The sequence below is a fragment of the Chelon labrosus genome (assembly GCF_963514085.1).
Source record: "Chelon labrosus genome assembly, chromosome: 11".
NCBI classification, from domain to species: domain Eukaryota; kingdom Metazoa; phylum Chordata; class Actinopteri; order Mugiliformes; family Mugilidae; genus Chelon; species Chelon labrosus.
In genome coordinates this window covers 25,619,499-25,691,328 of record NC_140344.1, presented here as the reverse complement: position 1 = coordinate 25,691,328, position 71,830 = coordinate 25,619,499, and the positions used below count along the sequence as shown (strand labels likewise).

The 71,830-nt window shown below is 41.8% G+C and overlaps 4 protein-coding genes across 6 annotated transcripts in view; 3 read left to right on the top strand and 1 right to left on the bottom strand.

Annotated features, from left to right (window-relative positions):
* The window catches only part of calb2a (calbindin 2a), a gene marked incomplete at its 3' end in the record, with an annotated part of 17,702 nt that extends 13,121 nt beyond the window's left edge, over positions 1–4,581 (top strand). The window contains exons 10-11 of one of the 2 annotated variants that reach the window (XM_084554591.1): positions 3,273–3,344; positions 4,450–4,581. In XM_084554591.1, coding sequence (XP_084410717.1) covers positions 3,273–3,344; positions 4,450–4,566 — 189 coding nt within the window. The remainder of the gene's footprint in view (positions 1–3,272; positions 3,345–4,449) is intronic. The other variant, XM_084554592.1, reaches the window with a different exon arrangement.
* An 11,111-nt stretch (positions 4,582–15,692) lies between these two features.
* Positions 15,693–19,900, top strand: LOC311496139 (C-signal). Its single transcript, XM_084555905.1, has 6 exons — positions 15,693–16,168; positions 16,350–16,401; positions 17,109–17,296; positions 18,709–18,882; positions 19,041–19,151; positions 19,309–19,900. The coding sequence occupies exons 1-6, from the start codon at positions 16,016–16,018 to the stop codon at positions 19,420–19,422; spliced, it is 792 nt and encodes a 263-aa protein (XP_084412031.1). The 5' UTR covers positions 15,693–16,015; the 3' UTR covers positions 19,423–19,900.
* A 2,903-nt stretch (positions 19,901–22,803) lies between these two features.
* On the top strand, positions 22,804–33,243 carry syt19 (synaptotagmin XIX). 2 transcript variants are annotated; one of them, XM_084554589.1, is made up of 9 exons: positions 22,804–23,182; positions 24,891–25,113; positions 25,208–25,281; positions 27,353–27,469; positions 28,739–28,924; positions 29,078–29,230; positions 29,421–29,540; positions 31,177–31,288; positions 31,385–33,243. In XM_084554589.1, exons 2-9 carry the CDS (start codon positions 24,927–24,929, stop codon positions 31,690–31,692), a joined length of 1,257 nt encoding a protein of 418 aa, XP_084410715.1. In that variant the 5' UTR covers positions 22,804–23,182; positions 24,891–24,926; the 3' UTR covers positions 31,693–33,243. The 2 variants fall into 2 exon arrangements, with proteins under 2 accessions (XP_084410715.1, XP_084410716.1); XM_084554590.1 differs by lacking the exon at positions 22,804–23,182 and having other exon boundaries at positions 23,977–25,113.
* Positions 33,244–40,907: 7,664 nt separating this feature from the next.
* Positions 40,908–64,217, bottom strand: lonp2 (lon peptidase 2, peroxisomal). Its single transcript, XM_084555409.1, has 17 exons — positions 63,907–64,217; positions 62,373–62,508; positions 61,125–61,238; positions 55,095–55,226; positions 54,869–54,991; positions 54,629–54,792; positions 54,379–54,473; positions 50,869–50,987; positions 50,611–50,750; positions 49,012–49,153; positions 48,050–48,200; positions 47,823–47,949; positions 46,650–46,789; positions 43,623–43,708; positions 42,929–43,136; positions 42,394–42,584; positions 40,908–42,316 (listed from the first exon to the last, which is right to left on the bottom strand). Exons 1-17 carry the CDS (start codon positions 64,137–64,139, stop codon positions 42,086–42,088), a joined length of 2,532 nt encoding a protein of 843 aa, XP_084411535.1. The 5' UTR covers positions 64,140–64,217; the 3' UTR covers positions 40,908–42,085.
* Positions 64,218–71,830: the final 7,613 nt, after the last annotated feature.

Here is a 71,830-nt window from a genome sequence, read left to right as displayed (position 1 = left end):
TGTCTACCTGATTATTAGGAGCCAGTATTTTCCTATTGAACAGATTGTCAAAGATTTACACCGCCTCTCTCAATCTGAAAATTCCGTCTTATTAGGTCAGTCTTTCCTGGTTTTCTGGTTTATTCTGATTATTAATTTAAAACTAGAGTCAAGTGTGTATGGTCGCGGACAAACACAGCCACACCTAGTGGACGAGAAACCAGCCTGAAAAGGATTCTTCAGTCAGCTGTCTATATTCTGCTGTAGCAAATGGAAAGAGAAGAAGAACATGCTTGGATGCTCTGCATGACTACGTCCCGTTTGTTTAGGAGCATCCTTTTTTTCTTAGAATCGCGAATATGCAAATCTCTTGTCTAAACGCCCATGGGCGCTGCCCGTCTACCTAGGGAAATGAGTTAGACTCGGTGCACCTGTCCCTTTGTAAACAGCTCAGGGTGGTTGAGCAGTGGTTCGTTTAATGGCCATATTTTCCACATTAGCGGTGGATTTGTGAAGAGAGACTGCAGGTAGTTACATGATACAAGACAGAGGGGAGCGGCAGGCCGAACGTCCAATAAATCGTTTCTCTTCTTTGTGATATCTTGTGAGCCGTTTTCTTTTTTGCGCCTGAGGAAAGAGTAGCTGTAACCTAGGTAGCTATAAGGAGGCTGACTCAATTCTGAGGAAGTAAAACTGTTCTCTCGTTTACTCTGCAAATGCATACATTCCCTTTAGAGAATAGGGAGTATGTCAATACTGATACAGTGAAGTCTATAGAAGTGGGATTCACCCTCAGCGTGGAAGATAACACTCAGTGTCTAGATATATATAATTATCTGGGGCTGCAACTAAGATATTATTTCAATCAATCAATCTGAGGAATCGATTCAACCTTGAGCTAACTAAATAAGAAACATACCCCTATGATTACCCCTGCTTTATTGAGTCTTTGCTGAGTTATGGTCCAACAGTTAGGGACACAACCACAACTCACAAGCCCCTGGACCGCTGTAACAGTCCAAATACTGATGTTGTTCTGAGGTTGGATAGTTGAAAAGTTGTTGAGGTGCTCGTGCATAGCTGTTGTGCTACTGTGTTGGGCAGTTGTTAAGTGTCGGTTTAAGGAATTCCCACAATACACAGGAAAGGCAATGAAATAACTCAATATTTAAATTCTATTGCTTATTAGAAGGCGGTTTAGACTTCTGCGTGAAATTGATGCAGTAGCTACGGCGTCAGCGCAGACCCTACGCAAACCTGTGCAGACCCTAGCGCCGTAACTGACGTGCACCTCTCCAGAAATGGAACTATACACCGCGGTGACGTAGACCACAAGAGCTGTGATTGGTCCGCTTGGTAGTAGCATGTTTACACTTTAGTATTTCCGGCTGCTTCTCCATCGCTGCCATTTTCGAACTCATTGTTTTGGATCAATAAAGACGGAACATATCAAAGAAAGGCTAACTGAGGAGTTTCGGAGATGCAAACATTTGTAGGACTTGTCTTTGGCGGAATTTCTATGTACGTAGGTTACGGCGTCTATGTCCCGCAGTAGTTTAAAAGAACATTTATATTGAAATTTTGCTAGTCTTTGCTAGAAAGCATGGTTAGTGCATGCATGTCTTGCTCGCTATAGCTATTCTGGGCAAATCGGCATTGACGCATAGTTGCAGCTCCAGGTTTGGAGTATCTTGAACATCCAGTTGATGAGGAGGTAGACCTTTTTGCATAGATATCAAAAAAGAATAAAAAGAAATGGTAACAATCGAATATTCTGCATTTGTATTCTACGTCTGGCTCTGCTGAATTGCTGCAAACAGCCCGTTGATGAAGTCCGGAGTATTTCCAGACCTAGTGATGAGATTTGTTTCTGAAACACTATTATTTCCAAGTTCAATAATGAACCTTCACACCATTCACCGCTGTCTAGGCCTTCGTTATCTTTGACAATAAAGTTAGAAGTCAGGACATGAGAATAAAGACGTTAGTCAAAGCGGTGGAAGAGGTGCAAGCGGCACACAAGTTTGTGCACCGTCTCCACCTCACAGAGGACGGGGTGACGACCCCGTCCACCCAGGACACTCTCTTTTCACCAGCCTTCCCTCTGGCAGACTCAGAGTCATGCGAGCCCGCACAAACAGACTTAAACACAGCTTCTTCCCCATGGCTGTGAAAAGACTGCTGCAGGAACCATGACCCCCCACCCCAACCAACCAACACACACACTACCTCTCACACCAGGAAACGGACTACTAAGTTTTGCACTAGTGTAAATACAGACTATTTATATATAGTATTTTACTGCACCTTCATATTTATTACATGTATACCTTTATTTCTCTTCTATACTTGTGACATGTAGCTGCTACAAGAGATGCTGCCAAACGAAATTTCGTTGTATTGTTATACAATGACAATAAAGCTTCTATTCTATTCTATTCTATGTTCAATTATAGAAGAGCCACTGCAGTCCATTCATGTACGCACCGTCTGCGAATGGAGCATGTGTGCAATTAGTTTCATCATTTTGTGATGAGCTCAGCCCCTGAAGCTCAAGCGCAGGCAGCTGCTGTCACTGGTGCCGAGAGATCGCGGCCGGGGCAAAGTGCGGCCGGTCAGCTGAACACTAACATGGCTCACGGTGCCGCAGCCCCAAACTGTGCAAGCACTCGCCTAAAAAAGGGAAAGATGACACGCAACTCGGACAAACTTGGCTGTTACCTGATGTCGCGCCGCTTTGCAGAGTGCGGCGTCTTTCATCGTTTAAAGGGGAAAAAAATTCGAGAATTCACACTTTATTCTCCAGATCTAGGACACTTCAATCTCACTTTGTGAACGTAAAAATGAAAAAATATATAAAAGACTGGCAAGATGCTCAGCTCTGAAGTCATTTTGAGACCAAGCCTAGACGGTTTTGTGCCACTTGCGAATGGTTTGGACTGATTTTCTGGCCCCAAACTCGCCACCACGAGACGTAACTCATTAATTAGCAAAGAGGATTCATGTTAACATTGCATACACAGACTTATGAATGGGAAGTCTTTTTTTTTTAATCGTTTGGCTGGTACATTCACGATCCCTGCCATATAGTGCTGAATGAAGTTGAGCAACAGTGCAGAGAAGGAAAACAAACATAACTACTGCAGCGATTGGAAAGGAATGAGAGTAAACATCAGACTTTAGCACATTGTTGAGCTGTCGTTGAATAGTGACAGTGTACATGATGTAATCTACGTTTTTTCCTTCCAGAAATATTCTGAAATGAAAACATTTGTTTGTTTTCTGTCTTCCAGGATGGGAATGGCTACATCGATGAGCAAGAGCTGGATGCTCTGCTACGAGACCTCTACCAGAAGAACAAGAAGGTGAGTCTGTGATCTGTCTTTGTAGACTTTAAATGTAGCAGTGCATATGGTAGTCATGCAGCACACAGTATGTACCACATATTTCATGCAAGCCTACGTATTAGTTATACGTTTTGGCCTATAATTTCAGTATGCTCCTTGTTCACGGTGGTGGCTCCACTTACTATTAACAGCAGCACTTATTAGACATTGTCACATTGCACTGAACCACTAGATGGCTGTCATTTATCAGTTCAGCAGCTTTGGATGTTGAGTAAACTACTTAAGTAAGCATCTGGGCGACTTAAGTACTTAAGTTGCTCCATATTAAGAAACCACCACTGTTGGTGAACTTTTACTACATGCTATGCCTGTATCACTAAACATGCTGCATGTATTGGTGATATACACCAATCAGCCACAACATTATGACCACTGACAGGAAAAGAAAATAACATTGAGCATCTTATGATAATTCAGTGGTTTGTTGGGAAGCTTTTGGACCTGGCATTCATTCATGTGGATGTTACTTAGACATGTAGCACCCACCTAGACCAGACCAGGCACCCCCACCCCATAGCAATGACACTCCTTGACGGCAGCAGCCATCCCCAGCAGGATGCAGCCTGACACACAAAAACGGTTTAGGAACAACTCAAAAAAACATGAAGAACAGCACAAGGTGTTGACCTGGCCTCCAATTTCAGTAGACCTCAAACTGATCACATATCTGTAGGATGATCCACAGAGGCCCCCCCCCCCCCCCCCCCCCCCCCCCCCAACAACACTGTGTTGCCAGACACCACAGGACACCCTCAGAAGGCCCATGTCCATTCTCTGATGAGTTATTGAGTTTTGGCGGCACAAGGGAGACCTACACAATATTAGGAAGGTGGCCATAATGTTATACCCGATCAGTGTAAAAGCACAACACAACTCTTATCTGTAGTTTGTCCCTAAAATTCACTACCATGAACAGAATGAGTAGGTAAGCAACCAAGAACAAGAAAAGTAGCTTTAGATTTCCTTTATTCCAGTGAACCTTTTTGACTTTAAACTATTCACTTTCACCACAAGGCTTCAAATTTTAGTAATGTGTATTTTGACTTCTCTGTGTGTCTTTCAGGAGGTGGACCTGCAGAACCTGTCGGGCTACAAGGAGAGCATCATGAGCCTGTCCGACGGAGGGAAGCTCTACCGCGGCGAGTTGGAAATCGTCCTCTGCAGGGAGCCGATTGTGTGACTTTTCTTCCTCTCGTGTTGCATATCATCGTTTTCTCTGCCTGCCCCGCCCTTCTCCTGAGACCTCACCCACTTCCAGCTGAGTGGCAGCATATACCAGGTGCATGTGCCGGACACCCCACTCCCCTTTCGTCCCCCCCGAGTCATTTCATGAACCCTCTCCACCCCAAAAGCAACGAATTCCAAATGAATGATAAGTGCACTGTCAGCACCCAGCAGCTCTGAAATAAATTCTCCTCAAATTTTCTGCAAATTTTTCCCATCTGAATCCGTTAGCTTTTCACCCTCAGACTTTTCCTCTCAACTCTCCCATTTTCCAACCTCGTCCCTGTTCATGCTGTGCCTGACGTGCAAGTCCCGACCAAACCCCTCTACCGCAACACAAATGACCCGTTGACCACCACCGAATCTTTATCCCCCGGCTTAATTTATTCCCTCGCTTTTTCCAACTTTGCATTAAATATGATATATGTAGTCGAAACAAAACTGCAGGCCGATGTGTTTGAATTGATCGCATTTATAATCTGTGACGGAGCTGATGTCAACTTTTCCACCTCTGTTTCTCCGGAAATCATCATGTTCCATTAAAACTCTTGTGTACCATCGCCATGGTTTTCATTTTCAACGTTTGTTTTTGGCTGATACTGTCAATTGAAAAATATTAATAAAATATCTTAAGATAAAATCGTCTTTGACGTTGCATTGTATATCCTCTCAGAGTTAATGGGTGTTGAGTCATTCCCTCAAAATTACATTGACTGATTACTTCCTGTTGTGCTGACCTTGGCCACTTCCCCAACTTCAGTCTAGGCAAAGCACGAGATTAACAATGGCTGCAAAAATCGTGAAGTTAGTTTCAAGTGTCGGGCAACTTCCGATGCTTTTTAAATTTAAATTTACTGCTTAGTGTGCAGTGGAATCTGGAAGATGACAGAAATAATGCATGTTTTGCTGCGCTGACTCCGACAGCGTTATTTGCAGCCTGATGTCTTTCTCCCAGTTGCGTAATGGAAACGACACAAGGAACAAGCGAGGAGATATTGCTGAGTTTGCGCTGTAAGGCTTTCTCTGTGTTTTCCCCCGTTTGGAAAAACTGAAATGAAACAGCATAACGAAATCCTTTGATTCGCTGAAGCGCCAGAAACACGGCCTGACATGAAGTTCCCCGTGACATAAATTAAAATTTAATTTGTAGCAGACTTTCAGACCTGTCATTCAGTTGTTGTTTGGGAAGTAAATGTAACCAGCAAATATCAGGCTTATAAAGTTTAGACTGGTCCCAGTGTATTGTTTTATCAGCTTTAAGATGGTAGTCACCTTTTAAACTCGTATCCCATAAATGACTCAATAAATCAAAGGGAGCTAATCTGATGTGTCAGTACCCAAACACAGATGCAGAAACTGTTGCATAAATCCTGTAATAAAACAAAACTAGAAAACAGAAACTTGAACAGTGATCCGAACTGCCAACCCGAAATTTGTGGCTTAATTCCAGGGGTGAACCCAGAGGCCTTCCCCCTTTCCGGTTGAATCCAAGATGGGAGGTTTTCCCTGCCACCGAGTGGAGCTGTTAGTTCTGAGATAGTAGGACAGGACATGATATTTCTAGTAAAACCCCCGGAATTGACTTGACATGCTTTCAAATTCATCTGAATAATACAGCGAGCACACAAGCTCCCATCTCACAGAGGAGCTGGTGCAAACCTGCATCAATTAATCAGAGTCATTTAAATCTTTATATGACACACAGCCGCACACAGGAAAAGTGTGCATTTCACACAAAAACAGGAATTCAACTGATAAAAATCCTATTTCGAAAGATGGTGTACATTTTGCTGAGCACAACTGACAGTTACAGGAAAATGCTTATCTCTAAAATGTTGTGTAAAAATTGCAGAAGTGTCATGGAGTAAGCAAGCGCCATTGTACATAAAGATATGTTTTTGTTTGCTGAAACTTGCTAATGTAATGTAAGCTAATGGTCATCCAAGCAAATAATACTGCAGCAAAGCTCTCAAGAGTCATGAAGTTGGCAAGTGCTCATCTTTACAAATGTGCAGTTTTTTTGTTTGTTAACATTAGCTAATGTAAGTCACCTCAAGCTAATTGTCATATAAATGAAGGTATGTTTTAAAACGATATGGGAATAGCAGAATAAATGTTACATAAAGGCTAGCTAGAATTAGGCACCGGTGGACAAGCTAACAATGCAGCACCAAAATAGTAAATGTAATAGTAAAGCAAGTAAAAAGTAATAAAGTAAAAAGTGGTCAAGGTGTCAGAATAATATCGGTTGCACATATGTACAATATCTATCAGAATTTTGCTAAGATTAGCTAAGAATTTGCCACTACAAGCTATTGGACCATTCTTGGGGCAAAATGCTAAAATATAGTGTAATATTCGCACAAATAAAGAAGAACATAGAATAAAGTGATCCAAATGGCTAACCAACGTCAATTACACAACAAGATCCACCTAAAGTCTGCTAACATTAGCCGGTAAAAGCTAGTGGACAAGCTAACATTGTAGCAGCAAAATGACAAAATGCTAAAACATAGCCTAATAGTCAAATTCAGATGTCTGAATGATGTTAGATGCACAACAATATCCATCAAAAGTTCGCTAACACTGGCCACTAAAAGCTTTCTGACAATCTAACATGGTAAGAGTTAAATGCTAAAATATAGTGTAATAGTCAAACAAGTAAAGAGCCATATAGAAATACAGTAGTCACGGTGTCAGAATAATGTCGGTTACATGGCAGCATCTCTCTAAAGTTCTCTGACATAAGCCAAAACGAACCAGTTAAAACTATTAGATAAGCCGACACTGTAGAAGCAAAACCATTGCATATCAAGGTAGCGTGTGTTGTAATCACTCAAGTGGCAAATACAGAATAATTATTGTAACGGTGGCACATATTGAGAAAGTCAGTACACGAGCTTAACGGTGTTGGTCACAAAGGAAGTTTGAGCCATTAGCTTTAGCCATATTAAGCTAACGGTAACACCAACAAGCAAAAAAGGCCGTAAGAGCAGCATTTCTGAGCATATTAGGTTCAGCAGTTGCTAGATGGTAAAGGGCATTGAGAATATATTTCCTGTTGGGCCCTTATATAGTAGTATACTAGTACAAATGTGTACCATGTGAGCACAGCGCTCCACATAGATAATACTATAACTGACTGATTCAGGTTTAAATCTGGTTAATTAAATTCCCAGTACCCAACAGACACCTAAAGTATATGGGTGTTTTATGGCATTTGGTGGTCAGCCAAACCACACTCTGCTTGTTTGGTAATCCAGACCTGGGCATCTGTATTACTTATGAATAAAGCTTCGAGTCAATAATTAGGTACTTCTTCATTCAGCAAATACAAAGTCTCATTTTAAAGCACCACTACCGTATCCAGTCATTCAGTACCGTGGGTATAAACAAACGATAGTTAGCAGTAAATTTAGATGTTGCACTCTTACTCGTTGCCATCCCCTCTACTTGGACCCTACCCTGCATCCCTGATGAAATCAAACAGCAGCACATTTCTGCCTTTCATATTCATATGCACTTCTACCACACTCTTTTTGCCAAAGTGAGATGTTTAATTACAGTTTGGTAGTGAAGTGCGGAGATGACTCAGCAGTTGTCGCCAGACTTTGAAGTTGGGGGAAGAGTGCATTGCAAAAAAATAAAAAATAAATAAGAAATGCTTAAGGGAGCGAGTGCACTGGAGTGGGAATAACATCCCACATCTTCATTAAAGAAGACGCCGGTAATAGATTTTGAGACGGACGGACAAACATTTTTGCTGAAGATGCAGTCGTTGAGAGATTGGACAGCTGTAGATCCCTTAGTGTCACGCTCATAAGGAAGTCCCTCTCCAGTGATATTGTGTCGGTCGTAGAGACATAAAGAGAGTCTCTTGAACAGGACCGTGAACTGGTGGAGGTTTACCCGGCAGGAATAGTCTTGAACTGAAGGCAATGCGGTAGGCAAGCTGAATCTACAATCCCTGAATGTGGGTTTTGCCGGAACTGCCTCCTGCTGCCATCTGGGAGCAAACTAATGTAGGATTAACTTTATTCTTCAGCCAGAAATCCTCTCAGGAGGAAAGTGGCAAAGCAAAACTGCATACTCATAACGCATACATACTTACGTTACGTGTTAATGTGATTAATGGTAATTTATAAGTGCTACTAGACTTAGACTCTTATCCGCCAGTTTTAAGAACTGATTGTATATAAAGTACATTCTAAATAGGTGAACCCTCCATGACATTGGCCATAGGATTCCTGCAGAGCAATTTCGAAGCTCAGTGCGGCGTCTCTGGCCACCGCCATCTTGGATGTGCCTGACTCAGCTTAACTCCTGGCTAATTAAAAAGTAGTCAAAGAAGTGGAGAGAGAGAGAGAGAGTGATGGGTGATGCATATGCAAACAGTTAGCAATCTGCGAGGGCCCCCACTTTTGTACCAGGCTGTAAACATGACATTTTAACGTAGTGGTCTACAGGGATTGATTCATTTTTGTACCCAACCTCAAGTGGTCATTGGAGGAGATACAATATGTGGCACTCCATGTTGGCTTCAGTTTCCATCCCCAGAGGTTGCACATTTGTTTCGAGTCACATTAATGCAGACATTCATGGTTCCCAGAGGATGAATCCCAATAATTTAGTCCCTAGCTTTGGCATCGACCCGATTACTTTTTCTTTGGCGATATGCTTTGGGACCGTTGACAAATATAGAGAAGCACAATTTGTGTTTTCTGTTCAACAAAAGCATCATTATATCTGCACTCACACACATAAAAAATGAGACATTGTCATGAATTCTGCAACCAGGTTGTAAGAAGACAGAATGGCAGAAACTGTACAAAACTGAAAATGATAGCCATGCCCAAACAGAAACAAAAAATAGTGCAGGACTTAAAATGAACCCGATCCCATTGACTTCTACATAACCTTTTCTCTGCTGATAAAGACCATGAGATGTTAAAAGCCAGTAAGTGTTGTGTCTACATTATATTTCAGCCAGAGAACTCAAAAGCTTTCTATGCAGACGCCCCGCTACCGTGACAAACGTTCAGTTATAAAGCCTGTGCCTGCACACGTGAATGAATACGACTGGACATTAGTTGCTACACAGCTGTGACCAACCCAGTCGCTCCAAAGCATACTGTAAGTCAGCGCTCTGCCAGGATTATTCCGTGCTTCATTTCGGTCAGAGGACACGCTGCTGCTGTCAGTGGGACGTAAAAAGCAGTGCTCCGCCTTAGATGGGAGACTTTATTGCCCCATTCATTTTTAAAATCGCAGATAATTTCAAAATTATAAATTCAAGGGTTCATATTTTAAAAATCTCATCCGAATTCGGGGCAGAGATATAATATCCCGTAGCCAGGGGCTTTTCGTTTGAGCGCCGTGACACGTTGTTCACTGATTGCACAGTTTTCTGTCTTGTTCTGGCAAACTGAATTTCCCTCGGGAGACTAAACAGTGTCGAATCATGTTTAGGATTCCATCTGACGGGAGAATGGCATTTATTCAGGCCACGGTTTGCACGAGCAAACTCAATAAGTGAATAGCTGAGTAGACCAAATGACGGAGGGGCACTGGAGTGCGTGTGTGAACACACTTAATCACACATCTAACAGACTGTGATGAACCATTGTACTGAAGACCAGAGGCAGCCAACTACAGCGCGCAGGGGAGGGAGACGGAAGAGAATATGAATGTAAGAGAGTAACGGCCATGATTTATTCAACGATGAAAGGAACCCTGGTATTTTATTTATGACGTCTTTAAATATAGCTCATGTGAATTAAATAAGTGATTGAAAATGGATGCTCCAACCTAGATTCCTGCAAATCCTGCACATCCAGGCAACATGCACACGCTGAGCACGGGCACGTAAACATACAATCACAATACGTCACAAACACAGTCGCACACGCTGACATCTTTATCACCAAGTTTAACACGAGCTTCAAGCTGCAGCGCTGTAACACAAAACTCCTTTTAGATCACAGCTCTGTGTGATTGTGATTTCTAGGGGAAAGAAAATTCATCGAGCATTTGGTCTGGAGGATTTAAACGATTAGAAATAGCAGGTTTGCCAAATGACGTCCACATGTCACCGGGAGAATTGTACCTTCCAGCTCATTGCTCAGTTCGTCACATTAAATCCAGTTCTCTGGTGAGCTGACATGACTCACTGTGAAATTCACAAGGCATTTTTAAAGGTTGTGTGGTTCTGGGAATTACGATCAAAACTATTTCCAATGACAAATGTGAAGCTACAGTAAGGTGAATTTATGAAGGTCTGTGGCTATCGTGCCTTTAGGCAAAGCTAATTTTCTCCTGGCTTTATAGATTCATATTTAAAGCTGCAGTGACTATTATTTTTGGTCACTTGGGGGTAATGGAAACAAGCTGTAAACAGAGTGTTGGAGAACAGTTGAGGTTAATATAAGTCCAATTCATGTTCCTTTTTGTCTTCTTTGTAAAATCAGGGGGCGAGGTGGTTAGCACTGATGCCTCACAGCGAGAAGGTTCGAATCCATGGGCCGGCTAGGCCTTTCTGTGTGGAGTTTGCATGTTCTCCCTGCGTTCTCTCCGGGTACTCCAGCTTCCTCCCACCGTCCAAAGACCTGCTCATTAGGTTAATTTGTGATTCTAAATTGGCCGTAGGTGTGAATGTGAGTGTGAATGGTTGTCTGTCTCTCTGTGTTAGCCCTGCGATAGACTGGCGACCTGTCCAGGGTGTACCCCGCCTCTCGCCCGATGACAGCTGGGATAGGCTCCAGCAGACCCCACGACCCTTAACAGGAATACGTAGTTACAGAAGATGAATGAATAAATGAATGTAAAATCAGGTCCAGCAGCTGATCAGGTCAGTCTGTTCTGATTGAGCTGGTTACATGAGGCATTTTTATTTTGACTGGGCTTTTAATGTGATTATTAGATGCTGGTCAAGTATTATAGTGTCAACAAAATGTGTGTTTTTTTTTTAGAGTTAACTGATAGCTGAATGTTTCCTGAAATCAGGTCTTTGTCGAAACCTGTTATTTTAAAGTTTTATGAAGATAAACACTGCATTGTTTGAAAGTTTCAGATTTAATTTAGAAAAGAAATATCACAGATTTCTAAAAGGAAACAAATGCTTTTTAGTAAGTTCATTATTAGCACTTTTCCATTAAGTTAAATATATCATTGCGAGGGGGCACAATGTAATTCTGAAAGAAATTTAGATTTAATCATCACCGTGCTATTGAAATGTATTGAGTTTGTCTTTTCTGAGTTAGGTTTGGACTTATTTTGAGACTTTCACATACACGGTCTACATTCAGTTAATTTATAAAAAGTGCTGGAGCTTGACCAATATGCATTTCTAACACAGTATGGTCTAATTAATAAAATGTGCTTGAAGTTAAAGATTTTTAATTTGGAAATTGTAAAGTCTCCAAGGCATTTTGACACTTTTAGGGTTTTTTGGTGGCTTACAAAGTCCTCTATATAAAGTGACAGTGACCCAGATTCATATTAGCCCGTCGACGTTAGTCACACTAGCGCAATCACTGTATGTGGAAGTCAAAAAACACTGAACCAGTTCTAGAAATCAATCCCTTTTACTTTGGCTCGTCAGGACAGTTGTTAATGCTCTTCATCCCAGCGGCCTGGTAATGTTTATTCCTTGCCACTTTGCCAATACAGGAAGATTCAGGAAGAACATATGAAAGAGGATCCTCAAGGGCTACAGGGAGAGGAAGAACTATTACATGATCAATATGGACGTTTTCAGTTGCAGAGAAAAAAAATAAAATCTCATATAAAGACTCAACCTGTCTTGGCTGCACGTTGTAAAGTCACAGATGGTGTTTAACGTTTGATACGTCATATGTGTAGTTTGCAGAATTTTTGTTTTACCTCAGCAAAAAAAAAAAGGTATGACGGACAGCCATAATGAAGATCTACGACCATTAAACGGCACATTAAATTGTACATTTTTACTGTATTAAAGACTCACCTTGCCTTTTTAATCAAAATCGGTGCTAAAGAAGATTGAGTGTAGTAAAGACTGTCTCAAAAAGACGGCCTCATAATGAACTAAAAAACGAATAAAAGCTACACGACGAGCTAGTTATCACATTGGAAAATATTTCTTAAACTTGCTTGCTGAATAAAATGAAGAAAAGGAATAAGAAAGAGAGGAAGGCAGAAGAAGGAGAAGAAGGCATAGATCGAGAAGGCAGAAGAAGATGAAGAAGAAGACAGAAGAAGGCAGAAGAAGAAGGAAGAAGAAGAAAGAAGGCAAAAGATGAAGGCAGAAGAAGAAAAATAAGAAAGAACAGAAAGAAGAAAAAAAAAGAAAAAAAGAAGGAAGAAGAAGGCAGGAGAAGATCAAGAAGGCAAAATAAGATGGAAGAAGAAGAAGGCGGCGGCAGAAGAAGAAGGCAGAAGAAGAAGGAGAAGAAGGCAGAAGAAAGAGAAGAAGGCAGGAGAAGATCAAGAAGACAAAAGAAGAAGAAGGAGGCACATTTTCATTATTGCTTCCCACTTGGATTCAGGCTACATTCACCTTTTCAGACACTAGTTTGAACTACTTGTTGTTTTGCTTCCTCTATAACGCTGCCCTGACATGGGACAGACAAGTCATTACAGAAAGAATGGATTAATTCTACACAGGCAGAAACGATCAGACATTCACATGGTTATTAAGAACTATATATATACTGAGCAGGTTATCAAAGGTTTACATCTCCCCATTAAAAATTCCTTCTGGTCGGTCCAGGTTACACGAGACGTTTATTTATTTTTTATTATTATTGTGACTGAACCGTTATTCTGATTATTAGTGCCCTGAAATATTTAGTCACTCACAGTGCATTCTTTTCCTCATGTGTTCTACTGTTCGATAGTCAGATGAAGAATTTGAGAGTATAGAGTACTGTAACACGAGTCTGCAGATATTTCAAATGACAGAAATGCTAGAAAAAAAATGAAACCCAGTGTTGACATGTCCCTCCGTGCTGATTACAGGACAGACCAACATCAAACTAAGCCGTTAACTGAATGCATTTCCAGCAGAGACAATGCTCCACTGTTGTGCGCTGCCACAAGCACATTGTACCAGCTACCAGCTCATCATTCGCACCGCACACTCGCTGCCAAAGTAATGTAAGCCTGTAAATGGAGGCACAGCAGCCAAATTCCAAATTAACTGACCCGGAGCAGACCTGCGATATCTGCCGTTTCCAAGCACCAGAAGCTTGAAGGAAATCTGGACTTAGGAGGCTGCCAGGGAAACCATCTGCATGCTGCGACTGCATAAGCTCCATCAGCTGTGCTGTCACCCTCGTCTCTGCACCTCCATCTCAGCTTCAATATTTGAAAAGTAACTGAAAGCAAAGGCAAACAGTGGACGCCCCTCGCTGCTTCTCATAAATAATACGCAGTACATCAAGGCCCGACTCTCTAATCATAAATATGGAACAGGAAAAATCAAACATCTTCAATAATATCAACATCTGGAACGGTTCCTCTTTCATTTTCTCTGGAAATGTGAGAAGACAATCAAAGAAAACACACGAACATCGACCGATTTCAGTCTTTTAATAGAAGGCGACATCAATTTGCACAAAAATAAATCCATACTACATTAAAGTGCCGTGTCTCAGCTTTAATTTTACTGGGTAGTTTAGACAGAAGTGTGCATGCATTACAGCCATTTTATCAAGTGTAGTGGAGGAAGTGTTCAAAAGTAAATGGACGCTTGGTTAGTAAATGTTTATTGGGAAGGTGATTTGGAATATATGTGAAGAAGAAAATGCATAGAAGTTCGTTGAAACATTTTTTTGCATAAAAAAGCAGGTGCACAGGACAATGGTCTGTTAAAACTGATGAGCCAAGACTTGAGGATACACGGAAAAATATTTGCACGATTGTTTGCTGCACAACAAGACAAAAAAAGGATCTAGGCGCACAGGACCACAAAGCCTGAAAACATAAAATCAACAAAACATAAAAACAAAAAAGAAAACAGCAGATTTCTAAATAAACAAGACATTTGCGTGCTATGATTCTGTCAAATGCTTGGAAAAATAAGTCCACTTGTTGAAGACGTGACTGCTGCTCACACGGAGTCCGGCTGCGTTCATCTTTTCAAACACTTGTTGTTTTGCTGCCTCCATGTTTCGGTCCCTTGGGTGGCTGTGGCTCAGGTGGAAGATTGGGGGGAGGGGGGTTGGCGGTTTGATCCCCACTGGGGCAAGAGGCTGAACGCGACATTATTACCGATGGCAGGCAAAGCACATTGCACGGCAACACTAAGATCCTTCTGCATAAGTGCAAACCATCTACCTAGAGGAGACTCGTCCCCTTATGTTTACCCCACATGGGTCACAAACAAGGCAAACAAATTTTTGCATAAAAAAGCAGGTGCACAAAAAAAAAAAAAGCAGGACAATGGGCTGTTAAATCTAATGAGACAAGACTTGAGGATAAACGGAAAAACATTTGCATGATCGTTTGCTCCACAACAGGACAAGAAAGGATGTAGGCGCACACATGACCACAAACCAGGGACGAAATGATCAGATCAAGCGTTTTTATGGTTATTAAGAGTTAATATTTTTCTATTAAACTCACTTTTTACTCTGATTGCACTATTCTACTAATTATTAGTGGAAGATACAGCAACACACACCAAAGGCATGTTATGTTCCACTGTGTACAAAACTAAAAAACTCAAGTCTTATCTTTCTGAGGTGGTTACATGAGGCAAATTTTACTCTAATTGGACTAATATTATGATTATATACGTATATTATTATATATTTATATTATTATATAACTTAAATATTATAATTCCTCCTGTTTCTATGTAATGATGCTACTGGACACGATAAATAAAGTATCTATCTATCTATAGTTAGCTGTGTGAACACTACTATTTACCTCTCTCTGAGCAGATTTATTGCTATTGTCATATGTTTGATTTTAATATCATAAAACTCAAAATAAAGCGGTAATATATGCGTTTTTTTGAACGGAAACTTCTCCCTGTTACATAATAATGTGCTAACGCAGCAATAGCTGTCATTCGTGCGCATTGAATTGTGGGAAATTTGAACGCACGAGCGCTACGGTTAAAGTCACCTCCACTCTTCTACTGAATTCTGCTCGTTTTTACTATCGAGTGGCGGTTTAATATTAATTCCTGTAACTTTATCGTAAAATTATGCACTACTTTAGAGCGTGTTAGTTTCAGTTTTTTTTTTTTAAAGCCTCCGTCGTTGCTGCTACTCTTGTGTTTCTTCCAACTATCTCCGTCGCGTAGAGAGTCTCTGGTTCTCCGCCGCGCGGATTAGATTAGCAAAGGGGATATTCTTGGAAAGACAAAAAGCTCACCCACCGGACCGGAGGCCAACGGAGTCCGGCCACAGGTAACGATGAGCGGCGCCATGAATTTCAAACACTGCGGCTCCGTGCTGGTGACTGGAGCCAACCGGGGGCTCGGCCTGCAGCTGGTGGAGAGTCTGGCGAGTGGAGCTTTCTCGCCGGGCAAGATTATAGGCACGGCCCGGAATGCCGCGAGTGCGAAGGTAAACACTTCCGGGTAATTTAGTGTACCTATAGTGGCTTTTATTTTTTACTTTTTACTTATGTAATGCGCTAAAATACACGCAGGAAACAAATGGGGGAAGTTGCGTAAAGTTGTTAAATAACGTTTCGCCACCAGGGGGCGCCATTGTTCACTCACTGAATATGAACTTTGACCCGCAGAACCTTCAGGAACTGGCAGAGAAGCATCCCAGCGTCCATGTAGTCTCTCTGGGTAAGGACGAGAAAAATACATCACGTGATGTGTCACATTAGTGAGATTAAAAAAAAATATATATATAATAAAAATAAAAATGAAAAAATTGTAAAATAATAAGAACGTAAAATTAAAAATAAAAACAATAACTGAATAAATATAAAAATAAATAATGTACAAAAAAATGTGTATAGTGCCATTTATTTGTTTCAATGAAAACTGTTGTTTATGCAATTAAAAATTTAATAAATAATACATGTGAATATTTAGTATAAACAAATGTAGGCAGAATAAATAGGAAAATATAAAGATTTATTTATTCATATTTATTTATTCTTTTAATTATTATATAGGGAACAGTCAAGACTCCAGAAGCACTTGTAGTATAAGGAACAACTTTACTACCATTATTAGTTCCTTATACTGCAGGTGCCGCTTTCTATAATTTATTTTCCTCCTCCGTGCACCTTGGTAGCAGGTGAAGTTGCGCCAGAGATAAATACAACTATCACTCCTCGAGGCACCTGGTCCTGTTTGATGCTGGCACGGTGAATAATTGAATGCACAATGAGCCATTTGTATGATATGAGCCTCGTTTCACGGTCCCCTGTAAAATGCCTGCTGATCTTTTACACACTGACTGGGAACATTTGTCGTTTCTTAATGTTCCGCTTTGACTCTTTTATTGTTCCGCGATTTTACAGTGTTAATGTGTTTTCTGCTAGATGTGACGAACCAGGAGAGCATAGAGAAGTGCATGGAAGAGGTGAGCCAGCTGGTGCAAGAGGACGGCCTGAACTGCCTGATCAACAACGCGGGGATCAACGTAAAGGCCGACTTTCATTCCGTTACTGCGGAGAAGATGATAGAGAACTTTCACACCAACGCTGTGGCCCCTCTAATGATCACCAAGGTAATCTTTATTTATACGTTCTTGTGCCTCCTTGTGTTGTTCGGGAGCTCTCTCTCTTACAACAGATGGTGAAACAGAAAGGACAAGTTTCCCTCAATCACCAGGAGCAGGACCTGAGAGGGATTCATTTGTTGAATGCTGGGCACTAACACAAAAAGATGACCTTGGTGGACAAAAGAAACTAAGCCCCTTAGCCTGGGGCAGACCGCATGATATGAATATTAATTAAAACTCCAGTTTTGGTTGCCCTCAGAGTACGGGGCGGACTGCGGAGCAGCTGGTGAAAATTCAGGCGCTGATCAAAAGCGTGTCAGCGGGGCAGATTCTTGCTGACGCACGGTTTGCTCCCGTTTAAAGGGCAGTTTGTCTAACGGCCAAGGCCACACTGCTGCCCAACACTCTCTATAGTAATTGTAAATGTGGTTGTGAGAGAACAATAAATATCAGAGTGCAGAAGCCCGCCGCTGCTTTCTCTCTGTGGGCTTCAAAAACAGTTTATACTTCACATTTCAACTCATTATTAGCACAGCTTGGGGAAAACTACAGAAGAATAAATGACCTCGGATCTGTGTTGATGTTCAGTTTAGCATCTGAATAATTGTTCGAAACAATTATAAGAAACATTTGATGTGTGGATTTGCTGCTTTTCTTTGTTTTAGGCAACAATAAATTAATTAGTTTTCCTTGGTGGACAATAGAGTTTTGGAACATTAGGTTTGGGGAAATTGACGTAGACGTTGTTTGACGTTTTAAAGAGTAATTCATTATTTATATCAGTTATTTGGGAGAATAATCAGCAGATTAAACGAGAAATAATCATTAGTTGTTTTCTCGAGTCACGATAAATATGTCCAGAAACTAAATATCCATCACGTGCCTTGTGGAATAGTGGAGAAGTGAACTCTGAAAAACTCAAGATAAGATAATAACATAAATAAATGAATGGTAAAGCTTGGAATGGCTACAAAGCAAAAATGCATTCAGGCTTAAAAACTGAATATCTGCTGAAATATGTTGACAACCATGAGGTTTAACTTTCACTGCAACTTTTTTAGAAAGTATGTCTGCAGAATTTAGACCATATTTTTGTGTAATAAATATATCCTCCCACCAGAGGGCAGCACTGACCACAGCCACACCTTCTCAAACTTTCAAGATTGAATCACAAATACTATAGTGTCTATATTTGGGTCAAGTGCATTTACCTTATTTGTATTGTCAGTTTTATTATTAAAGTCTTTAATTCATTCCTCTTCTGTAAGTGCTTGCCCTGTGAAGGGGCGTGGGGGGGCTGGAGCCTATCCTAGCCGTCATCGGGCAAGAGGCGGGGTACATCCTGGACAGGTCTAAAGTCTTTTAATAAAACTAAATTGCTAATATGTTTTATTTTTTTATTTTTTCACCTCTACCAGACCTTTCTGCCTCTGCTAAAGCGAGCTGCTTCCAGAAAAGGGGCAGGAAACTCGGCGAGTATGAGCATCCAGAGGGCGGCAGTGATTAACGTGACCTCTCTGCTGGGATCTGTGGAGCTGAACTGGGGCGAGAGGGCCGACACATTCAAATGGTACCCCTACAGGACGTCCAAGGTATCATTACTGTTGAAAGACGACTCTGGCTTAGATGATCAGTCATTCTAATTTTGCACATTTTAACACCAGAGAGGGGGGTAAGGGGGGATAAACCAGGGTAAATAATGTTTTTTGATTATGTTATGGTAACCTTTTCCTGCTCGCCTTCTTTTCAGAGTGCCTTAAACATGGTTAGTCGCTCTATGGCGATAGACCTGGAGCCTGATGGGATCCTCTGCATGGCTATACACCCCGGATGGGTTCGCACCGACATGGGGGGTTCTGAGGTAAACGCCTGCACTCTTTCTGGAGTTCAACCATAAACTGAGAACATTGACTTTTCCACTTAGTGGGGTTTCATCATGATATCCAGTGGAAATTGTGTTTTTCCTTTAATGTTTTGTGAGATTATCCAATTTCATTTGCGTCTCCTTCTCTTTTCAGGCTCCACTGAGTCCTGAGGAGAGCATTTCTTCCATGTTGTCTGTGATTAGTGAGCTGACTGAAAAGGATCACGGCTCGTTTCTAAACTACACGGGAGAGCAGTTGCCTTGGTGACCTGTCATCATGACAATAATGAGTAGGATACTGATTAACTTTGACTATGCAAAGATGATTTTTTTCCCTAGAAGATATCTTGCATATTTTACCTAGTTACAACATATAAGGATGGCTTTAAAGTTTTCATGGGTACTGAAACTTAAAAATCAAATGTGTAAGCTGGTGGAGAATAAGAATTTGCAACGAAACAGTGTTTACTAAGCTGGTGATGATGTTAAACGCCTCTATGAAGTGTCTCTCGAACCATTTCTTCTCACTTCCACAGTGTAAAGCTGTAAACCCGGATGATACAGTACAATCTATTATAAATAATATGTTACAATACACTAGTTTACCATGTCAACAACAATACACAGCTGTTTGTGTACGATTCATAAGGAAATGTATTAGCTGTTACTATTAAATTGTTACTGTGTGGAGCATTGATTTTTGCATCACTGAAGTGAAACACTAATAAAGTTGGAAATTCATTGACCGTGCATGTGAGCAGAGAAGTTATTTCTTAAGGTACCAATAGTTTTCAGCTTCTGCTTGACATCTACACTGCATTTCACAGAGTCCATGGTGCCATGAGCTTCATTTTGAAAGATGCGAAAACTGAGTTGTCCTATGAAGTTGGAGGTTTGTTATCTTATCTGACTGGTTGAAGTGACTAGAAGTAGATTTTGTGGTGTTCCTCAAGGCTCGACTGTTGGACCACTCCTTTTTATTTTCTTTATACATCTAGCCAGTGTTATTAACAGATGATACAATTTTCATAATTTTTGCAGATGATACAAAGTTTTATCTGCCCTTACTGGATGCCTGTTAGTCTAATAAATCTCATCCTCACCTGCCTACATTATATTAGTGAATTTCACAGTAAACTGCGATAAAACATTTTCTTTAGAATCAAGAACTAATACAGGTTCATATCTAAACTGCAAAGCACAGAAACATGTCGGGAAGGTTTTGTTAACGGTGAGACACAGGATTACTGTAGAAACTTGCTTTGCTGGTGGCTAGATTGGACATATAACCTCTACATTGGCATATCAGTCAAAATATGAGGACCAGAAGAGAGCTTTTCAACCTTTTATTTTCTTCTCAGTTCAAAATTAATCGTTGTATACAGATGATTCGCTAAGAATAAATGAGAGCGATACCAAGTTACCAAAGGTACAGGAATAAATCTGCTATTAGGACACACATCACTTCAATACATGAAGAATCAACTTTAACTCACTCAGATAATGCATCCAAGGTTAACAATCAACTGGAAAGTTTGCAGCTCCACAGCCAGACAGCATGCTCCGGCAGACTAAGGAAAAGGACGAGCAGAGCCTGGCTGAGGTTTCTTATCACCTCAGGTGAGGCCTGTTTGGTTGATGAGTGAGTCCAGCCCACCTGGGCCTGGGCAGGTGGGAGTATTTTCAACAATTACTGTATCAAACCTTTGTCTTGTGTGCCCACACAACAGTTACACATACAATGAAAAACAGAAAAAAAGTCGCCACCAAAAAAAAAAAGGTCACACACTCTAATAGTTCGTTGGACCGCCTTTAGCTTTGATTACAGCATGCATTCACTGTGGCATTGTTTCAATAAGCTTCTCCAATGTCACCAGATTTATTTCCACCCAGTGTTGCATTCATTTTTCACCAAGGTCTTGTATTGATGATGGGAGAGTCTGACCACTGCACAAAGCCTTCTCCAGCACATCCCAAAGATTCTCAATGGGGTTAAGGTCTGGACTCTGTGGTGGACAATCCATGTGTGAAAATGATGTCTCATGCTCCCTGAACCACTCTTTCACAATCTGAGCCCCATGAATCCTGGCATTGTCATCTTGGAATATGATCCATTGATGGAATAACCTGGTCATTCAGTATATTCAGGTAGTCAGCTGACCTCATTCTTTGGACACATAATGTTGCTGAACCTAGACCTGAGCAACTGCAGCAACCCCAGATCATAGCACTGCCCCCACAGGCTTGTACAGTAGACACTAGACATGATGGGTGCATCACTTCATCTGCCTCTCTTCTTACCCTGATGCCCCCATCACTCTGGAACAGGGTAAATCTGGACTCATCAGATCACATGACCTTCTTCCATTGCTCCAGAGTCCAATCTTTGTGATCCCTAGCAAATTGAAGCCTTTTTTTCCAGTTAGTCTCACTGATTAGTGGTTTTCTCAAGGCTACACAGCTGTTCAGTCCCAATCCCTTGAGTTCCCTTCACATTGTACGTTTGGAAATGTTCTTACTTTTACTATTAAACATAGCCCTGAGTTCTACTGTTGCTTCTCTTCCATTTGATTTCACCAAACGTTTAAGTGATCACCGATCACTATCAATCAGGATGTTTTTCCGACCACATTTCTTCCTCAAAGACGATGGTTCTCCACTATCCTTCCAGTTTTTAATTATGCGTTGGACAGTTCTTAACCCAGTTTTAGTAGTTTATACAATCTCCCGTTTTCTCTGCTTGATGCATGCCAATGATTTGACCCTTCTCAAACAGACTAACATCTTTTCCACGACCACAGGATGTGTCTTTAGACATGGTTGTTTAAGAAATGAGAAGCTACTCATTGCATCAGTTGGGGTTAAATAACTTGTTGCCAGCTGAAAGATAATCACCCATGCAGTCATTGTCCAATAGGAGGCTCCTACCTATTTGATTAGTTAAATCCAACTAAGGTGGTGACCTTTTTTTTTTTTTTTTTGGCCATGTAGTGTATTTCATCCACACATTCACTTATTGTATGGGCACCAAACTGGAATCTTCTATGAAAAACAGATTCATAAAATATGCAATGCTATCTCTTTTCCATACTTTTGATCTTGCTAAAGCATTTTGTTGACTTTGACAGTTTAAAATAGTGATATTTGCATAAAACTATTAAAGTTAAACCTTTAACTTAACATGAACATCACCAAACAAGGAAACCAGCATCTTTCGTCAACATGTTTTTTCTTCCTCATTCTCTGAGTGTCATGTTTCTGATCTTTCAAGATCATCGAGGTGACTTAACGCTGTTACTGGATTTTTTTTAAAAATACATTTCCTCTTTCCCATTGCTGCGTGCCTCGGCTCCAGCGAGGCGTTCCTGCAAAACAATGCGACTGTACGAGAAAATACTTTTAGAACAAATGTAAATCGAAGCCATGCTCAGATCTTGGCTACAACTGGTTTGGGAACAGTTAGATGATGACGCAGAGAGAGCACAGCTGACAAACTGAACATGCAGCTTAGGTAAATGAACACCAAACTTATGTGCAAAGCATGTTCAACCACTAATACATTAGATAAAGTTATTGTAAGTAAACAGATTGTGTCAAAAAAAAAGAAAAAAAAAAAAAGACATGTATTTGCGTTTTAAGCCGTCGTTTTGTTTGGATAACTTCTCTTGACGTGAACATTTGGCAAGACGACTCGCAGGGGAATCTTTAAGAGGAAGACAGCAGGAAGATCAGCTGATGCTAAACCTGTTAGCCCAGAATGGTGTGCATAAAGTCATGTGTTAGGTGTGTCAGTGTGTAGAGAGAGAGGAACAGAGAGAGAGAGAGAGAGAGAGAGAGAGAGAGAGAGAGAGAGAGAGAGAGAGAGAGATAGCCCAAAGCAGGAGGGACAGTGATAAGGACCTTAGTTTGAATTTCTGTTGGAGGCAAGTTCTTTTGTTTCTGTGGAAATGGAAGCGGCTCACAGCGTGGATTTATAGTCCAGGAGGATGCTCCTGAAGAAAGAGAAGAGTTTTTATTACTTATTACAGGTAAATGTCCTTAAAGTAAGCTTTATTGGTTGTAAAAGTGTAAAAATAAAGTGACAGATGTTCTGCACAGCAAGCGATTTCTGTCGTTACCTTTCCTTCTAAGAGACCTTTTTTGAGCTCATTTATTACACAACATGACACAAGACACAATAACAGAATTGTCATGTGTTTTTAGCAGGAATAATGTTTTTACACGCTGCTTTGTAGATGTCCCTCACAGCGTTCATCCGGCTTTTGCATATAGTATGAGCAGGACAAGTGTTATTTGACTAGACCGTTTCTGATAGGAGATTATCATGTCTTTACTGTAAAGATGCAGCTGAACTAATTTTCTGTGCTACTCACACAACGAGAGGACATTCTGAACTGTTCATCCGGGCAAATCCCATTCAGTCTGTGTGTCCGTTCGTCTGGGATTCCTTTTGAATGTTTGTGCAAACTGCAACTGTTTCTTGTTTGTTTCCGGGTCTAGTGCGAAACTACTGTTGAACCCTTCAACTTTAGGCAATGTGGGCTCAAAAGACCACAATTTTTTTAATATCATGTTTAATGTGAGGAAGAGCAGCTCATTCAATCTGAAATAAAAGTGGAAGGAAGTTTCGGGAAGTTGTGCTTGATCTTCTTCTCTGCAAGAAGGACACCAGCTCAGGACAATCTAGCCAACAGATTTAAGAGCATCATGAAATGTTCAACTTAATATATCAGGTGATCTTCAGTCCAACAAAATTATAGAATCCAAATTGTCTAGAGATACTCTACAAAACCTGAAACCTAACTAATGCGACCTCGAGGAATCCTTCTCCTCGTTTCTCAAGGAAAAGGAAGCTCTTGATGGGGTAGAACAAAGCCGAAGGTGGGAGAGAAGAGAAGTGAAAAGAGAGACAACTGAATCCATACCTTCATATGGATATAGCATACGTGCAGCAAATAAACATGATACGAACAATAGTACGCGATCGTTTTAAAGCAGACTGGAGAATTATCCAGTTATTATTCAGTGACAAAGACTTATGAATAGCCTACATGAGTATTTAGGCCTTGGTCAGCTAATGTAACCTGCTGTATTTTAGTATTTTTAGTGTGTTACCATTTACATCTTTATTAATATAGCACTCATTGGCCTGCAAAACATCAGGCAACACTGAAAAATGTCAGTTTCAGTTTCTGATCAAGCTGAAAAACACGTAGCCTATGCGGTTGTATTAAAAACTCCAAAACCAAATGTGGACTGAATCAAATCCTCCTGCTTTAGATTCGTTGCCTGTTGGTTGACTAACATGGCCAGTTAACTAATGATTCCAGTTGTGATTACTTTAATTGTCGGACGGTTCGGGCTGACTGGGTCCTTTCTCTGTCGAGTTTGCATGTTCTTCTCGCGAGGTTTTTCTGCAGGTGCTCCTGTTTCCGACTACATACCCAAAGAGATCAATTGGCTGATTGGTGTTTCTTTTGCTAGGTGTAAGTGTGAAATGTCTCTCTGTGTTAGCTTCAGTGTACTGGCAACTTGTCCACCTCTCGCCTGTGTCACCTCGGCCCATAGATTTGTGACCCCATTCGACAAAGGATGAATGTTTTGGGGAACTTGAAACCAGCAACCACCTGCACATATCTAGCTTTGATGATGTTACACATCTTTTTGTTTGAATGATTAAACCCTCAAACCACTCAAAACTACGGTCCTCACATGGTCTGCCCCCCTCTATTTCAGAAGTATGTGTAGACCACATGGAGGCAGAGACTCACGATGACTCTTCACTTCGGACACCTTCCAGCTCATGGAGTGCTGAGGATGCCATTCTCGGTTGTGATCAAGTACAGCATTCTTGGCATCTCGGTCACTCTCCTGCTGCTGGCCCTGGCCATCTTGACCTGGCAGATCGTCAGGTTTTGCACGCAGAGCACACGCAGCACATACGCCCAGCAAGGTGCAGGTGAGTAGAGATTATCTTATCAAACAGAAGCACGTTGGGTCACTGCTGGATAGTTCACAGAAATGCCCGTCTGTGTGTGTGGTTTCACCCCCAGCTAACGCCGATCTGCTGTACACGGAAGAAAAGCCGACAACTGTGGAAAACTACGCAGGAGCACCAAGCACTAAGGTCAGAGGAAGAGCAGTCAAAATGTACAACATTACCCTCAATCCTTGGGGGTCAGTCCATCTAAACCTGAATGGCAAGGGACATTTTTTAGAGGATAGCAACTTTCACATTTTAGCCAGAGAAGACAAGATGGAAGCTTTCTAGTTACATCACGTAATCCCCGGTTCTTTGATAACAGAGTGAGTAGGTCTGCAGCTCTCTGAACAAGAGAGATGAACCGAGACATCTCACACAGTCTTAATTTCTCTCCCCGTAAAGTTTCAGCTGGAATATTATATATATATTCTGCCACACTGTGAAACATTACAGCCTTAACTTAGCCTTAAGTTATGTGAACATAGTTCTTCTTTTTAACTCCAATAGTCATGACAAGTTTTTGATATTAAACTCAATTTAATAAGTTTTCAGCTCTTAAAGTAATCCACTGACAGAGATTCAAGTGAGTTTTGTTAATTTAACTCGTGTCTTTAAGTTTTGAGTTAAAAGAAAAAAGCAATGAAGGAGGAGGAGGAAGTGATGAGATATGAATAGTGGGAAATATGGAGGCTGCTGCCATTATCGCATTTTTAAATGAGACAGAACTGTTATTATAAAAATGACGACACAGTTGAAACAAGGCTCTACAAAAGAGGATTAAACCAAAGCATTAAAAACTTTGTATTGGATGGATGGTTGGGTTTTAGAACCTGTTTACCAGGAATGCATTCTCAGGTGGATCAAATTTTAAAGTCCTCCTCTGTAAATGGCTGAACTTAAATAAACTTTATTTACTTTTATTTTAACAAGCTGTGAGTTGAATCTGTCTGAAGGTTAGGTCAATTTTAAAACTTGCCATTAGTCGTCAAGATGAGAGATCTAAAGCATCAGTGCTCTCAACTTAAAATGATATGAATCTAGTATAGATGTGTACTTGTAACAGTGAGGAAATGAGTTTCCTTCAATGGATAATAAGTTGTTTATCCAGTTGAAATTAGAAATGATTATTAATTACTTAAAAGTTTACTTGTACTTTTAAGGCAGTGGGTGAACTTTTGTCTCAACGTTTTACCAACTTGAAATGTTTTACAGTGTCCTAATTTATTGCTTTGTTCTTGTGCATATATCATGCATTAAGATTAATGCATAACACAGAGAGAGAGATTGAAATGAAGTACGCTTAGGCATGTCCGCTGCAAACAAAACAAAGAATCAAGAAGCTCTTCCTGGAAAATTGCAGATACTACGTCCAGGACGTGTTGTAATGTGAACCTGGAGTTATTTTAAAGGGGTATTACCGTACAACCTGGACCACATTTCTGGCATAAAATACAATCGTTTACTCACCCATATAACTTATGTGTCATTTGGTGTCGTTCGGACGATATTTAGATTGGGAATAGCACTAGCGTATCATAACAAAATCTTGGAGGGATGAACGAGTTTCGCGGCAGATAATGAGTTATTTAGAGGCTGCGTTTCGGTGCCCCATTCACTCCCACTATATGGATATACGCGGCGCTCTGCTGAATCTAAATATCATCCGAACGACTCCAAATGACACCAAAGTTAAATGGGTGAGTAAACGATCGTATTTTATGCCAGAAATAAGGTCCAGGTTGTAAAACACGGTAGTTCCCCTTTAAGTCTGAAATCAATACAGCAGGACGCTATATTGAAATGAAGTCTTTAGCATTCCTGTAATTTTATGTGTTAAATAAATTGGGTTAATAAACCATATTGTTATGTGAGGTGCTATCTGTTTTTTGCTCTTTGTTTGAGAACTCTGTTTGAAGACGCCGTTTATTTGCATTGTCTACTGTTTGCTTCATGTTCATCAACTACTTGAGGCTAAAAGGAGGCGGGGTGGATTCAGTGTCACAGTTCAAGCCAAAGCATTGCTATGTTAATCTGAGCCTGCAGTCTGTGACGATGCACCGGTTAGGGGCAGCATCGTCTGTGTGCATAAAGCTTTGCGAGCATGCTTGTCCAAACACAGGGAGAGCTGATATATTTACTTTAGCTAGAGGTGCCGTAGGTGCCTTTCAAAACATCTGGGTGTTTGTGATGTTTTTGTGATGTGTGCTCTGTGCAGGAGGAGGATGTCAGCACTAAGGTGCGGAGACTGAGTCGCTGTCTTTCTGAGGCTGTGCTTCCCTCCACGAGCGGCCAGGCAGACTTGGACATGGCCGAGCAGACGACCATTAACAAGGTCAAACAGACGTTACTGTGCAATCCTATTTGTCGTCTGTCGGTTTGGGTTTGGAAATTAAAAGAGCCTTTTTACAGCTGTCAGTGTGTGTGTGTGTTACCCAAAGAGAATAGATCATAAAATAGTTAACGTGTCTTCTCAATGGTGATGGTAAATGTTTTTTTTGGGGGGGGGGTTTCAGTTATACTCTGATTTCCTTTGGTTCAGCTCAAAGTTTCTTCCTATTAAAAGGGAGTTTTTTTCTCTGCTAATGTCATCTTAGTGCTTACTCTGACTGTTTGAATAGAATTAAACTGAAGCAAAGTGATCAATACATCACCAAATGTGCACATAATAATAATAATACAAAAAGTTTTTGTAGTTTTTTAACTTTTGTTACGTTAGCAGCAGAGGCCAATGTCGGCATTCAGTCATTAACCTCACTACTGATGATTTACGTAGATGAAAAGTCAAGAATTTAATTATTTGTTTTATAAAAAAAAAAAAAAAAAAAAAAAAAGGAAACGTAAGTATTTATAGTAACTTTCATGTCAGTCCACCCAGCAAGTTTCACAATAGCAGAATTTAAACTGAAATGAAGCAAGCAAAATACTCAGAGAATCTGCATCCAAGATATTACTTAGGACAAAAGTAATTGCAATTGTCAAAATGTTGAGAAGCTATCAAAGTAAAGGTAATCATTCTGGAGCGAATGCACAATGTGACCAGTTATTATTTAATTATTTAGTTTAGTTTTCTGTAACCGCTTGTCCTCTGGAGGGTTCTTGGGGGGGGGGGGGGGGGGGGGGGCTGGAGCCTATCCCAGCTGTCGTTGGCGGGGTACACTCTGGACATGTCTCCAGTCTATCAACCAGTTGGACAACCAGTTTAGAATCACCAATGAACCTAACCAGCATGTCTTTGGACGGTGGGAGAAAGCCGGAGTACCCGGAGAGAACCCACGCAGACACAGGGAGAACATCCAAACTCCACACAGAAAGGCCCCGCTCAGCCGATGGATTAGAACCCGGACGCTTTAAATAATTGATTTAATGTTGACTTGTACTGTTTCCAAACCTAAGGGTTGGGTCCCTTCAGTAAACCACCAGAGAGAGAGAACTGTGAGGCCATGACATGATTAATGAGATAGGAAAAGTGAAAAGTTAACTGTACTTATTTGTAATTACACTTGAGCTCTTTTTTTTAACAAGTCCAGTAAGTGTAAGAGTTGAATCTTTAACAATGTGTTATCAAGGTTTGTTTCTATAACACGTCCTCCTCTTGCGCCAGGTCGAAGGTACTCTACGGTTCTCCGTCTACTATGACCAGCTGCAGTCGAGCCTGGTGGTCACCGTGCTGCAGGTGGAGGACCTTCAGGAGCACAGCGAGAGCCACAGCCTCCAGCCATTTGTTAAGCTGCGGCTCATGTGGGCAGGCTCAGAGGGAGGGGAACTGGAGGGCTTGAAGGACAGGGAGGTAATTTTGTCTTAATTTATGTCATCTTTGTCTTGTCCAGTAAGTAAGTGAGTTTAAGGTATATTCAGTGCTGGTTTCCTTGAGTAGAAATATTTCAGCGTCTCTGCACCAAAGGCCTAAAGGTGTTAAGGATTACTGCTGTGATCCTCTTAGGCGGAAGGGGCGCAGCGAGTCCTGTGGATGGTGCTGCAGGAGTGGCGGACGCGCATCGTGAAGGGCAGCTGTAACCCTGTATTCGGAGACCAGTTCAGCTGTATTCTGCAAGAGGACAAGACTAACCTTCAAGACATCACCCTCAGGATGGAGGTCCTGCAGTACACAAACACGTCTCTCACTCTCATTAGAGTCTCATTTCTCCAGGGTTAAGAAAACACTTCCAAGCACCCACACACACACACGTTGGAGCTTAGCCGTCCCATTACAGAGTCAAGGTGTTATATTTACTGTGTGTGTATCCGTAAGTAAATTGGGTGTCACGTGTCTGTGTGCATCTCAGGTGAGGGACTTTGACAAATTCTCCAGACACACCGTATTGGGAGAAGTGAGGGTTGCTCTAGGGCAGCTCAACATCTCCTACCCTCTGGAGCTACAGGAGGAGCTGCAGATCCCCCAGAAGGTACAGTGGGACAGCACACACACACACATTTTGTTTCTGACCATACTGAGCATCTTGCAGAACTGAAAAACAAAATCTCATTGCAACTGCATAACCCGTGTTCCACCATGACAATAAGGGCTATTCTATTCTATTCTATTAAAGAACGTTATCTCAAGATGTAATCAAAGTCTGCAAACAGGAGAGCCAAATAATGCGCTGGCTTTCCTATATTTTCCTTTAATTTTCCAAACTTATGGAAAATGCATAAGTCTGTAAGGTCTGTAAGCTAAAGCTGAATCATAAATATTGACTGTGTAAATATATAGAATTGGCAAATGGTTATGAAAATGATATTTGTAGAGTTAACAGAGGGAACATTAAACACTGCAGCGGTAAAAGTGCTCACTGGAAAAGTTAAGCTGTTATTGTTGAATATTACTCTGTGATCTAATCCAAAGAACATTGCCAAAAATTCCTCCGTTATATAACCAACACATTTTCAGGTTTTGGTTTTGTGGTGCTGGATGCACATGCTCATTCAGTATATTCAGGTAGTCAGCTGACCTCATTCTTTGGACAACATCATGTTGCTGAACCTAGACCTGAGCAACTGCAGCAACCCCAGATCATAGCACTGCCCCCACAGGCTTGTACAGTAGGCACTAGGTATGATGGGTGCATCACTTCATCTGCCCCTCTTCTTACCCTGATGCCCCCATCACTCTGGAACACGGTAAATCTGGACTCATAAGACCACATGACCTTCTTCCATTGCTCCAGAGTCCAATCTTTATGCTCCCTAGCAAATTGAAGCCTTTTTTTCCAGTTAACCTCACTGATTAGTGGTTTTCTTAAGGCTACACAGCTGTTCAGTCCCAATCCCTTGAGTTCCCTTAACATGTACGTGTGGAAATGCTCTTACTTTCACTATTAAACATAGCCCTGGGTTCTACTGTTGTTTTTCTTCCATTTGATTTCACAAAACCTTTAAGTGATCGCCGAGCCCGATCAATCAGGATTTTTTTCCGACCACATTTCTTCCTGGAAGACGATGGTTCTCCACTATCCTTCCAGTTTTTAATAATGCGTTGGACAGTTCTTAACCCAGTTTTAGTAGTTTCTTCAATCTCCTTAGATGTTTTCTCTGCTTGATGCATGCCAATGATTTGACCCTTCTCAAACAGACTAACATCTTTTCCACGACCACAGGATGTGTCTTTAGACATGGTTGTTTAAGAAATGAGAAGCTACTCATTGCATCAGTTGGGGTTAAATAACTTGTTGCCAGCTGAAAGATAACCACCCATGCAGTAATTATCCAATAGGAGGCTCAGACCTATTTGCTTAGTTAAATCCAGGTGGTGACTTTAAAATTAAATTCAGTTTTCTTGTTAGTGTTAAATTATTTTTAATATTGTTTATTTAATGTTTGAACGTTGCTTCTTCCACCTTCTGTAATTCCCACAGAAAAAGAAATAAAATCATCAAAAGAGGCTGAAAGAAAGACTTTTTTTTTGTCTGAGCTTAAACAATGAATGTCCTATCAACAGCAGTCCTTTGTGCAATTGCAGTACTTAAAGTAGGCCTATGTTTGCATACAGTCGATGTAAATTATGCTGTGTTGTGTTTTTCCACTCACAATTTGCTGTCTCAGGATCTGGTTGGCGAGGTGCTGCTGTCACTGAAGTTTCTCCCCACTTCTCAGAGGCTTGAGGTCGGTCTGCTAAAGGTCAGAATCCCCCTCACTGAGACAAGCTCGGATTCAGGTAAATATTCTTTAGTCTTTGCAAAAAATAAAACCGCCATACTCATACAGCTGAGTGCACCTGCCAAATCGCCTCATCTGTGTCTGTGCTGTTCAGTCCTGTATGCCAGGGTCAGCGTCCAGTGCAATCAGTCCAAGCTGAGGTACCAGAAAACCTCTGCCGTGGCACGCTGCCTGGTGACGGTCTTCAATGATGTCGTCATGTTTTCCCTGCCTGAGTTTCCCCTGGAGCAGTGTAAAATCTTGGTCTCTATGTACGAGGCTCGCGGAACAAGGAGGTCGACCAAACAAGTGATCGGACAGTTGAGTGTGGGGAAGGAGAAGCACTCAGAGGACGAGCACTGGACCTCAATGATGCACTCAGTCCGACAGCCAGTTGCAAAGTGGCACGGCCTGATGCTCTGACCTACAACTCATAAAACCTCCTTTCGTGCACTTCCTGGACGTTCCTATCTGCTCCTGTTTAACTGAAAGCTGGGGTGCTTGTGCATCAAACCATTGCTAAGCTTGAGGGCAGGTCCTAAACCCTCTTTCCTCTTGACTCCAGAGATGGAAGGACTGCTCTCTGCCTGTCCACTCACATGTCTTCTGTCTCTGTTTTTAGCTCCAGATCTTAGCATATTCAATGGGCTTTGACCTTCGTACTCCTCTCCTGAGATGACGATTACGGCAGTTGTGCACTGATAATGAAGGATTAAACTTTGTTGTTCTTTGTGATTCTTTTAACTTCAAATTCTGCATTTTAAATATTGCAAATCCCAATGCAAATTCAGCGCATATAAGGAAAGGCTATTGTTAACATTGTGTTTTCATGGTTGGCAAGCAGACCCAAGGGAAACAACTTTCAAAATAAGATGCAATCATCATGCTTTAGCAGCTTCACTTTGTTTTACTCTCTCAACTTTTCAGGCATCCCCACACTGTCATATTTAAAAATGTTAAAACCTCACGTGAACATGCTGAGTTTTAGGCTGAAGGGTGTTTTTTTTCTTTTTTACCTTTAAGAGACTGGATGCATTTGCCACAGCAATTTTATGACTAGCCTCTGCTGCCATCTGTTGGTTTAAAAGTTTATTTTGTCAATGAAAGCAGAACATTTAGGAGTTGTATTATGTTATATTTCATCGACCTGTGAGCAGCCAGTGCCTGAATCAGTCAGAGAGTTGAAATGATGAGGTATTTTTGCAACAATTAGTTATTAACGTAGACTGTTATTAATTGCATTTGTCATGACAATAAATGTTTAATTTAGGGAGTATTAACTGTATACGGAGTACAGAAATAAAATGAAACAGACTTTTACTTCCCACATTTGGTTAATTTTTTAGAGAATTTTATTTTTTTTTCTTTCAAAATTATTTCAAAATTCTGATAAAAACTTTTTTCATGGGAAGAAAATGCTCTTATATTCCGAATAAAACAAATCTCTCAGAATTATAAGATATCTTAATTCAGGGCATTTTTTTTTGTTTGTTTGTTTTTTTGTTTAGTGTTTGACGATTTATTTATTTTATGTGTCTTAAAATATGTGTGGAGTAGATATTTTCTACAGTTTCTCTTCCTAAACTGCTTACATATTTTTTGCTTAAGTGAATGCCTAGTAAGGTAAATACAATACAATACAGTGAATGAATGGGTCACGCTTCCGTATATTAGACTGTACCACCCTACATTAAATGATGTCTTTTCAGGAGAGAGACGACACCAGGTTATCTTTTCGGTTAGTAACTAAATACAAAATGAATGTGCACGAAAACAATAAAACGCCAATATGATGAAAACAATTTCCACAATTGTCGTGACATACAAATTCTCTACGTGGACTGGACCAATGTGATACTGCAGGGGTGCGCCATCTATTAAGCGCATGCGCGACCGTTGGACTGCAACGTACTAATAATTCCTTTATTTAAGGTAAGAATTAACTAAAAGTCCACGAAAGTCAAGTTAGATGTGATATTCTATCTATTTAATTTTAAACATATATATTTATTTATTTTTTGGTAATGGAAAGTAAGCGCATTAGCTACAACATCTGGCTGACAACTAGCTCTTGAAACGTACAGTGCATGCATACGATATAGAGAGAGCTAGCAAGCTTTGCTAACGAGATTTGCCACTGATTACCTTTGTTTAATTTTCCTTTGCGATAAAAATTTAACTAGTCCCAGTTGTCTCAGTAGCATCACATTGCAGGATTGTGTGATTTCTGATGGACACGATCTTCAGAGGAACGTTTGTTATTATCGTTTATCATTATTTTTACCCCTACAGAAATTTGGCTTGACATTTCTCAACCACAGATTCTCGACCTGTCTTTCGCAATATTCACTTTCCTACGTGAAAAGTGGGCGGGGCAGTGACAGCAGCGTATTACAGATGAATCACAACTATTTGATGCGTGTGAAACAGATAGTATTTACACCGCGTTTTGAAAGACGATATAAAAGTGATTGATTGACTGACTGATTGATTGATTTAATGATTGATTAAATGATTGATTAACTTAATTATTGATTCATAATTAAATCAGTCACGTGTTGCCCTCCGTGAAAACAGAATCTGACGTCATCAAGGCGTCAGGTTCGTTCTAGGCCATCGAAGGAATTACGTCACTAAAGCGTCATCAAAAAGTGGCTTTGAAGCTTTGATGTCAAACTTCCTGGAGTTTAAGTAGGACTCAACTCCGAGTGAAATCCACTAGTGAGTTTTTGATCGGTACATTACCTGAAGACACACAGCGAGCGATAGCAAGCATTATTTCACATTCAACAGAGCAACACATTGATTCAAACAGTCGATACACATCGATTCCAAATGGAGACAAGTGCAACAAACCGTGACAAGGTTCGGAGAGGGAAACCAAAAGTCACTCTGTGTGGCTTTCTGCGCAAAATCTCCCGTTCAGAGAAGTCTGTCATGAAGGACCAACCTTTGGAGATATCACAGCCAACAAACCCCCGGAAAATCACATCTACCTTCCAGGAGGTTGTTGAGCAAAAACCTAGCATGGAGCTCAACAAATCTGAGTTTCCAGTGCTCCAGACCCCTGAAGTATCTGATGCAGCTTCAGAAGTGCCTGCAGCAGCTCACAAAGTATGTGAGACAGCAACCGAAGAGCCTGCTGCATCTCCAGAGGTACCTGCCGCATCTCCCGATATACCTGCCACATCTCCTGAGGTGCCTGCCACATCTCCAGAGATACCTGCCGCATCTCCAGAGGTGCCTGCCGCATCTCCAGAGGTGCCTGCCGCATCTCCAGAGATACCTGCCGCATCTCCAAAGGTGCCTGCCGTATCTCCAGTGATACCTGCCGCATCTCCCGAGGTGCCTGCCACATCTCCAGAGATACCTGCCGCATCTCCAGAGGTACCTGCCGCATCTCCCGATATACCTGCCACATCTCCAGAGGTGCCTGCCGCATCTCCAGAGGTGCCTGTCGCATCTCTAGTGATACCTGCCGCATCTCCCGAGGTGCCTGACGCATCTCCAGAGATACCTGCCGCATCTCCAAAGGTGCCTGACGCATCTCCAGAGATACCTGCCGCATCTCCAAAGGTGCCTGCCGTATCTCCAGTGATACCTGCCGCATCTCCCGAGGTGCCTGCCGCATCTCCTGAGGTGCCTGCCGCATCTCCAGAAGTGCCTGCTGCATCTCCAGGGGTTCCTGTCGCATCTCTAGAGATACCTGCCACATCTCCAGAGATACCTGTCGCATCTCCTGAGGTGCCTGCCGCATCTCCAGAGATACTCGCCGCATCTCCCAAGGTGCCTGCCGCATTTCCAGAGGTGCCAGTTGTATCTCCCGAGGTGCCTGCCGCATCTCCAGAAGTGCCTGCTGCATCTCCAGGGGTTCCTGTCGCAGCTCCAGAGTTACCTGTTGCATCTCCAGAGGTGCCTGTCGCATCTCCAGAGGTGCCTGCGGGAACTTCTGAAGCACATTCTGCAGACACCCCTGCAGAGCCTGCCATTAAAACTGAACTACAATCTTCCACGCGGCCATATTTGATGGACATGAGACCTCAACCACAACATTTCATGCAGCCACATCTGGTGAACATGAGACCACAACCACAATGTTTCAAGCAGCCACATCTGCTGAACATAAGACCACAACCACAATGTTTCACGCAGCCACATCTGCTGAACATAAGACCACAACAACAACCTTTCACACGGCCACCCCTTATGGGCATGAGACCTCAACCGCAACCTTTAGTGTGGCCACCCCTTATGGGCATGAGACCTCAACCGCAACCTTTAATGCGGCCACCCCTTATGGGCATGAGACCTCAACTGCAACCTTTCACACGGCCACCTCATATGGGCATGAGACCTCAACCGCAACCTTTCACACGGCCACCCCTTATGGGCATGAGACCTCAATCGCAACCTTTCACACGGCCACCCCTTATGGACATGAGACCACAACCGCAGCCTTTAGTGTGGCCACCCCTTATGGGCATGAGTCCTCAACCGCAACCTTTAATGCGGCCACCCCTTATGGGCATGAGACCTCAACCGCAACCTTTAATGCGGCCACCCCTTATGGGCATGAGACCTCAGCCACAACCTTCCAACTGCGCAAAAGGGATAAAATGGCCACCTACACAACCATCTACACCGAGAAATCAGCTTGAGCAAACTCCTAAAGCGGAGCCATCTTCTGCCCCCCAAAGGGAAGCTCCAGAAGTACTTGTGACAGCTGCCAAACCACCTTCTCCATCATCTACCTTGCCCACACAGCATCCTGTAGAGGATAAAGTACGTCCAGTTCTTCAAATGCTGCGTGCCAACACAGCCAAGAAACCACAGACCACAGTCCAGCGTGAATGTGCCAGTGCTGGGAACCAGAACGACATTGTACTTCACATGTCTGAGCTGGAGTTTCACAAAATTCTGGACAACAAGACAGAGCGGATTTCTTTGCTCAAGCAAGACAACGCTGCTCTACTAAAAGAGGTAGAGCAGATGAAACAACTTCTCGCAGCTCAAGCAAACGAGGCTAAAGAAGACATGGCTGTCCTTCGCCAGGAGCTCAGAAGCAAAGAGACAATGCATGGAAATGCTTCCCTGCACGTTCAACAGCTCGAAGAAGTGGTCAAGACAGAGGAAGAAAAAGGGAAGGCAGCCGAGAGTTGTCTGCAACAAGAGGTGGAAGAAACCACCCGAGCTAAAGCAGCACTGGCCATCCTGCAAAAACGGAAGAAAGATCGACAACACCAGTGGGAGGAGGAAAGGCTCCATTACGTGGCCAAGAACCTAGCCACAACTTCCACTATGAAGGCTGCCGCAATCAAGATGCAGGAGGACCTGGAAAACCAACGAAAACAATGGAACCAGGAAAAGTCCGACCTCCAGCAGCGTTTGCAGTCTATGAAGGAGGCCCTCGAGAAGAAGGTGGTGGAGGAGGAAAATTCCAGAAATGCGTTAATGGACAGACTCAAACATCTAGAGCAGCAATTTGAGGAGGCACCAACAAAAAGAAAAAAGAAATCTCTGAAGAAGCGATTTCTCAACGTCTTCAAGAGAACTTGAAGGACCTGACGTCTGACCTCTGCCACACTTACAGTCCAATCCAACCGTCCTCCTCCAACCCCTCCCACTGTAAATCCTCCCCATTCATGTTTTATGTTTTGTCTTGTTTTGTGTTTGTCTTGTTTAAAGGGCGGCATGTATGGGGCCATTATTGTAGCAAAACTATCTGCAAATGTGTATTTCAATCCATGTGTGTGTGTATTTAGATTTGCAAATGTGTAAAGAAAATCCGTGTGTGTTTTTCTTTACACATTTGCAAATCTAAATACACACACACGGATTGAAATACACATTTGCAGATAGTTTTGCTACAATAATGGCCCCATAGGCATGGTGGTAGTGATTGACATTGTGTCCAAGGACATACATGTCACTCTGAACACACCTTACCCTAACCCAAGCCCCCCTTGTTTTTTGTTTTTGTCATTTTGTGTTTGTCTTGTGTTTAATGTGAGTGTGAATGTGAGTGTGAATGTGCATGATTGTCTGGCCAGAGTGGGTAAAACATCTTTTTATCCAGTATCTCTCTGTGTGGCCCTGTGATGGACTAGCAGCCTTGTCCTTAGGAAATTGGTCAAAATAATCTTTGTCCATTGCCTTCTGGAAGAAGCTGCAGACATCAACAGGGTAACCCTCTAGCCACCTACAGACAATGAATGAATGAGTGAATGAATGAGTGAATGAATGTTTTTGTCAAAAGCATAACAAATAAAAAAAAAACATAAGAACATATAAGGTTTGCACATATTTGTGATTATTTTAATTCAGTTCTGAGTTCTGAATATTCAAAATGGCATGATCGAATCAGTTGAACAAAAGAAACTGAAGCCATTTTCATGCATTTATGCAGGTTATAAGTAATCGGTGTTTTGTCATTTGATTTTTTTTATTGAGTCATTTTATTGATGAAATGTAGTAAATTCTGAGGGGCAGAAATACTTTGCACCTTGTACTTCGACATAGTTGTCTAAGAAATGAGAAGCTACTCATTGCTTGGGGTTAACTAACTTGTTGCCAGCTGAAAGATAATCACTCATGCAGTAATCATCCAATAGGAGGCTCGTACCCATTTGCTTAATTAAATCCAGGTGGAGACTTTTTTTTTTTTGGCCAGGTAGTGTATTAGACAATTTAAGGGGCTTTTATTTTGAAATTCCTTATCAGAATGACTTGATATTTCCTGGGTGACATCCTGAAGGTTGTGTACTATCAGGGTGAAAACAAACAAATTCCACTTCCTTTAAATTTAATGTTATATTTTACTTAAATATTATTGATTAATTTGACACAGACCCATATTTATATAGTTACATTTTTTTATTGTAATTCAGTATAACATTATTGCAAATAATAAATAGTCAGTATTTGTTATTTATTTATATTTTTTCATTAGATTAAAATTTGTTCACCATTTACTGATTGACAGCGTGCATGAATGACGCTTTTATTATGAAGGGCTGTTTTTGCAGGGGGGTATTCCAGAAAGCAGGTTTACCGCTAACTCTGGGTATGTAAACCCAGAGTTAGCGGTAAACCTGGGATTTCGGTTCCAGAACGCTCAAATATGATCAGGCTATGTAAGTAACTATGGTAACATAGGCTCTGAACTTAACTGGGTATGTAAACCCAGAGTTAGCGGTAAACCTGGGATTTCGGTTCCAGAACGCTCAAATATGATCAGGCTATGTAAGTAACTATAGTAACATAGGCGCTGAACTTAACCTGGTAGGGGTAGGTTTTGTTCAGGTTATGTTCGGGTATTTAAGTGCACGTTCAGCCAGGCCGCTGTTTCCACACTTGTCACACAATGACGTTTCCTTTTGAGGAAGATCCAATTGACATTGAAGCACAAATCATTCGGGCTATTCACCGTGAGAGGGTATAAGACCACGACTTGATATCCTTTCTTTTCCTGATGAGTTTTTGCCAGAGCACTACTGTTTTTCTGCGGAATCTTTAATATATTTAAACAACATTCTCCATCCCCACATTTCGAACGTTACGCATCGTGGATTCGCTCATCGTAATTGTTGCGCGTGCGATAGCCTATTGCACAACATTGCAACGTTGCGCAATTAATTAGTTCCTGCTATTGAGGAGCAGATAGGAACACATTCAGCAACTTGACATCAGAGATGGTCAAAGAATGCGTGATGAAATCTGTCACAATCACTTCAACCAAAAAAAAAGAAATAAATGCACGTAAGACTGTTTCACACATTTATTTGCCCATTGCGTGTTTCATGGCCTGAAAAGAGAAAACACTTCATTATAGAGCAAATGTTTTGATCCAGTGTTCTCATGCACTGACAGAAAGCATGAAGAAACTATGCTCTAGTCTCTGCACAGCATTTCTTTACCTCGATCTTTAATTTGATTCCTCCGTGACTGCTGATAATGTCTATTCATCCTCCTATTATTTATATGAACGGTAATATTGGCTATAAATTGGTCATTTTCGAACATGCAAGGCTACACAAATTAGACATAAGTGATTTAGGCGTAGGCCTATTAGGGTAAATACATTGCACTTGTTCATTTTGCTCCTCCTGGGAGGTTGAGGGCTCCGATGACGTGCCCCCAGGAATCCCCTCCATCATCGGACGCCCTCGATTGATACTGATCGCCAACTCCTCCACAGGGGTGAGGGGGGACACCGCTGGCCCAGAACCGGTCTTCCTCTCCTCTGCTTTCTTCCTATTGGCTTTGAAATTAACGTAACTTGTTGCAATATGGCAATTCAAGAATATAATACTGGATAAGTGATGTCTAAGATGATGCACCCAGATATATCTTACCAACTTGGACAATGTTTTTATATTTTGTTTTGACCTGCGGCTTCTCTTGAGGGCGGTCGGGTTACATCTAATTAAAAATAATACTATATATGACAAGGTATTCTATAGTATAAGAAAGTCTCATACAAAGCAGTTAATATGTAGCCTAATATCTGCTGAATTATTGTGCTTCTTACATACATTAATGTGCTATACTAAACTTACGCATTTACGCGGTCGGCAATTCTCTGCCAAGCAAGATCTCGTTCCTTGGCAGACGCGCAAGTATTGCTTTTTTCGTGATTATCGCTCTTTCCTCCTCGTACGCCTCGAGCAGAACTTGCTGCTCCGCTTCAGAAAAATAGGCTGCTCTGCGCTTTGCCATTTTTACTCATGGTTTCGACTCTCAATAGATGATGCCTTTATAACTTCGCCGTGATCGCGCACAACTCTAGGTTAAACAATCCGGGGTTGATTGAACTGATTGCTAACCGGTGTTGTGGAACCGACAGCTCGGGTTTAGTCGCCTCAGGTTCAGACAACCCAGAGGTTAAGTTTTATCTCAGTGTTTGTTAAACCTCCTTTCTGGAATACCCCCCAGGCGTTTACCGTAAGGCTTCGAATAAGGACAAAGCGCAAAAGAACGTGGAGGCTGGCTTTACCGGTTATTGTTGCATTAAATGTTAAATGTATCCACTTTTATGAACAGATGTGAGCTTCAACAGGAAACAGGAAGTAAAATGATGGAATTCGGAAGCTCGATGTAATCTGTAATCTACAAAGTGAGACAGTCAGTCTCTGTATATTTTATTTGCTTACATTTTGGTAAATAAAGTCAGCCGAATTCACAGTTACCAATTTATGTTTACTATGCATCATTATATATATTATTATCGACCAGCCGATTACTGTAACAGCGAAGAAAACTTAAAAACCTGATAATTTTATTGGGAGTTCTGAACTTGGAATAAGAAAAACCCTTTTTTTTTTTTCAAAATTTTAAGTCGAGTTTATAAGTTTGTTTATAAGCGCATTTAATTGTCCTCAAAAATTTACCTTGCATTAAAAGTAAAAATGTTTATCTGACCGTTTTTATATTTCCTACCTTATTTGCCGCCATTGCTGCAGCCCGATACTGCCCCCAAACGGCTGCACCAGTTATTGCAAGTAATAGGAGCCAGGATCTGGATGGGTCCTTTGCTTTTATCACGGCTGTCCAAATATGGAAAGAACTGCACACTGGTGTTTCAGATTATGTTGTTATACATGGAAAGAAAATAAAAATATCACCATGACACAGAGTACTCAATCCTGCTTTTCAGCTGCACGTGACTTGTCCCTGTGGGCCGTTAAAACAAATAAAGGACGTGATGGAGTGAAAAGACACATTTGTAGGATTTCAAACACTTTAATTCAACTCTAACACATGTGCATCCTGACGTATTAGCTATGTCATCACAGTTTTAGTTGTGTTAGAAGGAATTACAATTCAACACTAGCCGTACCTCGGAGGACGTGAAGTCAGAAAATAAATATCTAGTTTAATTGAAAGAGAAATATTTTGTTCTTTTCACTTCACTCCAAATCAGCTTTCTTATTTTTCTTGTGAGAAAGAAATATGTTATCAAACTAACTTTAGACTTTTGTAAATTATCATAAAATTTGCAGGTTATGAATTACAAAATTCTGAAAGTTACACAAATAAGTAAAATATGTTAATTGCAGGACTTTTCATCTTAACTGCATCCATCTTCACATACAAAGTCCAATTTAGCTTTAGTTTAATCTGCATCATAATCTGCATCATAATCTCCATCACCTTCCAACATAAATCACCAGCGTGTTGCAGAATTAATGAGCTCACATCCACTTCACAAAGATATGACAGTACTGCTAAAAGACAGCAGCCAATATTGAGCAGGGATGTGAGCTGGATTTGGTCAACACGAGCAAAGAAGCTGCTATAAGTTCTTATATATGTACACCGATCAGGCATAACATTATGACCACCTTCCTAATATTGTGTAGGTCTCCCCTGTGCCTCCAAAACAGTTGTGACTCATCAGAGAATGGACATGGGCCTTCTGAGGGTGTCCTGTGGTGTCTGGCAACACAATGTCGTTAGTGAGGGCCGCTGAGGCTTACTTCTCCTGTCAGTGGTTTTAATGTTGTGGCTGATCGGTGTATATGAACAGGGTTCTGAATTACAACTTCTTTTACCTCAGATTAGTTTTTCAAAAGAAAATAACTCTCTGCAATTGAAAATTTCAAATCCAAACCGACCTTTGAACAGTGTCAAAGAGTGATATCTTGTCAGGATCACAGCTCTGTGTGCTGAATATTTCCTGCCACTGCACAAAACGAAAAACTCATCGAGCTCGAAGTGAATGAAACCTCAGTCTGAGAGAAGGCACACTCCCACCGGCTCGAGAACCATTCAGACACGTTCATGTATTCACGGTGTGTGTATTTTCATTGATGTGTTACAGTTTACTGGTGAGCTGAGGGTGCGTGCTCGTGCTGGTCGTCCCCGGAAACCCCCCATCGAAGGAGGCGTTAAGCACCTGGTCCAGGTTTTCGGCTGTGACGAAGTCGAGGTCGGCTCGGACGTTGGCTGGAAGCTCCTCCATGTCCTTCTCGTTGCGCCTCGGGAGGATGACGCGCTTCACTCCGGCCCTGTGGGCCGCCAGGACCTTGTCCTTGATCCCTCCCACCTGCGGGGCGCAGACCGATCAGTTTAAACTGTCGTCTTTTTAGAATTTGTGTGCGTTCCTTGACCGTGATAACTCACCGGCAGCACCAGGCCTCTTAATGTGATCTCTCCAGTCATGGCGACGTCTGATCGGACCAATCGGCCGCTAAACAGCGAAGCAAGGCAGGTTACTATGGTAACGCCAGCAGAGGGGCCATCCTTGGTGACAGCTCCGGCGGGGAAGTGGAGGTGGATGTCTGTCCCCTCTAAAGGATCTGGAGCCCCCACCACTGTTCAAACACACACACACATATACACTGATCAGACGTAACATTATGACCACCTTCCTAATATTGTGGCCCCCAATAACAACTTCCTAATGTTGTTACTGGGGCCTTTAAAGGGAGGGGCTTCTGTGAATCATCTCACAGATACTTGATCAGTTTGGGATCTAGTGAATTTGGAGGCCAGGTTTCCCAGCAGAACATTGAATTGTCACAAGATGCTCAGTGTTATTTACTTCTCCTGTCAGTGGTCATAATGTTGTGGCCGCCTGGTGAATTTTAAACAGCCTTTCATAGTTTCCATGCGCTCCAGCTTGTCTGTATTTCATGCATTCTGTACGTGAACTCACTGTTGGTGAGCTGGTAGGTTTTAGCGTTCGCTCGGAGCCAGCTGATTGCCAAATGTGCCGATTCTTTCATGACGTCTCCCAGCTGACCCGTCAGAGTGAGCTGTCCCTCTCCCTCCATCCGGCTGGCCTCCACAAACATGATCTCCCCGCCGAGGGGCGTCCAGGCCAGGCCCACCGCCACGCCGGGCAACGTGAGCCGCTCGGAGACCTTCCAACAGCGAAGAAGCAAATAAAAACTCCTGCAAAGCTGCATTTGGTGAAATAATCACTGAGAGACTCTGAGGAGGAATGAATGTGAAAACTAAGGTCAACATGACCTGGAGCATTGCAAGGAGAGAGCAAGTAGGAAGGAATCACATGCATGAGGGAACAAGTTCTGGGAGAGGAGATGAAAGAAAAGAGTGAGGGATGACGCAATACAGAAAAAAAATAATTGTTTTTCAAATTATGCAATGTGACAACACCTCAAACGGCTGCTGCATTCCTTACTATGTTTTCAGCTGTCCTGACTTCATGAACAGCAGCTGCTGTGAAGTCATTCTTTCATGTCAACGAAATCCAGTCTAATTTAAAAAGCAAAAGGTCGACTCTGTATGTTTTCTGTAATCGACCGCTGACTTGGAGCCTTGCCATGGTTTGGATTGTAAATGCCTATTCCCCGTCTGCATCAGCCAAAGCTTCCCTCCCCGCCTACCTCCAGTTCAAACAGTGGTGGTCCCAGGATGTCTTTGAGGGCGATGTGGTCGATCACTATGGGCATCTCTGGGGGCGTGGCCTTGTCTGAAAACACACAGTGACAACATCAGTCAAAAGCAAAGACTGAGAGGAGGAGTCAGACTGCTAAAAACAAGAATAAAAGGAGAATGTTTCTCATTTACACCCATGTTTTCTGAAATATGTAAACACAGGAAGAGACCAGCAGAGATGTGGCAATAAGTTTTAGGGAGGATTGGGCAACGTCAGACAGGCGGGTACAGAGTTGAACTAATCATAACCTTGAGGCAACAACCAATGGAAGCATCTGATACAGATCATTGAAATATGATGGACAGAGTTCCCCAAACCACAAGGAAGCACCGTCCATAACTTTGGTTCCTACTGCCAAATTGGAGGCATAACATTATGACTACCTTCCTAATATTGTGTAGGTCTCCCTTGTTGCCTCCAAAACAGTTTGGACTCATCAGAGAATGGACATGGGCCTTCTGAGGGTGTCCTGTGGTGTCTGGCAACACAATGTTGTGAATGGGGGGGCCTTTGAGGGGAGGGGCCTCTGTGGATCATCCCACAGATACTTGATCAGTTTGGGATCTAGTGAATTTGGAGGCCAGGTCAACACCTTGTGCTGTTCTTCATGTTTTTTGAGTTGTTCCTAAAGCGTTTTTGTGTGTGTGTCTGTGTCAGGCTGCATCCTGCTGGGGATGGCTGCTGCCATCAAGGAGTGTCATTGCTATGGGGTGGGGGTGCCTGGTCTGGTCTAGGTGGGTGCTACATGTCTAAGTAACATCCACACCAATGAATGCCAGGTCCAGAAGTTTTCCAGCAGAACAATGAACTGTCGCAAGATGGTCAATGTTATTTACTTCTCTTATCAGTGGTTTTAATGTTGTGGCTGATCGCTGAATAAAAGAGGGTCACCTAGGCAACCAAAGTCTGGAATGTCCACTAGTGGTCAAGTGTCCGCTACAAACTGACGGACAATGAGTGAACCGGGTTAAAGGGCTTAAGTCCTGAGAGAGAAAGAGGCGGAAAGAACAACAGAACAAAACATCTGCAGTTGAGAACACAGCTGTTAAGACACACACACACACACACACTGATATTATGCAAAGACACACATATGCATCAAATGGACAATCATTTGCACACACACATTTACACTGAGGGTCTATTACATCTGCTACCTGGCAATGCAAAGGACTTTCCACAGAGCAGCACAAAACAAACGCTTATTTACTTCTGTTTCATTAAACCACACTCACTAAATTATTTCAGTAAGTGCAACTTTATCCTGCAGACAAACTAAAATACAACTCATTGCTATTCAAACCAAACAAGCAGGCGAACCGTCAAACATGCTGACGGAGCACTTGGCAGGGGTTCACGTCTAATAACGACCAACTGGCTGCACATTATCCAGCTACTACAAGCACCGTCTTGTGCTTTCAAGGATACAGCTGACGTAAAATATTGTTGCTATTCGATTATTCAAATCGAATGACTTTAATCAGATTCCTGTGGTTAAATCTGGGTTCATGGGGAACGAATTTCCTGAGAAAACGTCTCTTTAGTGGAAATTTTGAAGTCTGAATTGGACAAATGTGTTCAGTCTGGAAAAGACATTTGATTTTATACGCCTTGTGACTAAAAGTTTTCATGATGGGATCCCGCAAGGTTCTGTATTTGCTCCTTTACTGTTTATATGATTTAAATGTCTTAACACAATAACATGATTAATCAAAAAGCTAACCCGTGTATTATAGTCGGACTGCATTCATTTCGTATTATTTATTCATTTGCAAATCCACGTGTAAATTGGCTGTCCTAGATTTCAGGAGGAGGAAAGTGGCCACTCAGCCACTGTTCATTGGAGGGGAGTGTGTGGAGAGGGTCCCCAGCTTCCAGGTCCTGGGCGTGGACATCGAGGACGACCTGACCTGGAGCGCCAACGCCGGAGCCATAGTAAAAAAAGGCACAGCAGAGACTCCATTTTCTGAGGACGCTAAAGAACAACCACCTCTCCCAGAGACTGCTAGTGTCCTTTTACCGGTGCTCCATAGAGAGCATCCCGACTTACTGTATCTGTGTGTGGTTCTCCAGCTGCACTGCAGCAGACAGGAAGGCGCGACAGAGGGTCGTCACCACAGCCCAGAGGATCATCGGCTGCCCCATCCCCTCTCTACAGGATCTATACCACTCCCGCTGCCTGAGGAAGGCCCAGGCGATAATAAAGGACACAACCCACCCTGGACACTCAGTCTTTGAACTACTACCATCTGGTAGACGGTACAGAACTCTGAAGGCCAGTACTAATAGACTGAGGAACGGCTTCTATGCGAGAGCCATAATTGCACTGAACAACTCAAACAATAAAGAAATAAAGTGAAAAATTCCCATAATAGTGTGCAATACATGTGTGCAATAACCTTATATGTGCAACTTATAGTAACTTCATATGTGTAACGTGCAATAAGTTATATCAACAAGTGCAATAACTTCATGTTGTAATAACAGTTATGTCTATAGTCTTATAGTTTTGTACATATTCTTTCATTCCTTACCTTATTTATATATTTTTTTTTTTTTTTTACTGCACCTAAAAGGGGACCTCTGGCCGCCTTAATTTCGTTGTACCACAACGACAAATAAAGACATTCTATTCTATTTTATTCTATTCTTTATCACTTCTCCAGTAGAGGGTGGCAGGTGGCTGGATGCTTTCCCCAGCTGCCCTTGGGGGAGGTACATGCTGGACAGGTCGCGTGTCTATCACAGGGCTGACACACATTCCTTCTTATTGGCGGCAATTATCTAATAAAAGCTTTAGGTACTTGTCCTAAAAGTCTCCTACCTTGACGTGCCTTGCTTTTTATTAGATCGCATGAGCTTTGTGGTTAGTGTTTTATGAGCAAGCTGGCAAGCCTGTGTTGACTGAACATTAACCCTCAACTCCTCCTTGATCCCACCGGATAGACAACAAATGGACAGGCCCTGCTCTCACCTCCCTGCAGCGTTGAGCTCTCAGGTGTCAAAGTCTCCGTCTTGGTGTTTCTGTGACCTTCAGCGACCTTCACAGCCACGGCCCGGCAGATCGCGCCGATCTTCCTCTCGAGGGAGCGCACCCCCGCTTCTCGGGTGTACCTGAAAGACCAAACAACGGAACAAGCATGCTCAAACAGATGAATTAACAGACGTGGATGCCGGATGCTGTGCTACCAGCGAAACCTCTTCTGTCGGCATGTGTATAGCACGAGAAAAATACCTCGTGTAACAACTTCAGACAGATCGGACTGATCAGAGGGAATGATCAACCAGTTTAAGAGGGGTGGTGTAAGCTTTTGATAATCTGTTCAATCGGAAAATATTAGCTCCTGATAACCACGGAAATACCTGGCCTGTTTTTTTACCTGGTTGGAATAAATCCATTGTTTCTAAGCATGTTTAAGTGGGGTAAACACCAGGTGACGTGACACGTTTCAAGGAGGGACAGAAACACGGAGGTAGAAAAACAACCAGAATTCAATGTCGTCAATTGATTCAACTGTTTTCACTCAGATTATCAGTTACCACTCAAATCACACTAGAAACAATCACAGGATTCATTTAAAAGTTATCTCGAGAGCCAGAGACGAGGTAGCCATTTGGATGAAGGATGTTTTCTCTCATCAGCAGGTCACTCTGCACTAAGAGCTGGTCACCAGTCAAAACAAACACCCATTCAACCACTTGATGGCTTAATGATGCACCCTAAAGACCTGGGGCTGTATTCATAAAGATTCTTAGCGCATAGAGTTGCTCCAGAGGTGCTTAGGATCATGACGTGAGAGTTAAGAGTAGATCCTGGTAAAAATAAAAAGTATTCCTAAAGAATCTTAGCTCTTAAGAGAGCTCCTAAGGTGAGATCTGTTAAGAGCAGGGAGGAGGACTTTTAAGAGGCTTAGGAGTTTCTTAAGCAGATGAGAAAATGGCGAAATTGAACTTCTTAATTTATTTTATTGTACAGGATAGAACGTTTTAGTATAGCATTCGAGTTAGAGAGCGGACAGATGACAGAGTGATGGACCGTTCTTATAGAGCAAACATCTACTTCCGGTCTAAGCACAGACTGAGCCCTTCCATTATTCAGTTGAGCTTATATATTTTGTGGGTTTTTTTTTTTAGTGTGTCTGAGTACCTGCTAATTATATCCTGCGTGGTGTCCTGGGGTATATGCAACTGTTGAGGTGTTAATCCGTGCTGGTCCAGCTGGTTTGGGATCAGGTGTCGGTGAGCTATCTCCACCTTCTCCTCCTGAGTGTAGCCTGAAACAATGGATAGATAAAAAAATAAAATACAAATGACCGTCAGTCCAGGAGCACCAAAGCAAGCGTTCCATCAGAGACTATCTGCATTTCTACCCACCTGGTACCTGCAGCACCTCCATCCTGTCCAGCAGGGCCGGGGGAATGGTCGCTGTTGTGTTTGCGGTGGCAATAAAGAGCACTTGAGAGAGGTCAAAGGCCACGTTGAGGTAATGGTCTGTGAAGCTGTGGTTCTGCTCTGGGTCCAGGACCTAAGGGTACATATGGAGATGGTTTTATAGGGAGTGTGTTTAACCCTCATAACCCTCAGGCATCAGTTTAATTACCGCCCTCTTGAGTAAGGACAAAAATGTCCACTTACAAATTTAACTGATTAATATTTTGTTCCTGCTTTTTTCTGCATAAATCCCTTAAACCACTTCAGCATTTTACAAAACGACAGAAAAATTCAATCATTTTGAGGATTTTAACCCTTCAAATGCCAGTTTGATTACTTAAAGTCATCGTAAATTAGTTATTTTCCATAAAACTAATGTTGGGAGGCCGGAGGATTTCATATCAGTCTTGGATATGACCAAGATTATCTAAAGTATTAACTTGATTGCATTATTAGTTACCCTCTTGAGACAAACATGTCCCATTGACTCCCATTATAACCAAATTCTTTAACCTCACAGCCATGACACGATATAATCATTCATTCTGCAATATTAGCGTTTCACTTTTGAGAAAAATGGTCAAATTTGTCATTTTTAGTGTTAAAATGTTTGTTATTTCATGAGTTTTTGTGCTTGTGTTATTGAGCTTAGCAGGCTATTTGGCTAAAAAGCTAATCAAGTTTGTCACAAATGGTTTAACAGGTGGAAGAATACAAACGTACAAAAACAGTTAGAAGAAGGCTCAGTGAGGAGGCCGAACAAATACTGACCGGTAAAGGTTAAAGACAAAGACAAAGGTTAAAGACAGCCAAGCAAAACATGGGTCAGGTTTTGCTTGGAGAATTAATAATCAGTCAGGACGTTTTATACTACTCCAGAAGTAATCCGAGAGAAAGTAAAAGACCTCTAGCAGGGCAGCTGCAGGGTCTCCTTGCAGGCTCTTCCCCAGTTTGTCCACTTCGTCCAGGAGGAAGACGGGATTATTGACGCCGACTGTCTTCAAACCGTTGATAATGCGGCCGGGCATGCTTCCTACGTATGTACGCCTGGAAACATGACAAGGAGTTTTTTTTTTTTTTGTTTTTTGTTTTTTAAAGAATGACTTTCTCTGTAAAATGTTCCACTCAATTCCAAACAAATCTAAGGATTACAGAATTTTGTACACCACTGAACAGAAAAATAAAGTGTTAGCTAATATAAGTTTCCTCAGGTCCTGCTGCATGTTATTATTACTTGGTCATACTTATTCTACACAATGAAAACTACTACACAACAAAATGCTGTTTAAGAATTTGAGAGATTTCTGTTTTTAAGCTGAACAAATCCTATAATGGACCTTTTGAGCACTTTCATCTTTATCTCTTCCACCCCTGCTGTTGGTATGCCCGGACACATGTTTTTCATCTGGGTGTGATAAGGGGTCCCAGCACTGTTTAGTGTTCCTCCCTGCAATCTCACATGAACCCAGTTGACCCGTTCACCCTTTCTGCAAACCCCCAGGTCCTAATATGTTACAAGCCAGTCAAGTATGACGCCACAGACTCAAGCACCTGTGATTAAAAAATAAATAAATAAATGGTCCTGTCTGCTTGTTTTCTTTCGTCTCCGCATTTTCCTGTCACAGTACTCTTCTATTTCTAATGCTCTGTTCCATTATGTCGGTATTTGTGTTTGTCAGAGTACAAATTAACACAGGAAAAAGGAAAGGAAAAGAAGATTGACGACCTCCATCTGTTTTACATAATGTATGTTAGGGTTTCAACATAACTGTCCTTGACAAAAGTCACATAAAGGTCTTAGGCAGAAGGAAACCTAATCCACACCCTGAAGTCTACGTGGAGCAAGAACAAATGTGCTGCTAAATGAAACAAAGGTGGACGTTCGGGCATGCTGGACAGATATTGGCAGGGCTTTCCGAGCAATTTAGCAGCGTATTGTGGCAGCTTGTAAAACTGCGACAAATGGGCAGAATGAACGAATGTCCTCCTCAATTAAGATAAAAAGATGTAAGCTTCAGCTTTTTGTGTATTTCTTTTTTTTGTTGGTGTGATTGAGGCGTAATCTAAACACTTGAGGACTGAGAGGTCACAGATGGAGAGTTTTGCGCTCAAATACTCGTCCACAGAGCAAATGCAAGTCACGCCATCACTATACTCATGCTGCTGTGGCACACTGTTGTACCGTTTGTTTTTCCACTTCTGTGTCCTGAAATTACAATATGGAATTACTTCAGGAGCAAAGACCTGACTTTTTGAGGTGTTTCATATCTGTTTACATGTAAGCGTGCTTGACTTACACATGAATGAATGCAAGGTCCAAAAATTTACCAGCAGAACATCGTATTGCCACATGATGGTCAATGTTATTTACTTCTCCTGTCAGTGGTTTTAATGTTGTGGCTGCTTCCTCCACTATGGAAGACATAAGGGGGACCCTCACCTCTGTACCATAAATAAAGCTGTTATACAACATCTGCTGTTATAAACTCTAATCTTTTGCATGCCTGTGTCCTCGGATGTCAGACTGGTCACAGACGCCTCCCAAGGCGATGCGGTGGAACTCTCTGCCCAGAGTCCTGGCGATGGAGCGTCCTACACTGGTTTTACCAACTCCTGGGGGGCCCACAAAGCAAAGAATGGGACCCTGAGGACAGAGCAGCAGGATAAAGTTTACAGATAAACATATGACGAACTAAAGAAATTGCTCAATGCAATACATGACATTTTGTCTCTATGCTTCAGTTGAGATCTTTAAGAAGCACCTTGAGTGAAGTCTTCAGCTGTCTGACGGCTAGGTACTCTAGCACACGTCTCTTCAGCTTGTCCATGGCGTAGTGATCGTTGTCCAATAGAGTACGTGCGGCTCGGATGTCCAGGCAGTCTGTTGCGTTGGGTGGGAATGAATGAATGGTTCAATGGAAGAGAAAAACATTTGTTTGTGGGTTTAGAAATAAGTAGCTACAGCTTTTAAAGAAACAACACAACACAAAACCTCACAAATATCTCCCAGAGTAGTTTACCCGTACATCAGAGGCCCACAACCCTCCCAAACTGTCTGATTGAAAAAGTACCTCAGATTTATTTGCGGCAAATACTTTGGCAGTGACCTGTGACCCCCTGTGGCTACATGAACCCTTCCATCAGCTCACTGACATGAGGTTACACGCGATAGGGGCAGCCAGCGGTCGAACACGAGCAGTAAGTATTATCCTTTGTTAAAATAAAATTAGCAGTGGGTCTTCTCTGCAATAAAACAGACCAATAATAACAAGTTTCACCTCTCAAATCAGGCATGTGCCATTAATAGCCAAATAAAATAATAGCTGGAGCCTATCATTTGTCATTGGGCGAGAGGCGGGGTACACCCTGGACAGGTCACCAGTCTATCACAGGGCTAACACAGAGAGACAGACAACCATTCACACTCACACCTACGGCCAATTTAGAATCACCAATGAACCTAACCAGCATGTCTTTGGACGGTGGGAGGAAGATGGAGTACCCGGAGAGAACCCACGCAAACTCCACACAGAAAGGCCGATGGATTTGAACCCAGAACCTTCTTGCTGTGAGGCCTCAGGGCTAACCACCGCACCACTTTGCCACCCAAAACAACGTCTTTCCTTAACAAATCCCTCTGTGCAGGTTGTATTATGTTCTTCCACCATAAATTCACTTCAGTACAAAGCAGAAGCCATCTTTCATGTTTTTTTATGTGCACTGTAATTCTTCAGACACATTCAAATTTAATGCCTGTAACTGGCCTTCTTTTTCCCAAGCTCTCACTTATAGCTCTTGTAATCAATTACATAACTTCAAAGGTGTTCTTTGACAGGTGTCTGCTTTATAATTCGTCAAGGAGACGCTCAAAAAGGCCAGTGGTTTTATGGAAGTATCTGGGTGTTCCTTCAATGGATGTGTCTGTCTTGATGCAATGTAGCAGCATTCTTGATGCCCTCATTAAATCAGACTTTGACACAGGTTCACGTATTAATTTGGCTTGTTCAGACTTGTAGCGTATTACAGCATGCAGAGAAGTATCACTTGATATCTGGCCTTCTACCTCTTTCCATGCTGCTGCACGAGATATAGGATGGGTTACGTATGTTGGTTAGTTTTGTTGCCTTGTAATTATTTTCAGTGTTTAGGTGAGAAAGACCTCTATATTCCTTGGATTGCAGAAGAGTCTTGTACGCCTGCAAAATAACTGAGCTCACCTGGTATTGTTTGATAAGTGTAAAAGCCTTGGTAACGTATTTGTTTTCGTGGTATCCACACTCTATGCTTATCACAGAAAGGAGAATATATTCCATCAGGTCAGATCAGACCAAATGGTTCATCATTTCTTATAAATTTGTGAACTATATTTGGACTCATTAGTACCTCATTGAGTCAGGTTATTTTCAATTTGTCTGCGATAGATTGACTGTGGATGTATTCCATTTCTAAACCAATAACGATTTCCATTCTGTTATGGTTGCAAACAAATGCAAGGGGGAGGTAGTTGGGCGCTCCAAGTATGATCAAATGCCACCCACCGACAGGGCTTTTTTTTTTTTCATGCTTTCTGCATGTGAACAGTGTGACAGCTTCCACACTGTTCTAGTTTATATGACTGATAACACATAAGTCAGGCACCCCACTAGGAATGCGTCTGCATAAAACCGGTCTGGTTTCAGTTGGATGATATAAGGGGTATCTCTGCCAGCTGGAAGTCAGGGTGAAAAGTTTAAAATATTGATTTAACACACTGTTTGGTCCATAGTTGGAGCAATCCAATCCATCCTTCCCTTCTTTTACTACTGCAACAACAACCACTTCCCGTTGTTGATGTTCATGCAATATCCAGATTATTTTGATTTAACCTGAAACTGAAATATCGCCCAGACACTACAAACGCTTGGTTTTTAGCTATCTCACCCAATTAGCAGCTGGTTGTGCGTAGTTGTTGTGGAAGAGTGTGCACCGCCAAACTTCACAAACTTCCTGTAGGCCTGTTGTATTTTACCTCTCTCGAATACATCCAAAGCCAACAACACAATTCATCTGCACACTTAGCTCGTAACAAGCTAAAACCCGATTAAAATGTAGTCCGCATGTTCTTGTTCTTTTAAATTAGATTCTTGTTGAACTTCCCATCTTGTATCTACTCATTTTACCTCGAATCTTACTTGTTTTGCCGCGATAAGAATCTAATCTGACTGGGACTGTCTGCCTTTCCATACTGTCTGAAAACATTCGTCCATAACATTTGCCTTTTAGCCACTCAAACGTAATGAAAACACAAACAGAACAAAAAAAAAAAAAAAAACACTCAACCAGTTAAATGTTGGTACTGTAATATAATGAAGTCCCTGTTTTGCAGTCCCCTTTCTGAGCTGAAATGGGCCGACTGCTCAAAAAAACTGGTCATGGAGGGCCCCCCCTCTTACCGTCTCGCCTTGAAAAGCTTCAGGGCATGGACCAATAAAGTTATGATCGAGTGTTACAGAAAGACAACATCACTCTCTGGTCTCTAGGGAAGCATCTGTGTCGTATTACCATAATCCCGCATTTACTGCACAAGGATGTTTCTTTAGTGAAACATTTAAACAAAGCATGTTGGTATATTTCTTGTTGCATCCCAGTCACTGGATTTCTGGAGTATTTGCTCTCTTTCTTTCTTTCTTTCTTTCTTTCTTTCTTTCAAAAAACAGGTTATTTCACAATCACCAGGCTGATCCCCTCTGGATTTATGTCAGGTTTTCCAGGATTGGGCAAAACAAATTGTCTCACTTTTAGCCTTTCGCTTTCAGGGTAGATCACCGTGGTAATCACACACTGCATAGCTATTACTGTTCGGGTCAAAATGCATCAACGGGTCAATATCTGACAACTGGAAATTTGTAGTCATCACGAATACAGAGAGAAAAGAGTTGAGAGTAAAGTTGCTCGTGCACTTCCTAATATATATCCTAGTTATTATGGTGTTAGAGTTTATATTTCATTTGATTCAATATCACCTTTTACTGTCAATAAAATACATTTTCTCAAATTTGCCCAAATCAAGCCTTTCACTAATGGTTCTTACGGGATTTCCCGTATCTAGGCTCCAATCTAAATTCCATAAGAATTGTGAACAAGCTTGTAGTCTAACTGGAAAACCCCAGACCCAGCTTTGTGATACAGATTATGCAATACAGTCAGTGTTTGGAACGGAAAAGACTGGCAAAACATGGGAGGGAGCCAGACTAAGCTGAACTCCAACAAAGGCAGTGTGTAGCCTTATTTACCTTTGGTGCTTTTGCTCCATGGCAGCTCTACCATCAGGTCCAAGTAGTTTCTGGTCAGGGCATACTCAGGCATGGACTGAGGCATCTTCTTCAACCTGAATACAGATCAACAAGACCAAAAGCGGTGGATTCAAAAGAAAAAAAACATCAGAGTGACAATAATAAAATCATATCAAAAATGCATGATCTAAATACACTCTTTTATTTTGACTAAATGTAAGATGCAGGTGTAATCTGGAGGAAAGTTCACCTCTTGAGCTCCTTCAGGCAAACTCTAAGAGCAGCTTCGGGCATGTTGGCCCCGTGGACCTTCCTCTCCAAGGCCGCTGTGTCGTCTCCATCTTCATCTTCATCCTCCTCATCCAGATTGAACTGCCGGCCTGGGAACACTCCACCTTTACGCACTGATAACACCTATACAAATGAGAAGGCGTCTCGTGAGTGCTGAGTGAACTGTGTGTGTTTGTGTGTGTGTGCAAATGTTTCTTACCCTCTTCTCATTGTCAGGACTCATTTTTCTGGTTTTCTGCAGTAGTTTTAGTCCCTCTATCTGTCTTGTCAGCATGGACAGGGCCATCTTGAAACGCTCCTCCAAACTCACTGCGTCCAGGACCTGCAGAGTTCATGTGAGGGCACATATTTCCAGACATTCATTTTGTGTTTGCAGTGAAATAGTGCATACACACAGTAGTTTGAATATACAGTAGTCACTTCACCTGCAGCTTCTCCTTGTTTGAGGTGCGGATCATAGACGTGACCACGTCGGGTAGAGTTTCCCTGGGAAGACTGTCCAACAGACGCCTGAACTTGGCCACAACCGGAACCGACATGTCTAACATTCCTAACAACTACACACACAAACACACACACAATGTTGGGAGAAATTTACTGACACGTTTTAGCAGTCCATGACACATAGCATGTACAGCATATACAGTATACATATGTTCAGTACATGCTCAATGCATTTGGACACTATTCAGACCCCTTCTTTTTTTGCACACTTTATTGTGCACACAATAACCCAAAAAGTTCATTGCATACATTTCCGCTCACTTGAGCTTGCTAAAATAAAAACTTTAAAGGACTTTCTGGTCAAACATAAACTGATCTGATTCAAAGCATTATGTCGTGAACACCATGCACTGCTTGCTTCCACCATCCATATTGGATAGCATGGCGGTGGCAGCATCATGTGGGGCTTTTCAGCAGCAGTGACAGGGAGACTGGTTGCAATTAGTTCAAACATGAATTAAACCAAATACATAGACGTCCAAAACCTGCTCCAGAGTATACATGTTCGGGGTACTGGGACAATCCTGACCTTTGTGCTTACTGTATATGTATAGTATGTTGTAAAATAAATGGGGATGCACTAATCTGGTAATAACTACAAACACAGCTAAATATAATAGTAATACAATAGTAAATAAGGGTTTAAACACTGTATAACTATACAAAAGTGCATATAACTCTCATGGTTTATTGTGTCTTGGTATGTATTTAGGCTTCTAATTACAACAACAAACAGAACAAATTTCTGGATCTAAATGCTCCTTCACCACTAACACCCACTACTGTCTGCTGGTGTAAAATGACTTGTGCCATCTCCTTCTGAAGACTCACTGTATGCTCATTAGCAATCACTGCAAAACCTGCATCTGTCTTAAATTAATAGACAGCAAAGGCATAAAACACATACCCTTCAGGCTACAGTGAGCCAACAGTCTGCAGACTCCAGCTACCGTACACTGAATGGGCAGACATGCAGTGGTGCTGTGGATTTTCTCAACTAACTCTTACCAAATTTTAGACTGATTATTCAATCTGAAAAAGAAAGGAACTCGAAACCAAAGAAATACAGACTTGTGGATTTTGCCATAAGCTTCCTCTTGCATGCTTGGTTTAGTCTCAATTAAAAAAAGTGTGGAAACAGCTGCCATGGCTCTGTTTTCTGTTTGAAGGTAACCAAATCTCCCTGGCAGAACATCTTAAGTTCACTAATTAACATCGTATGCCTGTTGTTTATGCCTAATCTCTAGAAAAACAAAACTTTGATGTGGTGGCAGTGTTTACACCGAGCTAAACTAAGTGTAGCTTCAAATTTTGCGTAAATACATGACAGTTGTAATTTGCTGCTTGCAATCATTTCTTTGAACCTCTCTTTAGCTCTTTCCTTAAATTAAATTCTAATAATGGAAATGTTAAAGCACTGGAAAGCTTTAAGTGTGTGCAAACCAACTTATCTACTACAAATCAAAGCAATGCATATACACGCACACCTTGACAAAAAAAAATTACTACCTGGGGTGGGGATATATCAAGTGCCAAAAGCTTGCAGTAAAAGTATAGTTATGCTGTGCTCCCCGGTGAAATGACTTACATGGTAATTCATCAAAAAGAAATTTGTTCGAGTTTCAACATTCCCCAAAGAGGTTTTTTAGCGTGTGTGTAAAATGAAAAGAGAAGAAACGTCATACAGAGGGCACATCTATAAAACACATGTAAGCTGCAGCATCTGTGAGCACTGTCGGGTTCGAGTCCACAGCCACAGGTGGTCAAGAGTGAAATGTGGAAGACAACAGTGGTGGCAAAACACTAGACTATATGTTACTCAGTCTATCAATCAAGTCTTGTCTGACGCCACTGGATGCGATTTGCAGAATAACGTTGCCCGTAAAACATTTCCCGTAAACATAGTGTTGCTAATTAGTTCCAATAGCCAACAAGCCAGAAAGTTGATCCAGGCTAATGCGACACTGACAGGATTAGTCAGAGTCAGAGAGCTGTTAACAGGGTCAGCCTGATCGCTGCCTCCCCACTGGGTTTCCCCTCCCTCTCATTAATCAAATAAACATGTCAAAACATCAGAGACAAGACAAACAATCCTACACGTTTTTATAATCACTCTCAATTTGCTGCGAGGAGTTATTTCACGCACAGCAGGTTGTAAGCAGCAATGCCGACATCAGTATCTCAGCTAATGGCGTCCATTGCGGTCATTACAGGAACATCAGAGGATCACTGTTAAGGCCCCTGTGGAGACTCTTCACCACGCCCCTCGAAGGACCGACCAGTTGGGGGTTCATGCTGACGTCACTCTGCAGCAACTGGAAGATCTCCTAGATGTTAGTCCGACACTGGTGTGGCCAACGTTGTATTTGAATCTGTGCTTATCGTTAGTTTGATTCACGTCTGAAATATTTTGTTAGTGAAAGTTTTGTTAATTATTGTTTTGGTGCCAAAGCGCTGGACTTTTCTCTTATACACCTTTTGGTTCACCCTGGCTAGTTTTGCTTGAATAGTCACATTTAAGATTGGGGTGTTGCGTCATATTTAGTAAAAACGCGATCTATGCACATGCCTACAGTTCTAAAGGAAAATTCCCTCCAATATCCTCTGTCAGCTCTATACACCGGTGTGCCTGTGTACTTCTTCTACTGGGTTGAACAGGCAGCCTGTTGATTAGTTTAAGCTCTGCTGCCACCTAGTGACTGGAGGCTTGTTAATCGTTCAAGCATCATTAATCACACTGAAAGTCCCCGCTGCCACTCACGCAAATTCAGGTATGGCGTGGTTTCAGTTGCTATCACTAGCTTTTTGAGAAAAAACAAATTCAGGTATGGCGTGGTTTCAGTTGCTATCACTAGCTTTTTGAGAAAAAACTAATTCAGGTATGGCGTGGTTTCAGTTGCTATCACTAGCTTTTTGAGAAAAAACAAATTAAGGTATGGCGTGGTTTCAGTTGCTAGCTTTTTGGAAAAAAAAATCAAATTCAGATATGCCGTGGTTTCTGTTGCTATCATTAGCTTTTTGAAAAAAAAACAACAAATTCAGGTATGGCGTGGTTTCTGTTGCTAGCTTTTTGGAAAAAAAAATCAAATTCAGATATGCCGTGGTTTCTGTTGCTATCATTAGCTTTTTGAAAAAAAAACAACAAATTCAGGTATGGCGTGGTTTCTGTTGCTATCATTAGCTTTTTGAAAAAAAAAAAAAACAAATTCAGGTATGGCGTGGTTTCAGTTGCTATCATTAGCTTTTGGAGCATTTTTTGGAAGCCAGTTTACAACGTTAGCAATGCTATGGGAACACATCATTTATAGCTAACGCTAGCTTGCTCGCGGTTTAAAAACAACAACAACCCAATAACACTTAATTTATTATTAAAAATTATCCAGATGCACATGCAGGACCTCTGGTCAGTTCAGTCTAGATTCTGGTTCTGCTAGAAGAACCTTTTTCATTTTGCAAAATTATCAATGGATGAATTGTTTCATTAATGGCAAAATCATGTTTACTTTTACTTAAGTACATTTCAGAGCCTGTACTTTCTTACTTTTACTTGAGTAAGGGAGTTGAATCAGTACTTTTACCAGAGTATTATTTGACACAAGTATCCGTACTTTTACTTAAGTACAGAAAGTGAATACTTTTGCCACCTCTGCACAGTAAACCTTAAACAAAAAGCCAATTCCATCCGGTTTTAATGTTGATTCCCTCACCCCTAACTGAGCTGGGTCGTAACAATCACAAGGTCCCGATTTACAAACTGGAGCTTTTTAAGCTTTTGATATTTTTGAATTTTTTTCCCCCTCTTTATTAAATTGCATTAGGAAAACTGGCTCCCACTGAGGAACATATTCATATTCTCAGGAATTATTATTGAAGGAAAATTACATATTTTGTGGATTTAAAGCAGAAAGCAGCATCATAAATACAACCACTGCGGCAAACAGACATCCAAAAATCAAATGTGTCCAAATATTTGGGAGGCCTTTTACATTACCTTCATGAATAACTTATTATGACTCATCAGGCAGATCAAGAAGCAAATTTTTGAGTCATTCTACCTGTGGCTCAACAACCACAGACTCCTCTATTCAACTGACTACGGAAATAAAAATAAAGGCTGGTTTGTCAAGGCGCGTGGTCATTTAGAAAGTTAGAGAGTAGTTAAGTGGAAGTCAAGCCAAGATCTGACAAAGAGAACTTTTGGATAAACCTCACCTTGGCAGAAAGGCAAAGCAAAATTTCCTAAATGACTCATCCGAGTTGTACACAGCTGGTGCCTATTTCCACATGGTGTGACAAAACCCTGGCAACCCTAATCTTTGAAAAGCATTTTTGGGAAAAAAAAAAAAACTGTGTCTACTATATCAGACATCCAAAAAATCTCCAGATTTACGGATATCTCTCAGCTTCGTTTATTAAAAAAAACAAAAAAAACAGAGTTTGCTTTTGGCAGGTCTGACAGCTGCGAAGAAGATGATTCAACTAACTGGAAAACTCCTCAGAAATGATTTGGCAGCAATGGGTGTTCACTTTGTAGACATCCAAGCAGCAAACGAGGAAACTATATGACTTTGGGCAGAAACATTGGAGGACCATAAAGGTCTTTAGACTTAATAACTAGAATTTAGCTTTGTTTCCTCATGTATTCATTCTTATTCTTTCAGTTTCACCCTCTTCCCTGTTTAATAACCTGTCTTCAGCACTACACAACTACCTGCGCAATGAACTACCTAATGAACTGGCAAGTTACTAATATTTCGTTTGACCACCTTTAGCTTTGATTACAGCACTCATTCGCTGTGGCATTGTCTTGATAAGCTTCTCCAATGTCACCAGATTTATTTCCATCCACTGTTGCATTCATTTTTCACCAAGATCTTGTATTGATGATGGGAGAGTCTGACCACTGCACAAAGCCTTCTCCAGCACATCCCAAAGATTCTCAATGGGGTTAAGGTCTGGACTCTGTGGTGGCCAATCCATGCGTGAAAATGATGTCTCATGCTCCCTGAACCACTCTTTCACAATCTGAGCCCCATGAATCCTGGCATTGTCATCTTGGAATATGCCCGTGAACATCAGGGAAGAAAAAAATCCATTGATGGAATAACCTGGTCATTCAGTATATTCAGGTAGGCTAGCCTATGGACGTGTGCTTTGTACAGGTGTGGAATATCACTGTCAGGCTTCACTGACTAGTCCTAAATGCTTATATTGCTTTAAATTATAATAAAAAATTATAATAAAATGAGATTTACAATAATGAGGAAAAAAAAGACGTGATGAAAGGTTTATCTCACTGCAGTGGACTTAGAGGCATAAGCAGAGTCTACACAGAAGAGAGAGCAGGAGGAAACGCCACTTGAAACCTTATCACAAAGGTCAATGTCTGAGGATTTTCCAAGCAACATCTGGATAAACTCGATCCTTTGGGGAGCGAGTTCTGGAGAGAGAACATCAATCTTGAGCTGTTTGGTAACATTCACCAGAAGTGAACGAAGGGGGGTTAAAGGGGAGCAGCGTGTGATGAAAATAAGGTCTGGCCGAGTGTGAAGCAAAGAGGGTGGCTTGTGTGGCTGCAAGTGGCACGTGGAACCTCTGACCAGAACATCTTTGAAAGTCAGTGGAGACGCCATAATGACATGCTATGAGTGCACAACAACCTAAAATCATATAAAAACTAAAAACAACGTGCAGGAAGAGTCACAGAAAAGTACGAAAATCAAGAACAGAAAAGCTTAAAAAAACTTAAATTAAGTTTTTATAGTTATTATTTAATGTCTGCTGCGTTCATTTATAAGTTTACATGCCAAAGGAAGGAAATTCAGATTTCTTTCTTCTCTGCTAGGCCAAACCCTCAATCAGATACTCAAGGGACACAATCAATACCATTTTAACTACCTCTCTCATCTCCTTCTAGTCTTACGTTAATGCACAGACACACACACACACACCTGTAAGGCAGTCTGGTAGAACGTCTGGGACAGCTCCCCCAGCTCTCCATCCTCTGCCCTCACACCGTCTGCTGCTGGGGTCGTGTACTGCTCCAGTTTATCCAACTGCTCCACCTGCAATTTTTGTGCAACAAGTCACACAGCTCAGTCTATTACACATTTGTCATCTCTGAAACGACACAATCACTCAAACCTATGCTACTTATGATGCAACTTTGACACTATTTCACTTAAAATGCCCTGAATGCTTTTATGAGAGGGTCCATATTTGGATTGATCGGACACACTGTCCTGTTACTTCTTTTACTTCATTCTGATGATTGACAGTTGGAAGCAGTAGCAAGGCCCTAAAGCAGCTCTTGCAAGTATTTAATGAGAAAGAAAACATTTCCAGACATTTGTTGGGCCACAATAATACTTTGCACATGATGGCTTTAGGCAAGTACCACTTAAAGAGGTATTTTGTTTTTCCTATTTCCCTTGGTGCGCCAAACAGTTTTTTGTGCAAGTCAAAGGTCCCAATATCCACGCTCAGATCGATGCGAAACAGACCACAACAGCTGTGACTGACGCAAAGAGCATTTCCTCGTCCACGTCTCTCAGCGGGCGCCTCACGCATGGTCTACTCTGACATCTTCTGTCTCTTCTGCATTGCAGTAACTTCAGTATCAATATTTAACAGATCCAACATAAGCCGCTCAATTATGGTGTGATTACAGAACAGTGCGCAAGTATATATACTGCACTGGACTGTTGACCAAATATAATCAGAGCTGGGTTTGGGGTTTTTAGGGGGGGGTTTAGGTAGTTTAGGTAAAAAGAAGCGATACAGCAATGTAGATTAAGAGAAATATGCACATTTTTACCTGTAATCAGAAAAATATGACCTCTTAAAGTAAACATAACATTGAGAAGCATCCAAAAATAGGATGTTAGCAAAATATCAAGGTTTTAAATACGATAACAGACTGTTTATTGATATGAAACAGGATTACAGAGAATATTAATAGCGATATTTACTCCAAGAGGTTGCAATATCTATCATTAGAGTCTCCTCGAGGGTAATACCAATGTTAGGTGTGGTTACAGGTGCAAGAGTGCACACCTGACTGCACACAGTAAAGGTGCAACAAACTGGAAACATTCAACCAGCAAGTGCAGCTAAACACTGCTTCGAAGTCTGGCACTAAGTCAATCTGTAGTCCTACACATAATAAGGTCTATGGTCAAATATCAAAGCAGTTTTACCTCTGCGAGGACGAAGGGTTTCTCTTTCAGCACACTTGACACCTTGAAGCGGCACAGGCCGGTGATGAGGAGGGTGTAGTGGGGCTTGGGCCAGTTACTGCCCACCACCTGCACAGCTATCCCCGCTGTACCGATTCTAATCAGAGGGAGGAAAAAGGCAGAGTGAGTCCAGGGACAAGTCAGCTGGAGAGATGATCACGGCCATGAAAGTTGCATTCCTCTCTGGAGCTGTTGGACTGCACAAAGCCTTCCTTCTCCAGCACATCCCAACGATTCTCAATGGGGTTAAAGTCAGCTGACCTCATTCTTTGGACACATAATGTTGCTGAACCTAGACCTGAGCAACTGCAGCAACCCCAGATCATAGCACTGCCCCCACAGGCTTGTACAGTAGACACTAGGCATGATGGGTGCATCACTTCATCTGCCTCTCTTCTTACCCTGATGCCCCCATCACTCTGGAACAGGGTAAATCTGGACTCATCAGACCACATGACCTTCTTCCGTGGCTCCAGAGTCCAATCTTTACGCTCCCTAGCAAGGTCTGGACTGAAAATGATGTCTCACGCTCCCTGAACCGCTCTTTCACAATGCAGCCCGGTTTACTGCTGAAGAAAGCTCAAAGTCCAGCTCCCTGTGTTTGCCCGATGTAAACCATTGGACGGCCGCTGTTAAAATCTTTCTAGAACAAATCACCCTGCAGCAGCTGAAGAATAGTTTGAAATGCGCATAAAAAAAATAATTAAATAAAAGACTCCATTATGGCAGGACATATAAGAAAGTTGAATTAACACAATATACTCTGCTATGCCAGGGAAATGTGATAATATTAGTTCACATGCTTAACCTACATGTTGCTTTTGTGATGGTCACTGCTTCCCACATTTTAATCTGGGCTTACAGAAGAACAAAAATGAGATTTATACTTATTAATTGGACGAGCAAGAAAGGGACAACTATATACTTTTGTGAGCCAGAAATAAATTTGACCTTCTATCTTGTCTAGCAATAAAATGGTGTCCCCTCACATTTAATTCAGTCCATTTTTGTTTATACAGCATCAAAACCAATGAAGAACCAGTTCACTCCTGCACTAAATCTCAGTTTTCTAAAGGTTATGGTATTCGGCGGAGGAGGAGAGCTGTCAATTCAGATGGGTTTTTTATTTTGGAAGCTGCGGTTTGCAGTACTGTTGAATTGTATTCAACTGTATTCTAAAAAACAGAAATAACGTTATGATTAATTAGGTTTAATGGCACAAAACACATCCTGCAAAATGATCATCCAGTTAAATTACCTGTTACACATAAACAGCATTATAACAGCCATTAAGTGAGTGAGTGCAGGGCTGTTATATTAGAATATTAGTTTGTTATATTAGATTGCTTTGGTTTATACTAGTGTGCCTAATAAACTGGCAAGTGCTGAAAGTTTCTTGTCAGCTGTTATGTCACACCTCCAAAATAATGCAGGAAACCACAACACCATCATTTCTCCCTCTCTCTCTCCAGCAATACAGCAAAATGTTTATTACTTGTGCAACGCTGGCAGCTCGTCGGTGTCGTGCTCCGGGTCCCTGGTGTTGGGAATCACTCCTATGATGGTGCTTTTCAGCGAGGTCCCCTTCAGCAACCGCTGGCTGACCAGCTGCATGTTCCGCGGAGAGTCAACGCTGAACCGGACGGTCGAGCCCGGGAGGAGCACGCCTTCGTGGGTCAGCAGCAACGGGAGACGGCTCGGTATCTGAATTCCGCCGCCGGAGGCCATCGTCGGAAGAAGTTATCCAGGGGGGGGGGGACCAGGGTCGCTGTTGTTTACAACCACACAACTCCTGTTGTCAAATACGTACTTGACGTTCTGCCAATCAGGCTAGCCAACCGTCAACATGACACTTCCGGGTTGAGCTTTCAAAATAAAATTCTCGTCGACGACAAGGTGTGCAAAATTAACTAAAGACGTGAAAATAATCGAAGGAAATGTTCAAATATTATTTTAACTAAATTGAAGTATAGTTAGTGTTTGTCTGTGTACACTTTTTTGCACTGTTCTTACATCCGACATACCTGAAACAGGCTTTTCTCCTGTCATGAACCTACTTCCTTCACTTCCGGAACTGGGTTGGCTACGGTAAACACAGAGGGACAAACTTATTTAAATATGCGAATACATATTCTGTATCTCATGAACACATTTACACAATTAGGGATTTGCAATTTGCAAAGGACTGCAATTTAAAAAGAAAAGAAGAAAACCATATTATTACATGTGATTAATAGATGATAAAAAAAATAAAATATAAATATTTGTATATTTGCATATTTATCATTGTAGAGCTTGTAGGGCTTACTCTGCTTGAGGATCCCAATTTTCTTCTAAAATCCATTTATATATACATTGACCGGGCATAATATACCTGAACACATTACACCTGCTCTTGGAAACTAGAATGTGTTTTAAAATTTGTGTTATAATGTTCTAAATGGCCTTTTATATTCTCACTGTATTTAAAGTACTTTAAAGTATTGCTATGTGTATGAACTACATAAATACATTTTGACTTGAGTAGCTCACAAGTCCCAGAAGGCCTACGATATATTATCCATGTCACGTTGTAGAGAGTGAACATCTTAACCCTCCTGTTGTCTTTCAGAATGTAAACTGTCATAACTTTGATTTTTCTTCCATATAACTGCTTGAAAATGACATGGATGGTGCCCTGCTATGCGCTTTACAAACCACATTAACTATATTTGTTAAATTATGTGTGTTTTATCAAAATTTATAGCACCTGTTGTCTTCCCAGGTCAGTTTCACCTGCTAATATTTAGTGGTGCAATGGGTCACACTATTACGCTTTGCAGCACAATGAACACACACATGTAAAACCACCCGATCGCCCGCCCGCCCGCCACACACACATACACAACCAAAATCACACACACATGCAAGTCCACACACATGTAAACACACACGCATGCAAAAGGTGTGCAGTAAAGGCGAAGACAACACAAGAGTTAAAAAGCTTGTCAACACCTAACACCAACTTCACATCATCATCGACAATCAACAGGGGAGGCATTTGCTTTGTAGCCACATGTCAAGCAGAGTGCAGACGTATGAGACTTAACCTCTCAAGAAGGAAAGTTTTGTCAAAAAACAAGAAAAGATTGATGATGTATTCCAGTCCTGACTTTTATATATTGCCTTTAGGTAACTCTCTCTCTATTGCACCCATCAGCAGCCATACCGGAAGCACTTGAACAACAATAAATTCATTTCCAAAGTCTATTCTGCAGCCATTTCAACAGTAAACAGGCTCCGCTTTGTCTTAATTTGTTAAATACAATGGAATGGTAGGTTTGCATTAGAAATAAACTAAGGTAGCTGGTGGCTGCTTTGCTGAATATATCTGCTTGTTAGTCAGCTTTGCTCAGGTCAGTTTAAACTGAGCTCAAGACCAGAGTCTGCAGTACATCTGCTGAGATAGACAGTTTGAGCAGAAACGTCTGTACTGTAGAAGAGGAGACGTAAGTAACACTCACCATCTTGTGACAGTTCAGTGTTCTGCTGGGAAACTTTTGGACCTGGCATTCATTCATGTGGATGTTACTTAGACATGTAGCACCCACCTAGACCAGACCAGACCCCACCCCATAGCAATGACAGTCCTTGATGGCAGCAGACATCCCCAGCAGGATGCAGCCTGACACAGACACACACACAAAAACACTTTAGGAACAACTAAAAAAAAAAAACATGAAGAACAGCACAAGGTGTTGAAGTCAACTTATACACTTCCTGGCCACAAAAAAGTCGCCACCAAAAACAAAGGTCACACACTCTATTATTTTGTTGGACCTCTTTTAGCTTTGATTACAGCACGCATTCGCTGTGGCATTGTTTCAATAAGCTTCTGCAATGTCACCAGATTTATAGATTCATTTTTCACCAAGATCTTGTATTGATGATGGGAGAGTCTGAACACTGCACAAAGCCTTCTCCAGCTCATCCCAAGGATTCTCAATGGGGTTAAGGTCTGGACTCTGTGGTGGCCAATCCATGCGTGGAAATGATGTCTCATGCTCCCTGAACCACTCTTTCACAATTTGAGCCCCATGAATCCTGGCATTGTCATCTCGGAATATGCCTGAACATCAGGGAAGAAAAAAATCCATTGATGACATAACCTGGTCATTCACATGACCTTCTTCCATCGCTCCAGAGTCCAATCTTTATGCTGCCTAGCGAACTGAAGCCTTTTTTCTTAGTTAGCCTCACTGATTAGTGGTTTTCTTAAGGCTACACAGCTGTTCAGTCCCAATCCCTTGAGTCACATTCACATTGATGCATGCCAATGATTTGACCCTTCTCAAACAGACATCTTTTCCACCACCACAGGATGTGTCTTTAGACATGGTTGTTTAAGAAATGAGAAGCTACTCATTGCATCAGTTGGGGTTAAATAACTTGTTGCCAGCTGAAAGATAATCACCCATGCAGTAATTATCCAGCAGGAGTGTTGGGATCTGAACCTGGTGATGAGCTATGGAAGCTCACCACGCATAATCAAGTGAACCACATGGCTGCTTTTGTCTTGGGAACAAAGGAGCCCTGGAAAAACCCCAATGTCCCACAATCCTCCAGGTGTGAAAAACTGACCAAGCAGTTCACTGGCTGACAGTGGCATGTGACCTATGAGGTCATCAGGTCATATAAAATGCACCGTTTGGCCTGTGTTCTCTCTCTTATTCTCTTACCTCTTCTCCTCCACTCCACACCTCCCCGGTGGAGACCCCCAGCTGCTAAGCTGCAGCTGGGCGCCAGGTAGTCTGCTAACAAAAAGCAACTACTTGCAGGCCTGTTCTCCATACAGCAGCGAAGCGAGTTCCTGCTGAGGAATCTACACCAGCTCTTTAGCCAACAAACCAAAGGTTTTGCAGGCTAAACTCTCAAAGGACAGGAGCCACACGGCTAGTTAGCACCGAGCTGCTAACAAGCCACTTCAAAGGACTTCAAGGAGCGGCCAGTTTCCCTCCGTTTGCCATCAGGAAAACACAGCAAGGACTTCAACTTTTCCCGGTTTGGCTTTCCATCAGGAACTGCCAGCTAAAGGAGCAACACACCAGAAATTGACTTTCCACCAAATCTGGTAGTATGACCTGGGCCTAGTTAAGCTAAGCAAAGCATAGAACTTAAACTTTGATTTGATGTGATATTTGTTTTATTGAGTGTTTAGTATAGTGATTTGATGTTAGTTTAGATTATGCAACACATAGACTCAGGGTCTCTTGCATGCTAAACTAACCATCCTTTCTCTAACCTGGCACCTCTTATCACATTCCACCAAGGCATTTGGCCAGCACACGGCACATGAGTGTCCCCACTCAGCAGCCATCTTGTTTCCTTTGTGTTCAAGACCTCAAGGCCCAGCGGCCATCTTGACACGCCCACAACCGGCGGCCATCTTGGCACGCCCACAACCGGCGGCCATCTTGGCACGCCCACAACCGGCGGCCATTTTGGCTCACACACAACCAGCGGCCATTTTGGCTCACACACACACACACACACACACACACACACACACCTGTATTGAGTACACTGTAGTTAGCTTGTATGTTAATTTTATTCTTGTTAATAAATGTCTTTTAAACATACCTGTCTGTTTAATATTGCACAAGAGTGAATGTTGCCAACCTCTACACTGCCAAGAACTCCAAATTCCTTCAACTGTAACTAGTTGTTAACGTGGTAATTTTGGTTATAGTTATTAAGTTAATTATTAATCCGAACTCCAAATTGACAATTTAGTATAATTTATGAGACTGTTTTGATTAATTGGCTATCTTTTCCCTTCCTAGAAGGGTGGTGCCCCGAGGTGATCTAGTAATTCAGATCCAATTATTTAATAATAAATAATTATTTTTGATAATTATTAATTATTCATGATAGCCAAACCCCAATACTGAGTGCCTTAGTACCAGGCCCAACAAATGGTGCGGCCCGTGTGAGGCAGAGTACTGTTGGCAATTATTCATAATTGTGCAATATTAATTTCAGCATAATTTTGGCCAAAGCCAAAAATATTTTTGAACAACTTTTTGACTTGCCAGAAGTCTTAACGTTCAATCCCACTAGTCTACCACAGGAGTAGATATCCAGTTGTACTAACAAACAGGTGCAGTGTGGTGATAATTTATGAAATTCATAAATTGATAAATTATTAATAATTCGTTATTAATAACTACCGTCTTAGGCCCCTATTGTGCTACATTAAGAGTTGCTTTTGCTACTAGCTAATTCAAGTTGAACCTACTTTTCTTAATCGTAAGAATTTCTGCATTCGAATACCACGTATTCAATGCAATCCAGTCAGGCTGTTTCCTGTTAATTTAAGTGTTCCCCTGTTGAATTAAACCACAGCGTGCCACCGGCCCTGTGTGAAAGAACTTGTGCCAGCTGTTACTGCCATGCATTTCAGCCTAAGTAAGATAAGGAGTCTGAGATAGAGCCACAGTGTGCTACCAGCCCTGTGAAATATAAGTTATATACTTAGCTGTTACTGCCATGCATTCCAGCCCAAGTTAACTTTAAGAATCACGTCTCTAACTGTTACTGCCCTGCATTTCAGTTATTGCATTTTGAGTTTTGGTGAGTAAATTTGCATTTACTGTGTTACCAAATTTGTTGTGCCCACTAGAGCCACTAGATGGTGCCATAGCTACCTTTCTAGCCTCTCTCTTAGAAGCTACATAGCTACTTAGCATAGCATTGCTAACCCCATTGCTTTGTTGTTGTTTTTGACACCTTACCTCTATCCCACGTAACAATGGAGAACCCCTGTGTAGAGCAATTCATTTCTTCCCTTGCACAGAGCCTAAACCCAGGCTACCCTGAATTCATTAACAAGTTGAATTTCAGTGAGTGCAGGGATGAGATAGATTCTCTACTGAAGGACAGGTGTGATGCACAGACTGCATCCAAAGGCCCATTGTTAAGATGTTTGCTTCTGAACTTCCACAGGCAATCCAGCCTTGCCTCTCAGAGCAAAGCAGCCTTAGAAAAGGAGGTAGAGTCCCTTAAAGCGCAAACTGCTTGTCTCCTCCATGAGGTACAAATGGCCAATAAGAAAGCTATGCGCTACTTAGCAGACCTGCACTCAGCAGAGTCCGATCTTTGTGCACACAAAGAAGAACTGCTAAGGCTTAAATCGGGTTGTCTTTCCCCACCACAGTCATTAAGCCAATGTGATTCTGGTTATTCCGATTCACACTCCTCCTGTAGTGAAAGGTTAACTTCCCCTACAGTTAGAAAATGGGAACAATTTCCAGCTGACCCTAAGTTCCTGGGAATGGAGTCAGGTCCTCAACCTCCTCTGAGAGACCGAGGTAACAATTATCTGACGTCCCATCTCTCTGATATAGACCGTGAAGAGATGTGTAGTTTATCCTCCAGACGATATTCTGCCCAATCTTCTTTTCAGCCTATGATGTATGACACTCCCATCCGTGCCCATCTCTCCGAAGGGGGGACTACAACACCACAGGTTTGCCCAGCCCCCGCCTTTCCACATGAGATAACTGTTGCACGTGATGCACCTGCCCGGACACCACAGTGTCCCCGCTTTAAAGTGCTTGAGTTCCTTGCCAAGGACATTGAACATTTTGATCCAGACAGTTGTGATCATAACGTTGACAATTACGTTAGGGATTTAGACCACGCCCTAATTGATTTGCCCCATGCAACCCAAAGGGAGAAGGTTAAACTTGTATGGAAAACAAGCTCTAAAGCTGTCCATAAGTTTATCCAGTCACATCCTCCCACAGTCAGAGATGACTACACAGAGCTCCGTCAAGCACTACTAGAAGAATTCTCTTCTACTGCTGATGAGATCGACTCAATGGTTGCAGCCCTCCAAATTAAACATACCCGTCATGAGCATCCTAGAGATTATTACAAACGTTTGAGACATGTGTACTTTCAGGGCAAGAATGCACCAGGCTTAGAAGAGAACTCCACCTTCAAGTCTTTATTCTTGCAGAACCTGCACCCATGTGTACGCACTCACGTTGTACTCATGACACGCCAAGGTGACCCCTCGATGCAGGACATCAGGAAGATGACACAGGTGGCTTGGGAAACTGTTGTCACTTCCAAAACAGGAGGGAAGACTGTTGAGCCCTCCAGCTCAACTACCAAGGCATCATCCCGGTCTACCACCTTAAAACGTCACCCTCACAACAGACCAAAGGGGGGTGATAAAGGGCCACACAGGGACACTGAGCGTAGCCGCCATGTCCGCCAACTTCCCAGAGATAGGCATTCACACAGTCGGAGCTGTAGAAAGCCTTATTCTGAAATTATGGCCCAGCAGTATGATCAACCAATAGACTGCTCAGATGATGATCGCAGCATCTCTGAGTGCAGTTTAGATGATCATAATTCAGCAGACAGTGACAATGCCTCTGAATACCTCTGTGCCTCTGGCTACACGGAGCGTTACAGCCCTGAGCCACGAGTTCAGAAGAACTTAAGGCAACACAAATTCAGAGTTCCTTCCTCAAGGAAATAATAACACCGTCCTTCCCTGTACTGCCAGTATGTAGGAAGTACTTTACTTTCTTTGCAGTTAAGTAGGCAAACTTGTTGATTTGTTAGCAACAGCAGCAAACTCCATAGTTTTCAACTCAGTAATAGTCACACCTGCCACTATTAGCTGAGAAAAGCCTAAATTCTGATTGGACCCAGACCCGCTGTCTAACTTTGCAATTACACCTGAACCAACTCCTTGGTAGTATTTTGCAATTTATACATGTCCTTATTCAACACAAATTTTAGGACACATTCGAACAATGATACAGCCATTGACAACCAGGATTTTTAAATGTGATGACATCCTTCCGCAGCAACATCTGCATGAAGGACAAAATTGTTATTTCTGTTAAGATCAGACCGAGTACTGCATTGAATAATAATTATTCTAATAGGATCCAATGAGTAAACCAAAACTCTTGGACATTTGGAAATGGTTTTATCATTGTAGGTGCCACTCTCTTTCTGTATCTTACCCTAACAATTTACATCACTGACATTCTTCTCTTTCTCACTAACACGGTTAGTAAATGTCAATGTGCTTATGTGTATTTCAGTTTTTCACCTGATGATTTTGTTTTGCTTAGCTAAGATAGTTAGCGTTTACCACAGCCCAGTTGGTTAACAGACTGCCCAGATGTCACTACCATGATTGAACTTTTCCAACTTGGATTATACACGGACACTTGTGCTCTCACGACCACACATCGAGTGAGATCGTGAGACCAAAGGGGGGAATGTTGGGATCTGAACCTGGTGATGAGCTATGGAAGCTCACCACGAATAATCAAGTGAACCACATGGCTGCTTTTGTCTTGGGAACAAAGGAGCCCTGGAAAAACCCCAATGTCCCACAATCCTCCAGG

Bases quoted from the DNA above. Each gene is read 5' to 3' on its own strand.
- lonp2 (XM_084555409.1), bottom strand. From the start codon at position 64,139: ATGGCCTCCGGCGGCGGAATTCAGATACCGAGCCGTCTCCCGTTGCTG. The intron at 62,509-63,906 runs GTAATAAACATT...CCCTCTGATTAG, and splicing joins GAGCTGCCAGCGTTGCACAA to AATCGGTACAGCGGGGATAG. The intron at 42,585-42,928 runs GTGAGTTCACGT...GTGTTTGAACAG, and splicing joins AACCTACCAGCTCACCAACA to TGGTGGGGGCTCCAGATCCT.
- syt19 (XM_084554589.1), top strand. From the start codon at position 24,927: ATGACTCTTCACTTCGGACACCTTCCAGCTCATGGAGTGCTGAGGATG. The intron at 28,925-29,077 runs GTAATTTTGTCT...TGATCCTCTTAG, and splicing joins AGGGCTTGAAGGACAGGGAG to GCGGAAGGGGCGCAGCGAGT. The intron at 31,289-31,384 runs GTAAATATTCTT...TGTGCTGTTCAG, and splicing joins TGAGACAAGCTCGGATTCAG to TCCTGTATGCCAGGGTCAGC.
- LOC311496139 (XM_084555905.1), top strand. From the start codon at position 16,016: ATGAGCGGCGCCATGAATTTCAAACACTGCGGCTCCGTGCTGGTGACT. The intron at 16,169-16,349 runs GTAAACACTTCC...TTTGACCCGCAG, and splicing joins GGAATGCCGCGAGTGCGAAG to AACCTTCAGGAACTGGCAGA. The intron at 18,883-19,040 runs GTATCATTACTG...CCTTCTTTTCAG, and splicing joins ACCCCTACAGGACGTCCAAG to AGTGCCTTAAACATGGTTAG.